This window comes from Solanum lycopersicum, chromosome 4, assembly GCF_036512215.1.
Source record: "Solanum lycopersicum chromosome 4, SLM_r2.1".
NCBI lineage: Eukaryota > Viridiplantae > Streptophyta > Magnoliopsida > Solanales > Solanaceae > Solanum > Solanum lycopersicum.
Window position 1 is genome coordinate 58833336 of NC_090803.1, and position 72089 is coordinate 58905424.

Consider the following 72089-nt stretch of genomic DNA (forward strand, 5'->3'; position numbering starts at 1 on the left):
GGTCTTGACGGACGTCCATGAAAACATTTGGCATTTTTGACATCGGAATCTGGATCACCCAAAAAATGGTGTGCTATAGCACACGAAAATCGTTGAAATGAGGCGTATGCTCGCTTCGGGGCTCGTTTGACCCTCCAAATGGCCCGGAAAATCCGTGATGGCCAACCGTATGCATAGACAAGGTCTTGACAGACGTCCACGAAAAAATTTGGAATTTTTGACGTCGGAATCCAGATCACCCAAAAAATGGTGTGCACACGAAAATCGTCGAAATGAGGCGTATGCTCGCTTTGGGGCTCGTTTGACCCTCCAAATGGCCCAGACAATCCGTGATGGCCAACCGTATGCATAGACAAAGTCTTGACGGACGTCCACGAAAACATTTGGCATTTTTGACGTCAGGATCCGGATCACCCAAAAAATGGTGTGCTATAGCACACGAAAATTGTCGAAATGAGGCATATGCTCGCTTCGGGGCTCGTTTTACCCTCCAAGTGGCCCGGACAATCCGTGATGGCCAACCATATGCATAGACAAGGTCTTTACGGACGTCCACGAAAACATTTGGCATTTTTGACGTCGGAATCCAGATCACCCAAAAAATGGTGTGCTATAGCACACGAAAATCGTCAAAATGAGGCGTATGCTCGCTTTGGGGCTCGTTTGACCCACCAAATGGCCCGGAAAATCCGTTATGGCCAACCGTATGCATAGACAAGGTCTTGACGGACGTCCACTAAAAATTTTGGCATTTTTGACGTCGGAATCCGAATCACCCAAAAAATGGTGTGCTATAGCACACGAAAATCGTCGAAATGAGGCGTATAATCGCTTCGGGGCTCGTTTGACTCTCCAAATGGCCCGGACAATCCGTGATGGCCAATCGTATGCATAGACAAGTTCTTGACGGACGTCCACGAAAAAATTTGGCATTTTTGACGTCGGAATACGGATCACCCAAAAAATGGTGTGCTTTAGCACACGAAAATCGTCGAAATGAGGCGTATGCTCGCTTCGGGGCTCGTTTGACCCTCCAAATGGCCCGGACAATCCGTGATGGCCAACCGTATGCATAGACGAGGTCTTCACGGACGTCCACAAAAAAATTTGGCATTTTTGACATCATTATCCAGATCACCCAAAAATATAGCACACGAAAATCGTCGAAATGAGGCGTATGCTTGCTTCGGGGCTCGTTTGACCCTCCAAATGGCCCGGACAATCCGTGATGGCCAACCGTAGGCATAGACAAGGTCTTGACGGACGTCCACGAAAACATTTGGCATTTTTGACATCGGAATCCAGATCACCCAAAAAATGGTGTGCTATAGCACGCGAAAATCGTCGAAATGAGGCATATGCTCGCTTCGGGGCTCATTTTACCCTCTAAATGGCCCGGACAATCCTTGATGGTCAACCGTATGCATAGAAAAGGTCTTTACGGACGTCCACGAAAACATTTGGCATTTTTTACGTCGAAATCCGGATCACCCAAAAAATGGTGTGGTATAGCACACGAAAATCGTCGAAATGAGGCGTATGCTCGCTTCGGGGCTCGTTTAACCCTCCAAATGGCCCGAACAATCCGTGATGGCCAACCGTATGCATAGACAAGGTCTTGACGGAAGTCCACAAAAAAATTTGGCGTTTTTGACGTCGAAATCCGGATCACCCAAAAAATAGTGTGCTATAGCACACGAAAGTCGTCGAAATGAGGCGTATGCTCGCTTCGGGGCTCGTTTGACACTCCAAATGGCCCGAAAAATCCGTGATGGCCAACCGTATGCATACACAAGGTCTTGACGGACGTCCACGAAAACATTTGGCATTTTTGACGTCGGAATCCGGATCACCCAAAAAATGGTGTGCTATAGCACACGAAAATCGTCGAAATGAGGCGTATAATCGCTTCGGAGCTCGTTTGACCCTCCAAATGGCCCGGACAATCCGTGATGGCCAATCGTATGCATAGACAAGTTCTTGACGGACGTCCACGAAAAAATTTGGCATTTTTGATGTCGGAATACGGATCACCCAAAAAATGGTGTGCTATAGCACACGAAAATCATCGAAATGAGGCGTATGCTCGCTTCGGGGCTCGTTTGACCCTCCAAATGGCCCGATCAATCCGTGATGGCCAACCGTATGCATAGACGAGGTCTTCACGGACGTCCACGAAAAAATTTGGCATTTTTGACATCATTATCCAGATCACCCAAAAATATAGCACACGAAAATCGTCGAAATGAGGCGTATGCTTGCTTCGGGGCTCGTTTGACCCTCCAAATGGCCCGGACAATCCGTGATGGCCAACCGTAGGCATAGACAAGGTCTTGACGGACGTCCACGAAAACATTTGGCATTTTTGACATCGGAATCCAGATCACCCAAAAAATGGTGTGCTATAGCACGCGAAAATCGTCGAAATGAGGCATATGCTCGCTTCGGGGCTCATTTTACCCTCTAAATGGCCCGGACAATCCTTGATGGCCAACCGTATGCATAGAAAAGGTCTTTACGGACGTCCACGAAAACATTTGGCATTTTTTACGTCGAAATCCGGATCACCCAAAAAATGGTGTGCTATAGCACACGAAAATCGTCGAAATGAGGCGTATGCTCGCTTCGGGGCTCGTTTGACCCTCCAAATGGCCCGGAAAATCCGTGATGGCCAACCGTATGCATAGACAAGGTCTTGACAGACGTCCACGAAAAAATTTGGAATTTTTGACGTCGGAATCCAGATCACCCAAAAAATGGTGTGCTATAGCACGCGAAAATCGTCGAAATGAGGCATATGCTCGCTTCGGGGCTCATTTTACCCTCTAAATGGCCCGGACAATCCTTGATGGCCAACCGTATGCATAGAAAAGGTCTTTACGGACGTCCACGAAAACATTTGGCATTTTTGACGTTGGAATCCGGATCACCCAAAAAATGGTGTGCTATAGCACACGAAAATCGTCGAAATGAGGCGTATGCTCGCTTCGGGGCTCGTTTGACCCTCCAAATGGCCCGGACAATCCGTGATGGACAACCGTATGCATAGACAAGGTCTTGACGGACATCCACGAAAAAATTTGGCATTTTTGACATCGGAATCCGGATCACCTAAAAAATGGTGTGCTATAGCACACGAAAATCGTCAAAATGAGGCGTATGCTCCCTTCGGGGCTCGTTTGACCCTTTAAATGGCCCGGAAAATCCGTGATGGCCAACCGTAGGCATAGACAAGGTCTTGACGGACGTCCACGAAAACATTTGGCATTTTTGACATCGGAATCCGGATCACCCAAAAAATGGTGTGCTATAGCACACGAAAATCGTTGAAATGAGGCGTATGCTCGCTTCGGGGCTCGTTTGACCCTCCAAATGGCCCGGAAAATCCGTGATGGCCAACCGTATGCATAGACAAGGTCTTGACAGACGTCCACGAAAAAATTTGGAATTTTTGACGTCGGAATCGAGATCACCCAAAAAATGGTGTGCTATAGCACGCGAAAATCGTCGAAATGAGGCATATGCTCGCTTCGGGGCTCATTTTACCCTCTAAATGGCCCGGACAATCCTTGATGGCCAACCGTATGCATAGAAAAGGTCTTTACGGACGTCCACGAAAACATTTGGCATTTTTGACGTCGGAATCCGGATCACCCAAAAAATGGTGTGCTATAGCACACGAAAATCGTCGAAATGAGGCGTATGCTCGCTTCGGGGCTCGTTTGACCCTCCAAATGGCCCGGACAATCCGTGATGGACAACCGTATGCATAGACAAGGTATTGACGGACATCCACGAAAAAATTTGGCATTTTTGACATCGGAATCCGGATCACCTAAAAAATGGTGTGCTATAGCACACGAAAATCGTCAAAATGAGGCGTATGCTCCCTTCGGGGCTCGTTTGACCCTCCAAATGGCCCGGAAAATCCGTGATGGCCAACCGTATGCATAGACAAGGTCTTGACAGACGTCCACGAAAAAATTTGGAATTTTTGACGTCGGAATCCAGATCACCCAAAAAATGGTGTGCTATAGCACACGAAAATCGTCGAAATGAGGTGTATGCTCGCTTTGGGGCTCGTTTGACCCTCCAAATGGCCCGGACAATCCGTGATGGCCAACCGTATGCATAGACAAGGTCTTGACGGACGTCCACGAAAAAATTTGGCATTTTTGACGTCGGGATCCGGATCACCCAAAAAATGGTGTGCTATAGCACACGAAAATCGTCGAAATGAGGCGTATGCTCGCTTCGGGGCTCGTTTGACCCTCCAAATGGCCCGGACAATCCGTGATGGCCAACCGTATGCATAGACAAGGTCTTTACGGACGTCCACGAAAAAATTTGGCATTTTTGACGTCGTAATCAAAATCACCCAAAAAATGGTGTTCTATAGCACACGAAAATCGTCGAAATGAGGCGTATGCTCGTTTCGGGGCTCGTTTGACCCTCCAAATGGCCCGGACAATCCGTGATGGCAAACCGTATGCATAGACAAGGTCTTGAAAGACGTCCACGAAAAAATTTGGAATTTTTGGAGTCAGATTCCGGATCACCTAAAAAATGGTGTGCTATAGCACATGAAAATCGTCGAAATGAGGCGTATGCTCGCTTCGGGGTCGTTTGACCCTCTAAATGGCCCGGACAATCCGTGAAGGCCAACCGAATGCATAGACAAGGTCTTGACGGACGTCCACGAACAAATTTGGCATTTTTGACATCGGAATCCGGATCACCCAAAAAATGGTGTGCTATAGCACGAAAAATCGTCGAAATCAGGCGTATGCTCGCTTCGGAGCTCGTTTGACCCTCCAAATGGCCTGGACAATCTGTGATGGCAAACTATATGCATAGACAAGGTCTTGACGGACGCCCACGAAAAAATTTGGCATTTTTGACGTCGGAATCCGGATCACCCAAAAAATGGTGTGCTATATAGCACACGAAAATCGTCGAAATGAGGCGTATGCTCGCTTTGGGGCTCGTTTGACCCTCCAAATGGCCCGGACAATCCGTGATGGCCAACCGTATGCATAGACAAGGTCTTGACGGACGTCCACGAAAACATTTGGCATTTTTGACGTCGGATTCCGGATCACCTAAAAAATGATGTGCTATAGCACATGAAAATCATCGAAATGAGGCGTATGCTCGCTTCGGGGCTCGTTTGACCCTCCAAATGGCCCGGACAATCCGTGATGGCCAATCGTATGCATAGACAAGGTCTTGACGGACGTCCACGAAAAAATTTGGCATTTTTGACGTCGGAATCCGGATCACCCAAAAAATGGTGTGCTATAGCACACAAAAATCGTCGAAATGAGGTGTATGCTCGCTTCGGGGCTCGTTTGACCCTCCAAATGGACCGGAAAATCCGTGATGGCCAACCGTATGCATAGACAAGGTCTTGACGGACGTCCACGAAAAAATTTGGCATTTTCGACGTCGGAATCCGAATCACCCAAAAAATGGTGTGCTATAGCACACGGAAATCGTCGAAATGAGGCGTATGCTCGCTTCGGGGCTTGTTTGACCCTCAAAATGGCCCGGACAATCCGTGATGGCCAACCGTATGCATAGACAAGGTCTTGACGGACGTCCACGAAAAAATTTGGCATTTTTGACGTCGGAATCCGGATCACCCAAAAAATGGTGTGCTATAGAACACGAAAATCGTCGAAATGAGGCGTATGCTCGCTTCGAGGCTCGTTTCACCCTCCAAATGGCCCAGACAATCCGTGATGGCAAACCGTATTCATAGACAAGGTCTTGACGGACGCCCACGAAAAAATTTGGCATTTTTGACGTCGGAATCCGGATTAACCAAAAAATGGTGTGCTATAGCACACTAAAATCGTCGAAATGAGGCGTATGCTCGCTTCGGGGCTCGTTTGACCCTTTTAATGGCCCGGACAATTTGTGATGGCCAACCGTATGCATAGACAAGGTCTTGACGGACGTCCACGATAAAATTTGGCATTTTTGACGTCGGAATCCGGATCACCCAAAAAATGGTGTGCTATAGCACATGAAAATCGTCGAAATGAGGCATATGCTTGCTTCGGGGCTCGTTTGACCCTCAAAATGGCCCGGACAATCCGTGATGGCCAACCGTATGCATAGACAAGGTCTTTACGGACGTCCACGAAAACATTGGGCATTTTTGACATCGGAATCCGGATCACCCAAAAAATGGTGTGCTATAGCACACGAAAATCGTCGAAATGAGGCGTTTGCTCGCTTCGAGGCTCGTTTGACCCTCCAAATGGCCCGGACAATCCGTGATGGCCAATCGTATGCATAGACAAGGTCTTGACGGACGTCTATGAAAAAATTTGGCATTTTTTACGTCGGAATCCGGATCACCCAAAAATGGTGTGCTATAGCACACGGAAATCGTCGAAATGAGGCGTATGCTCGCTTCGGGGCTTGTTTGACCCTCAAAATGGCCCGGACAATCCGTGATGGCCAACCGTATGCATAGACAAGGTTTTGACGGACGTCCACGAAAAAATTTGGCATTTTTGACATCGGAATCCGGATCACCCAAAAAATGGTGTGCTATAGAACACGAAAATCGTCGAAATGAGGCGTATGCTCGCTTCGGGGCTCGTTTGACCCTTTAAATGGCCTGGACAATCCGTGATGGCCAACCGTATGCATAGACAAGGTCTTGACGGACGTCCACGAAAAAATTTGGCATTTTTGATGTCGGAATCCGGATCACCCAAAAAATGGTATGCTATAGTACACGAAAATCATCGAAATGAGGCATATGCTCGCTTCGGGGCTCGTTTGACCCTCAAAATGGCCCGGACAATCCGTGATGGCCAACCGTATGCATAGACAAGGTCTTGACAGACGTCCTTGAAAAAATTTTGCATTTTTGACATCGAAATCCGGATCACCCAAAAATTGGTGTGCTATAGCACACGAAAATCGTCGAAATGAGGCGTATGCTCGCTTCGGGGCTCGTTTGACCCTCCAAATGGCCCGGACAATCCGTGATGGCAGACCATATGCATAGACAAGGTCTTTACGGATGTCCACGAAAAAATTTGGTATTTTTGACGTCGGAATCTGGATCACCTAAAAAATGGTGTGCTATAGCACATGAAAATTGTCGAAATGAGGCGTATGCTCGCTTGGGGGCTTGTTTGACCCTCAAAATGGCCCGGAGAATCCGTGATGGCCAACCGTATGCATATACAAGGTCTTGACGGACGTCCATGAAAAAATTTGTTATTTTTGATGTCGGAATCTGGATCACCCAAAAAATGGTGTGCTATAGCACACGAAAATCGTCGAATGAGGCGTATGCTCGCTTCGGGGCTCGTTTGACCCTCAAAATGGCCCGGACAATCTGTGATGGCCAATTGTATGCATAGACAAGGTCTTGACGGATGTCCACGAAAAAATTTGGCATTTTTGACATCGGAATCCGGATCACCCAAAAAATGGTGTGCTATAGCACACGAAAATCGTCGAAATGAGGCGTATGCTCGCTTCGGGGCTCTTTTGACCCTCTAAATGGCCCAGACAATCCGTGATGGCCAACCGTATGCATAGACAAGGTCTTGACGGACGTCCACGAAAAAATTTGGCATTTTTAACGTCAAAATCTGGATCACCCAAAAAATGGTGTGCTATAGCACATGAAAATCGTCGAAATGAGGCGTATGCTCGCTTCGGGGCTCGTTTGACCCTCCAAATGGCCCGGACAATCCGTGTTTCCTCTTATACTCTTAAGCAAAGAGAAAATTTGAGGGAAATTTGGATGAAAGATATGAGAAGAATAGGTTGTGAAATCGAATTTTTCAAGTGGTTTGAAATGACTGGTAGAATTGAAAATTGTACTGAGTCCTTACAAGTTATCATTAATAAATGGTATACATCTTCTAACAAAGTAATAGAATCTACTACTCCTCCTCTTGAAGGAATCAATATTCCTATTGCAGGTACAGTGATAAAAGCCTCTCCCTTCAAAGAGAAGAGTGATAAGACACGTGCATTACTCGTTGCTGCAGATATTGATAGAGTTATTGAACAAAACAACTATACAAACCAACTTCTCCATGTGGTCTCTAGACAAATAGAAGACACAAGACCATATCTTAGTGGAAGACCAACACCGGCTTCTACTTCATCCAATCATGAAATTGAAACCTACCCAGGATTTAAAATACCTGAATTTTCCAAAGAAAAATTCCCAAAAATTTCTGATACATTTGAAGTTACAGGAAGTATCATCAGAAAATTCACACTGTATTCTGAATATCTCTCTCTCTCTCTCTTATGTACAATGAAGTTTGAAGTTTGCTTGAAGTTTGAATGAAAGTCGTTTTCTTTGTAAGCTTTCTTCTCCTTTAATTCCGCATTACTTATGATCCTTTATGGTATCAGAGCCATGTTGGCAGTATTCATATTTAGTATGAGCAGCTAAATATAAATACTGTCTAAGGCATTACAAAATTAATTTATGAAGTAATTTATAATTCTATATGTTATGTTTTAAGTATTTGCTTAATATTTTATACTTCTTATTCTTTTATATTAATTCTATACTTGGTGTGAGGCGTATCGTTCTTCTGATATGAGTATGAGGTATCCGATTAATATCCAGAGCATGCGTTGGTCAGCCTGAACTTGGAACACTCGCTATAGCCAGGAGGGCGTCAAAGAGTTAGTACTATTGGTGGTCCCGTAACTAAGATGACTCTATCAGAATGAACTTGATTGTCAGACCAAGAGCACCTATCATAGAATAATTTATAAAAGATTTTGAATTATATTTTATTAATATTACTTAAACTCCAACATATTTGACTTATGTTCACTTGATATCTTAAATTTTGTCTTGTAAGTTCTTTAGACAGTTCTTCTCCATTTATGGATAAAAATTAATATATCTTCGCAATCAACAAAGATTGCTAAAATTGAAAATGATTTACAAAACTGGAGTCTTCTAGAAGAACCTTTCAAAAAGATTTATCAATTAGGTAACTTCAGTTTCCTCACTCATTGCAATATTAAAACTTGTGAATCTACTATTGCCATTAACAATTCTTCTGAAATTGTTTGTCTTCTTAAAGACAAAGATCTAGACAGGTACAAATCTAGCTTCAACTATTTGCATATTGGTTTAGTTCAAGTTGTTGTAAAACCTCTGTTCAGAAGAGGTCTCGATATTCCTGTCTGCGTTCTCCTCAGAGATGACAGATTTCTTAATTTTGACGATTCCCTTCTTGGATTACTTCAAAGTAATCTCACTGATGGACCAGTTTACTTCAACTGTTATCCTAATTTCTTGGTTGACATTAATGATCCTAATGTCACAGACACTCTGACTCTCAATGTCAAAACCAAAAATCTTAATAGCAAAACTGATTCTAGAGAAATTGCTGTAGTCTATAGGGTCTATTATAGACTTATGAAAACTCAACTTGCTCCAAAAGCGTGTCTTGAAAGCGTCAGAGGAGAAACCATGCTCATGGAAGCTAACCACTCACATAGTTCCATTTTTGTTCCTAGAACCCTAGAATGGAAGGATATTCTCTCAAATAACGAATGGCATTTTGAGAACATTACGCAACCTTTTACTTCTCATCCCCCACGATCCCAAATAGAAAGGGTTATTCAGTTTCCTGATGGATCTATTGATCTAAAATTTCTTGAGAATCCATCAATGAGATCTTCATCTGCTCGACGATCGTCTTGGTCACCCTCCTCTTCGTGCCCTTCTAAGACGACTCACCAACCATCTTCTTCCAAAACTTTCGAGGACGAGGAAGACAACATTACTCTTGCAAACAGTGAAATAAGCAATAGTAAAGGTAAGGTAACAGGGGTTGATTTCAGAGGTAATGTACCTAAAGTTTATTACCAAGACATTTCAGGGAGTCCTACAGCAAGCGAGATGGAACTGCCTACTGATAAGCCTACTTGGTTGGGAATGTTAAAGGTAAACAAACCCTTTGAACCTAATCCAACTATTCTACAAGAACAATGGATTCACCCTGACAATCAAGTCAGAAGAAAATGGTATGTTTCCTCTTATACTCTTAAGCAAAGAGAAAATTTCAGGGAAATTTGGATGAAAGATATGAGAAGAATAGGTTGTGAAATTCAGAAGGGGCGTTTTTTAGCCCAAAAGGCATTACATTCCATTCAAATTGGCCAAATGGAACATTAAAAGCAGTTTTGTACTTATCTTTTTCAGAAATCTGTATTTGCCAAAATCCCGATTTCATATCAAATTTGCTAAAAAATTTTGCATTAAAAATCCTTTTCAAAAGGTCTCTTTTGTTAGGTATAGGATACCTAATCCATTTTAAAACGGAGTAGAGAGGCTTGTAATTAATTACAAGTCTAGGAGCACCTCTTTCTTTCTCAGAGTTTTTATTAACGTAGAAGGCAGAGCAACTCCAAGGGGATTTTGAAACTCTGATGATGCCATTTTTTAAAAGAGTATTAATCTCTTCTTTGCAATATTCCATCATTTCATGATTCATCTGAATGGGTCTTGCTTTAGTGGTAATAGCCCTTTCATTGAATCCTTCAATGTATGGTAAGGAAACAATATGCTTTTTTCTATTCCAAAAAGCATTAGGAAAATCGGAACAAATTTCCTTTTCAAATTTCTTGAAGATTTTCTATTTTGTTAACAATCTCCGGGGTTTTTAGCATTTGCTCAATTTTCTTAATACGGATTTCATCCTTTAAAAAGGTGAGATGTTGAGAAAGTTTGTTTATTTTGAAAACAGTTTTTTCTCTGACAAAATCACTTTCTTCTTGAGAAAGAGTTTTTACAAAAGGGAAAAGGAGATCTTTTCCTAATATATTAGTGGAGATGCCATCCAGTGAAGTAAAATAAGGTTTTGTTTGGGTAATAAATGGTATTCCTAGGATGATATCTTCATTAGTATCTTCAGTAATAACGAAATCATTTGTTAAACAAATGCCATTGTTGCAAATATGGGTTTTAGAAAGCTTATAGTTTATTTTCAAAAGTTCTCCTGTAGCGGAGTATAATTTTGAAGTACTTTTTTGTAAATACTGAAGAGGAACAATACCTTTCATGATGCAGTTTCTATCAGCACCGCTATCAAGCAAAGCAACTTTGTTAATAACAAAATGTTTGTTAATCACTATTTTGATAGGGATATGATGGCTCTGAGGTCTGATAGAGGAAATTACTGTTAAACCTGGTGTTGCAGAAGTGGAAGCATTGTTATTGGTTTGTGTAAAAACTTCTGGTTCAACCAGATGGTTATTGTTGATGTCAGGTTGATTGATATCATCCTCATTATCCGAATTGTTTTTTGAGGAGCTGTGCCTAGATTCATAATCTAAGAAAGCTGGTTTTTTAGAAATCTGACGGATAGGAGTGTCAGTTTCTATCATGGAAAGACGGGATTTGATTTCTCGAATTTCATTTTTGAGAAGAGAAACTTCATGACGAAGATCCGCAATGGTTGGTTCAGAATGATTTTCTGAACGATTCATGATTTGTTTCATGCTGAAAGGTTCAACAATAGGACGAGACTTTGGTTTGTCTGTATTGAGGATCAAATTTTTGAGTTCTAGGAGGAAACGATTCCTAGCCTCATCATCATTGATATGTTGTATGACATCGAAAAGGGCTTCTTTTGAGTTATCCGAAAGAACCCTAATCTGAGGTTCTTTTCCGCAAGTGCAGAATGCTTCCGTGCAAGTGCAACCTTTTTATGATTGACTAGAATCTGAATCATAGTCCAGGTTGATGTCCTCATCTGAGCTGTTTTCTTCAGATTCATCTGAAATGTCAGAAAATGGTTCATCAAGGATAGCGAGAAGTTTACCTTTCGTCTCCTTATCCATGTCAAGAAGATTGATTTTCTTTTTCTTTGTTTTTGAACGGCATTCGTTTGCTCTATGGCCTCTTTTTCCACAGTTCCAACAGACGTCTTGTTTCTTTTGGGTTGATCTCTTGGATCTAGTTTTCTTTCTTTTAGATTTGGAAGATTTAGAGGAATCATCCTTCCTTGTTGATTTTCTTCTGTAGAATTTTTCTCTTTCTTCCTTCTTCTTAGTATCCGGTGGAGTAATAAATCCAAAATCTCTACAAAAGCTTCCAAGTTCTTTCCCTGAAGAAGATTGTTCCTTCTTAAGCTGGTGTCTTAGCTTGATGTATGTGCATAGTTCTAGGGCTACGATGTTAATGGTGCTTACCAGGTCACCATAGGTAAGATTATTATAAGGAATACTACCATTATTCCTGTCTTGTATTTTGGTTCTTACCTTATCTGCAAAAAGAGGAGGTAAGCCTCTGATGAAACGTTCCTTCCAGTAATCCAAATTGCAATCTGGACGGATCATGACTTTGCTCAAAAAAGCATGTCTGTAGTGGATGAAGTTGTCTAAGTTTGGGCAACTTAGATTACTCAGAATTTGGAGACTTTTGTCCTGAAATAACTTAGGTTCTCCAATAAAATGTTTAGCAATATGGTAAAGCAAAGTGGCACAAGCGTCTTCCCTTGTTTGAGTAGAAGTTGTTTGTGTGTTACCTTCCATCTTTACAACAGTTTCATTTGCTATTGCGGTGATAATGAGATGCTTGACTTCGTCAGTGCAGTAATTGTCCCACCAATGTTTTAACATTCCAGTGAAACCTGCAATAATCATATTTGCAGCATCTGTGTCTGAGGACCCTCGCATTTTGTATGCGGTGATGTCTACTCCCATTTCATGGAGTTTATTGTAAACTTGATGTTCTACAAGGCCATCAATATTCCATTTAGTGATGCTCCTTCCTTCATGAGATGAAGTGGATAAGAAAGCATTTTCTTCATACTGCAAATCTGGAAAAGATGGTTTGCTGTGGTAGTTTTTCATGTTATGAAAACGACTATTTCCAAGTTTTTGGAGAAGATTGGTTTTTTCTGAAGATGGGTTTGGATTGGTTTGGATTGTGGAAACACTTTCTTTATCTTTCTTTTTGGAGATGTTAAAGTTATTGAGTTGAGTGTTGATTTTTTTGATGATACTTCCTGTAACTTCAAATGTATCAGAAAGTTTTGGGAATTTTTCTTTGGAAAATGCAGGTATTTTAAATCCTGGGTAGGTTTCAATTTCATGATTGGATAAAGTAGAAGCCGGTGTTGGTCTTCCACTAAGATATGGTCTTGTGTCTTCTATTTGTCTAGAGACCACATGGAGGAGTTGGTTTGTATAGTTGTTTTGTTCAATAACTCTATCAATATCTGCAGCAACAAGTAATGCACCTGTCTTATCACTCTTCTCTTTGAAGGGAGAGGCTTTTATCACTGTACCTGCAATAGGAATATTGATTCCTTCAAGAGGAGGAGGAGTAGATTCTATTACTTTGTTAGAAGATGTATACCATTTATTAATGATAACTTGTAAAGACTCAGTACAATTTTCAATTCTACCAGTCATTTAAAACCACTTGAAGAATTCGATTTCACAACCTATTCTTCTCATATCTTTCATCCAAATTTCCCTGAAATTTTCTCTTTGCTTAAGAGTATAAGAGGAAACATACCATTTTCTTCTGACTTGATTGTCAGGGTGAATCCATTGTTCTTGTAGAATAGTTGGATTAGGTTCAAAGGGTTTGTTTACCTTTAACATTCCCAACCAAGTAGGCTTATCAGTAGGCGGTTCCATCTCGCTTGCTGTAGGACTCCCTGAAATGTCTTGGTAATAAACTTTAGGTACATTACCTCTGAAATCAACCCCTGTTACCTTACCTTTACTATTGTCTATTTCATTGTTTGCAATAGTAATGTTGTCTTCCTCGTCCTCGAAAGTTTTGGAAGAAGATGGTTGGTGAGTCGTCTTAGAAGGGCACGAAGAGGAGGGTGACCAAGACGATCGTCGAGCAGATGAAGATCTCATTGATGGATTCTCAAGAAATTTTAGATCAATAGATCCATCGGGAAACTGAATAACCCTTTCTATTTGGGATCGTGGGGGATGAGAAGTAAAAGGTTGCGTAATGTTCTCAAAATGCCATTCGTTATTTGAGAGAATATCCTTCCATTGTAGGGTTCTAGGAACAAAAATGGAACTATGTGAGTGGTTAGCTTCCATGAGCATGGTTTCTCCTCTGACGCTTTCAAGACACGCTTTTGGAGCAAGTTGAGTTTTCATAAGTCTATAATAGACCCTATAGACTACAGTAATTTCTCTAGAATCAGTTTTGCTATTAAGGTTTTTGGTTTTGACATTGAGAGTCAGAGTGTCTGTGACATTAGGATCATTAATGTCAACCGAGAAATTAGGATAACAGTTGAAGTAAACTGGTCAATCAGTGAGATTACTTTGAAGTAATCCAAGAAGGGAATCGTCAAAATTAAGAAATCTGTCATCTCTGAGGAGAACGCAGACAAGAATATCAAGACCTCTTCTGAACAGAGGTTTTACAGCAACTTGAACTAAACCAATATGCAAATAGTTGAAGCTAGATTTGTACCTGTCTAGATCTTTGTCATTAAGAAGACGAACAATTTCAGAAGAATTGTTAATGGCAATAGTAGATTCACAAGTTTTAATATTGCAACGAGTGAGGAAACTGAAGTTACCTAATTGATAAATCTTTTTGAAAGGTTCTTCTGGAATACTCCAGTTTTGTAAATCATTTTCAATTTTAGCAATCTTTGTTGATTGCGAAGATATATTAATTTTATTCAAAATATTTTGATTTTTATCCATAAATGAAGAAGAACTGTCTAAAGGACTTACAAGACAAAATTTAAGATATCAAGTAAACATAAGTCAAATATGTTGGAGTTTAAGTAATATTAATAAAATATAATTCAAAATCTTTTATAAATTATTCTTTGTTAGGTGCTCTTGGTCTGACAATCAAGTTCATTCTGATAGAGTCATCTTAGTTACGGGACCACCAATAGTACTAACTCTTTGACGCCCTCCTGGCTATAGCGAGTGTTCCAAGTTCAGGCTGACCAACGCATGCTCCGGATATTAATCGGATACCTCGTGCGTGGCATGCCATCATTGCCTTTGGAAAGCACAAATTATCAAACGACATCGGGCGTGGCATGCCATCATCGCCTTTGGGTAGCACAAATTTTCAGAGGACGCCGGACGTAGCATGCCATCATAGCCTTTGGGCAGCACATACGATCGAACGACGTCAGGCGTGGCATGACATCAACGCCCTTGGAATGCACAAACCGTCAAACGACAGGCGTGGAATGACATCACCGCCCTTGGACTGCCTACACGGTCGAACAACATCGGGCGTGGAATGACATCACCTCCCTCGGACACCACACACGCTCGGCAAAGTCGGGCGTGGCATGACATCACCGCCCTTTGACAGCACACACGGTTAGCAACGTCGAGCGTGGCAAGACATCACCGCCCTTGTACTGCAAGCACGGTCAGACGACGTCGGGCGTGGCATGACATCACCTCCCTTGGACAGCACACACAGTCGGACACGTCGGGCATGGCATGACATCACCGCCCTTAAATAGCACACACGGTCGGCAACATCGGGCGTTGCATGACATAACCGCCCTTGGACATTTCTCACCCTATGACGACGTCGGGCGTGGCATGACATAACAGACCTTGGGTACCACACACGTTCAGACACCGTCGGGCGTGGCATGACATCACCGCCTTTGGACAGCACACACGGTCGAACGACGTCGGGCGTGGCATGACATTAGCGCCCTTGGACTGCACGCACAGTCAGACGACGTCAGAAGTTGCATGACATCACCGCCCTTAGATAGCACACACGATGGGCAACGTCAGGAGTGGCATGACATCACTGTCCTTGGACATCACACACTATCGGACGACGTCGGGCGTGACATGCCATAACCGTCTTTGGGCAACACACACGGTCGAACAATGCCAGACGTGGCATGACATCCCACCCTTGGAAAGCACACACGGTCGGACGACGTCAGGCGTGGCATGACATCACCGTCCTGGGCAGGACACATGATCGAACGACGTCAGGCGTGACATGACATCACCGCCCTTGGACAACACACACAGTAGGACAACGTCAGGCGTGGCATGACATCATCGCCTTTTGGCAGCACACATAGTTGAACGACGTCGGGTGTGGCATGACATCACCGCCTTTAAATAGCACACATGGTAGAACGACGTCGGGAGTGGCATGATATCACTGCCCTTGGACTACACGCACGGTCCGAAGACGTCGGGTGTGGCATGAAATCACCACCCTTGGAAAGCACACACGGTTGGCAATGTCGGGCGTGGCATGCCAGACAATCCGGGATGGCCAACCGTATGCATAGACAAGGTCTTGACGGACGTCCAAAAAAAAATTTGGAATTTTTAACGTCAGAATCTGGATCATCCAAAAAATGGTGTGCTATAGCACACGAAAATCGTCGAAATGAGGTGAATGCTCGCTTCGGGGCTCGTTTGACCCTCCAAATGGCCCAGACAATCCGTGATGGCCAACCGTATGCATAGACAAGGTCTTGACGGACGTCCACGAAAAAATTTGGCATTTTTGACGTCGGAATCCGGATCACCCAAAAAATGGTGTGCTATAGCACACGAAAATCGTTGAAATGAGGCGTATGCTCGCTTCGGGGCTCGTTTGACCCTCCAAATGGCCCGGACAATCCGTGATGGCCAACCGTATGCATAGACAAGGTCTTGACGGACGTCCACGAAAAAATTTGGCATTTTTGACGTCGGAATCCGGATAACTTAAAAAATGGTGTGCTATAGCACACAAAAATCGTCGAAATGAGGCGTATGCTCGCTTCGGGGCTCGTTTGACCCTCCAAATAGCCCGGACAATCCGTTATGGCCAACCGTATGCATAGACAAGGTCTTGACGGATGTCCACGAAAAAATTTGGAATTTTTGACGTCGGAATCCGGATCACCCAAAAAATGGTGTGCTATAGCACATGAAAATCGTCGAAATGAGGCGTATGCTCGCTTCAGGGCTCGTTTGACCCTCCAAATGGCCCGGACAATCCGTGATGGCCAACCGTATGCATAGACAAGGTCTTGATGAACGTCCACGAAAAAATTTGGTATTTTTGACGTCGGAATCCGGATCACCCAAAAAATGGTGGGCTATAGCACATGAAAATCATCGAAATGAGGTGTATGCTAGCTTCGGGGCTCGTTTGACCCTCCAAATGGCCCGAAAAATCCGTGACGGCAAACCGTATGCATAGACAAGGTCTTGACGGACGTCCACGAAAAAATTTGGCATTTTTGATGTCGGAATCCGGATCACCCGAAAAATGGTGTGCTATAGCACACGAAAATCGTCGAAATGAGGCGTATGCTCGCTTCGGGGCTCGTTTGACCCTCCAAATGGCCCGGACAATCTGTGATGGCCAACCGTATGCATAGACAAGGTCTTGATGGACGTCCACGAAAACATTTAGCATTTTTGTAATCGGAATCCGGATCACCCAAAAAATGGTGTGCTATAGCACACGAAATGAGGCGTATGCTCGCTTCGGGGCTCGTTTGACCCTCCAAATGGCCCGGACAATCCGAGATGGCCAACCGTATGCATAGACAAGGTCTTGACGGACGTCCACGAAAACATTTGGCATTTTTTACGTCGGAATCCGGATCACCCAAAAAATGGTGTGCTATAGCACACGGAAATCGTCGAAATGAGGCGTATGCTTGCTTCGGGGCTCGTTTGACCCTCCAAATGGCCCGGACAATCCGTGATGGCCAACCGTATGAATAGACAAGGTCTTGACGGACGTCCACGAAAAAATTTGGCATTTTTGACGTCGGAATCCGGATCACCCAAAAAATGGTGTGCTATAGCACACGAAAATCGTTGAAATGAGGCGTATGCTCGCTTCGGGGCTCGTTTGACCCTCCAAATGACCCGGACAATCCGTGATGGCCAACCGTATGCATAGACAAGGTCTTGCCAGACGTCCACGAAAACATTTGGCAGTTTTTACGTCGGAATCCGGATCACCCAAAAAATGGTGTGTTATAGCACACGGAAATCGTCGAAATGAGGCGTATGCTTGCTTCGGGGCTCGTTTGACCCTCCAAATGGCCGGGACAATCCGTGATGGCCAACCGTATGCATATACAAGGTCATGACGGACGTCCACGAAAAAATTTGGCATTTTTGACGTCGGAATCCGGATCACCCAAAAAATGGTGTGCTATAGCACACGAAAATCGTTGAAATGAGGCGTATGCTCGCTTCGGGGCTCGTTTGACCCTCCAAATGGCCCGGACAATCCGTGATGGCCAACCGTATGCATAGACAAGGTCTTGCCGGACGTCCGCGAAAAAATTTGGACTTTTTGACGTCGGAATCTGGATCACCCAAAAAATGGTGTGTTATAGCACACGAAAATCATCGAAATGAGGCGTATGCTCGCTTCAGGGCTCGTTTGACCCTCCAAATGGCCCGGACAATCCGTGATGGCCAACCGTATGCATAGACAAGGTCTTGACGGATGCCCACGAAAAAATTTGGTATTTTTGAAGTCGGAATCTGGATCACCCAAAAAATGGTGTGCTATAGCACACGAAAATCGTCGAAATGAGGCGTATGCTCGCTTCGGGGCTCGTTTGACCCTCCAAATGGCCCGGACTATCCGTGATGGCCAACTGAATGCATAGACAAGGTCTTGACGGACGTCCACGAAAAAATTTAGCATTTTTGTAATCGGAATCCGGATCACCCAAAAAATGGTGTGCTATAGCACACAAAAATCGTCAAAATGAGGCGTATGCTCGCTTCGGGGCTCGTTTGACCCTCCAAATGGCCCGGACAATCCGAGATGGCCAACCGTATGCATACACAAGGTCTTGACGGACGTCCACGAAAAAATTTGGCATTTTTGACGTCGGAATCCGGATCACCCAAAAAATGGTGTGCTATAGCACATGAAAATCGTCGAAATGAGGCGTATGCTCGCTTCGGGGCTCGTTTGACCCTCCAAATGGCCCGGACAATCCGTGATGGCCAACCGTATGCATAGACAAGGTCTTTACGGATGTTCACAAAAAAATTTGGCACTTTTGACGTCGGAATCCGGATCACCCAAAAAATGGTGTGCTATAGCACACGAAAATCGTCGAAATGAGGCGTATGCTCGCTTCGGGACTCGTTTGACCCTCCAAATGGCCCGGACAATCCGTGATGGCCAACCGTATGCATAAACAAGGTCTTGACGGACGTTCACAAAAAATTTTGCATTTTTGACGTCGGAATCCAGATCACCAAAAAAATGGTGTGCTATAACACACAAAAAACATCGAAATGAGGCGTATGCTCGCTTCGGGGCTCGTTTGACCCTCCAAATGGCCCGGACATTCCGTGATGGCCAACCGTATGCATAGACAAGGTCTTGACGGACGTTCGCGAAAAAATTTGGCATTTTTGACGTCGGAATCCGGATCACCCAAAAAATGGTGTGCTATAGCACACGAAAATCATCGAAATGAGGCGTATGGTCGCATCGGGGCTCGTTTGACCCTCCAAATGGCCCGAACAATCCGTGAAGGCCAACCGTATGCATAAACAAGGTCTTGACGGACGTCCGCGATAATATTTGGCATTTTTGACGTCGGAATCCGGATCACCCAAAAATTGGTGTGCTATAGCACACGAAAATCATCAAAATGAGGCGTATGCTCGCTTCGGGGCTCGTTTGACCCTCCAAATGGCCCGGACAATCCGTGATGGCAAACCGTATGCATAGAAAAGGTCTTGACGGACGTTCGCGAAAAATTTTTGCATTTTTGACGTCGGAATCCAGATCACCCAAAAAATGGTGTGCTATAGCACACGAAAATCATCGAAATGAGGCGTATCCTCGCTTCGGGTCTTGTTTGACCCTCCAAATGGCCCGGACAATCCGTGATGGCCAACCGTATGCATAGACAAGGTCTTGAAAGACGTCCATGAAAAAATTTGGCATTTTTGAAGTCGGAATCCGTATCACCCAAAAAATGGTGTGCTATAGCACACGAAAATCGTCGAAATGAGGCGTATGCTCGCTTCGGGGCTCGTTTGACCCTCCAAATGGCCCAGACAATTTGTGATGGCCAACCATATGTATAGGCAAGGTCTTGACGGACGTCCATGAAAAAATTTGGCAATTTTGACGTCGGAATCCGGATCACCCAAAAAATGGTGTGCTATAGCACACGAAAATCATCGAAATGAGGCGTATGCTTGCATCGGGGCTCGTTTGACCCTCCAAATGGCCTGGACAATCCGTGAAGGCCAACCGTATGCATAAACAAGGTCTTGACGGACGTCCGCGATAAAATTTGGCATTTTTGACGTCGGAATCCGGATCACCCAAAAATTGGAGTGCTATAGCACACGAAAATCATCAAAATGAGGCGTATGCTCGCTTCGGGGCTCGTTTGACCCTCCAAATGGCCCGGACAATCCGTGATGGCAAACCGTATGCATAGAAAAGGTCTTGACGGACGTTCGCGAAAATTTTTTGCATTTTTGACGTCGGAATCCGGATCACCCAAGAAAAGGTGTGCTACAGCACACGAAAATCGTCGAAATGAGGCGTATGCTCGCTTCGGGGTTCGTTTGACCATCCAAAAGGCCCGTACAATCCGTGATGGCCAACCGTATGCATAGACAAGGTCTAGACGGACGTCCACAAAAAAATTTGGCATTTTTGACGGAATCCGGATCACCCAAAAAATGGTGTGCTATAGCACACGAAAATCGTCGAAATGAGGCGTATGCTCGCTTCGGGACTCGTTTGACCCTCCAAATGGCCCGGACAATCCGTGATGGCCAACCGTATGCATAGACAAGGTCTTGACGGACGTCCACGAGAAATTTTGGCATTTTTGACGTCAGAATCCGGATCACCCAAAAAATGGTGTGCTATAGCACACAAAAATCGTCGAAATGAGGCGTATGCTCGCTTCGGGGCTCGTTTGACCCTCCAAATGGCTCAGACAATCCGTGATGGCCAACCGTATGCATAGAAAAGGTATTGACGGACGTCCACGAAAAAATTTGGCATTTTTGACGTCGAAATCCGGATCACCCAAAAAATGGTGTGCTATAGCACACGAAAATCGTCGAAATGAAGCGTATGCTCGCTTCGGGGCTCAATTGACCCTCTAAATGGCCTGGACAATCCGTGATGGCCAACCGTATGCATAGACAAGGTCTTGACGGACGTCCACGAAAAAATTTGGCATTTTTGACGTCGGAATCCGGATCACCCAAAAAATGGTGTGCTATAGCATACGAAAATCGTCGAAATGAGGCGTATGCTCGCTTCGGGGCTCGTTTGACCCTCCAAATGGCCCGGACAATCCGTGATGGCCAACCATATGCATAGACAAGGTCTTGACGGACGTCCATGAAAAAATTTGGCATTTTTGACGTCTGAATACGGATCACCCAAAAAATGGTGTGCTATAGCACACGAAAATTGTCGAAATGAGGCGTATGCTCGCTTTGGGCAGGTTTGACCCTCCAAATGGACCGGACAATCCGTGATGGCCAACCGTATGCATAGACAAGGTCTTGACGGACGTCCATGAAAAAATTTGACATTTTTGACGTCGGAATCAGGATCACCCAAAAATTGGTGTGCTACGAAAATCGTCGAAATGAGGCGTATGCTCGCTTCTGGGCTCGTTTGACCCTCCAAATTGCCCGGACGAGCTCGTTTGACCCTCCAAATGGCCCGGACAATCCGTGATGGCAAACCGTATCCATAGACAAGGTCTTGACGGACGTCCACGAAAAAATTTTGCATTTTTGACGTCGGAATCACGATCACCCAAAAAATGGTGTGCTATAGCACACGAAAATCATTGAAATGAGGCGTATGCTCGCTTCGGGGCTCGTTTGACCCTCCAAATGGCCCGGACAATCCGTGATGGCCAACCGTATGCATAGACAAGGTCTTGATGGACATCCGTGGAAAATTTGGCATTTTTGACGTCGGTATCCGGATCACCCAAAAAATGATGTGCTATAGCACACGAAAATCGTCGAAATGAGGCGTATGCTCGCTTCGGGGCTCGTTTGACCCTCCAAATGGCCCGGACAATCCGTGATGGCCAACCTTATGCGTAGACAAGGTCTTGACGGACGTCCACGATAAAATTTGGCATTTTTGACGTCGGAATCCGGATCATCCAAAAAATGGTGTGCTATAGCACACGAAAATCATCGAAATGAGGCGTATGCTCGCTTCGGGGCTCGTTTGACCCTCCAAATGGCCCGGACAATCCGTGATGGCCAACCGTATGCATAGACAAGGTCTTGACGGACTTACACGAAAAAATTTGGAATTTTTGACGTCGGAATCTGGATATCCCAAAAAATGGTGTGCTATAGCACACGAAAATCGTCGAAATGAGGCGTATGCTCGCTTCGGGGCTCGTTTGACCCTCCAAATTGCCCGGACAATCCGTGATGGCCAACCGTATGCATAGACAAGGTCTTGACGGACGTCCACGATAAAATTTGGCATTTTTGACGTCGGAATCCGGATCACCCAAAAAATGGTGTGCTATAGCACACGAAAATCGTCGAAATGAGGCGTATGCTCGCTTCGGGGCTCATTTGACCCTCCAAATGGCCCGGACAATCCGTGATGGCCAACCGTATGCATAGACAAGGTCTTGAAAGACGTCCATGAAAAAATTTGGCATTTTTGAAGTCGGAATCCGTATCACCCAAAAAATGGTGTGCTATAGCACACGAAAATCGTCGAAATGAGGCGTATGCTCGCTTCGGGGCTCAATTGACCCTCCAAATGGCCTGGACAATCAGTGATGGCCAACCGTATGCATACACATGGTCTTGACGTACGTCCATGAAAAAATTTGGCGTTTTTGACGTCGGAATCCGGATCACCCAAAAAAAGGTGTGCTACAGCACACGAAAATCGTCGAAATGAGGCGTATGCTCGCTTCGGGGTTCGTTTGACCATCCAAATGGCCCGTACAATCCGTGATGGCCAACCGTATGCATAAACAAGGTCTGGACGGACGTCCACAAAAAAATTTGGCATTTTTGACGGAATCTGGATCACCCAAAAAATGGTGTGCTATAGCACACGAAAATCGTCGAAATGAGGCGTATGCTCGCTTCGGGGCTCATTTGACCCTCCAAATGGCCCGGACAATCCGTGATGGCCAACCGTATGCATAGACAAGGTCTTGAAAGACGTCCATAAAAAAATTTGGCATTTTTGAAGTCGGAATCCGTATCACCCAAAAAATGGTGTGCCATAGCACACGAAAATCGTCGAAATGAGGCGTATGCTCGCTTAGGGCTCGTTTGACCCTCTAAATGGCCCGGACAATCCGTGATGGCCAACCGTATGCATAGACAAGGTCTTGACAGACGTCCACGAAAAAATTTGGCATTTTTGACGTCGAAATCTGGATCACCCAAAAAATGGTGTGCTATAGCACATGAAAATCGTCGAAATGAGGCGTATGCTCACTTCGGGGCTCGTTTGACCTTCCAAATGGCGCGGAAGATCCGTGATGGCAAACCGTATGCATAGACACGTTCTTGATGGACGTCCACGAAAAAATTTGGCATTTTTGACGTCGTAATCCGGATCACCCAAAAAATGGTGTGCTATAACACATGAAAATCGTCGAAATGAGGCGTATGCTCGCTTCGGGGCTCGTTTGACCCTCTAAATGGCCCGGATAATCCGTGATGGCCAACCGTATGCATAAGCAAGGTCTTGACGGACGTCTACGAAAAAATTTGGCATTTTTGACATCGGAATCCGGATCACCCAAAAAATGGTGTGCTATAGCACACGAAAATCATCGAAATGAGGCGTATGCTCTCTTCGGGGCTCGTTTGACCCTCCAAATGGCCCGGACAATCCGTGATGGCCAACCGTATGCATAGAAACAGTCTTGACGGACGTCCACGAAAACATTTGGCATTTTTGACATCGGAATCCGGATCACCCAAAAAATGGTGTGCTATAGCAAACGAAAATCGTCGAAATGAGGCGTATGCTCGCTTCGGGGCTCGTTTGACCCTCCAAATGGCCCGGACAATCCGTGATGGCCAACCGTATTCATAGACAAGGTCTTGACGGACGTCCATGAAAAAATTTGGCATTTTTGATGTCGGAATCCGGATCACCCAAAAAATGGTGTGCTACAAAAATCATCAAAATGAGGCGTATGCTCGCTTCGGGGCTCGTTTGACCCTCCAAATGGCCCGGACAATCCGTGATGGCCAACCGTATGCATAGATAAGGTCTTGACGGACGTCCACGAAAAAATTTGGCATTTTTGACGTCGGATTGCGAATCACCAAAAAATGGTGTGCTATAGCACACGAAAATCGTCGAAATGAGGCGTATGCTCGCTTCGGGGATCGTTTGACCTTCCAAATGGCCCGGAAGATCCGTGATGGCAAACCGTATGCACAGACAAGGTCTTGACGGACGTCCACGAAAAAATTTGGCATTTTTGACGTCGTAATCCGGATCACCCAAAAAATGGTGTGCTATAACACACGAAAATCGTCGAAATGAGGCGTATGCTCGCTTCGGGGCTCGTTTTACCCTCCAAATGGCCCGGACAATCTGTGATGGCCAACCGTATGCATAGACAAGGTCTTGACGGACGTCCACGAAAAAATTTGGCATTTTTGACGTCGGAATCCGGATCACCCAAAAAATGGTGTTCTATAGCACACGAAAATCGTCGAAATGAGGCGTATGCTCGCTTCGGGGCTCGTTTGACCCTCATAATGGCCCGAACAATCCGTGATGGACAACCGTATGCATAGAAAAGGTCTTGACGGACTTCCACGAAAAATTTGGCATTTTTGACGTTGTAATCCGGATCACCCAAAAAATGGTGTGCTATAACACACGAAAATCGTCGAAATGAGGCGTATGCTCGCTTCGGGGCTCGTTTGACCCTCCAAATGGCCCAGACAATCTGTGATGGCCAACCGTATGCATAGACAAGGTCTTGACGGACGTCTACGAAAAAATTTTGCATTTTTGACGTCGGAATCCGGATCAACCAAAAAATGGTGTTCTATAGCACACGAAAATCATCGAAATGAGGTGTATGCTCGCTTCGGGGCTCGTTTGACCCTCTTAATGGCCCGGACGAGCTCGTTTGACCCTCCAAATGGCCCGGACAATCTGTGATGGCCAACCGTATGCATAGACAAGGTCTTGACGGACGTCCACAAAAAAATTTGGCATTTTTGACGTCGTAATCCGGATCACCCAAAAAATGGTGTGCTATAACAAACGAAAATCGTCGAAATGAGGCGTTTGCTCGCTTCGGGGCTCGTTTGATCCTCTAAATGGCCCGGACAATCTGTGATGGCCAACCGTATGCATAGACAAAGTCTTGACGGACTTCCATGAAAAATTTGGCATTTTTGACGTTGTAATCCGGATCACCCAAAAAATGGTGTGCTATAGCACACGAAAATCGTCGAAATGAGGCGTATGCTCGCTTCGGGGCTCGTTTGACCCTCCAAATGGCCCAGACAATCCGTGATGGCCAACCGTATGCATAGACAAGGTCTTGATGGACGTCCACGAAAAAATTTAGCATTTTTGACGTTGTAATCCGGATCACCCAAAAAATGGTGTGCTATAGCACACGAAAATCATCGAAATGAGGCGTATGCTCGCTTCGGGGCTCGTTTGACCCTCCAAATGGCCCAGACAATCCGTGATTGCCAACCGTATGCATAGACAAGGTCTTGACGGACGTCTACGAAAAAATTTGGCATTTTTGACGTTGGAATCCGGATCACCCAAAAAATGGTGTGCTATAGCACACGAAAATCATCGAAATGAGGCGTATGCTCGCTTCGGGGCTCGTTTGACCCTCCAAATGGCCCAGAAGATCCGTGATGGCCAACCGTATGCACAGACAAGGTCTTGACGGACGTCCACGAAAAAATTTGGCATTTTTGACGTCGGAATCCGGATCACCCAAAAAAAGGTGTGCTATAGCACACGAAAATCATCAAAATGAGGCGTATGCTCGCTTCGGGGCTCGTTTGACCCTCCAAATGGCCCAGACAATCCGTGATGGCCAACCGTATGCATAGACTAGGTCTTGATGGACGTCCACGAAAAAATTTGGCATTTTTGACGTCGGAATCCGGATCACCCAAAAAATGGTGTGCTATAGCACAAGAAAATCATCGAAATGAGGCGTATGCTCTCTTCGGGGCTCGTTTGACCCTCCAAATGGCCCGGACAATCCGTGATGGCAAACCGTATGCATAGAAACAGTCTTGACGGACGTCCACGAAAACATTTGGCATTTTTGACGCCGGAATCCGGATCACCCAAAAAATGGTGTGCTATAGCACACGAAAATCGTCGAAATGAGGCGTATTCTCGCTTCGGGGCTCGTTTGACCCTCCAAATGGCCCGGACAATCCGTGATGATCATCCGTATGCATAGACAAGTTCTTGACGGACGTCCATGAAAAAATTTGGCATTTTTGACGTCGGAATCTGGATCACCCAAAAAATTATGTGCTACGAAAATCGTCGAAATGAGGCGTATGCTCGCTTCGTGGCTCGTTTGACCCTCCAAATAGCCCGGACAATCCATGAGGGCCAACTTTATGCATAGACAAGGTCTTGAGGGACGTCCACAAAAAAATTTGGCATTTTTGACGTCGGATCCGGATCACCCAAAAAATGGTGTTCTATAGCACACGAAAATCGTCGAAATGAGGCGTATGCTCGCTTCGGGGCTCGTTTGACCCTCCAAATGGCCCAAACAATCCGTGAGGGCCAACTGTATGCATAGACAAGGTCTTGACGGACGTCCACGAAAAAATTTGGCATTTTTGACGCCAGAATCCGGATCACCCAAAAAATGGTGTGCTATAGCACACTAAAATCGTCGAAATGAGGCGTATGCTCGCTTCGGGGCTCGTTTGACCCTCCTAATGGCCCGGACAATCTGTGATGGCCAACCGTATGCATAGACAAGGTCTTGACGGATGTCCACAAAAAAATTTGGCATTTTTGACGCCGGAATCCGGATCACCCAAAAAATGGTGTGCTATAGCACATGAAAATCATAGAAATATGGCGTATGCTCGCTTCGGGGCTCGTTTGATTCTCCAAATGGCCCGGACAATCCGTGATGGCCAACCGTATGCATAGACAAGGTCTTGATGGACATCCACGAAAAATTTGGCATTTTTGACGTCGGAATCCGGATCACCCAAAAAATGGTGTGCTACGAAAGTCGTCGAAATGAGGCGTATGCTCGCTTCGGGGCTTGTTTGACCCTCTAAATAGCCCGGACGAGCTCGTTTGACCCTCCAAATGGCCCGGACAATCCGTGATGTCCAACCGTATCCATAGACAAGGTCTTGACGGACGTCTACGAAAAAATTTGGCATTTTTGACATCGGAATCCGAATCAGCCAAAAAATGGTGTGCTATAGCACACGAAAATCGTCGAAATGAGGCGTATGCTCGCTTCGTGGCTCGTTTGACCCTCCAAATGGCCCGGACAATCCGTGATGGCCAACCGTATGCATAGACAAGGTCTTGACGGACGTCAACGAAAATATTTGGCATTTTTGACGTCAGAATCCGGATCAACCAAAAAATGGTGTGCTATAGCACATGAAAATCGTCGAAATGAGGCGTATGCTCGCTTCGGAGCTCGTTTGACCCTCCAAATGGCCCGGACAATCCGTGATGGCCAACCGTATCCATAGACAAGGTCTTGACGGACGTCCACGAAAAAATTTGGCACTTTTGACGTCGAAATCTGGATCACCCAAAAAATGGTGTGCTATAGCACAAGAAAATCGTCGAAATGAGGCGTATGCTCGCTTCGGGGCTCGTTTGACCCTCCAAATGGCCCGGACAATTCGTGATGGCCAACCTTATGCATAGACAAGGTCTTGACGGACTTCCACGAAAAATTTGGCATTTTTGACGTTGTAATCCGGATCACCCAAAAAATGGTGTGCTATAGCACACGAAATTCGTCGAAATGAGGCGTACGCTCGCTTTGGGGCTCGTTTGACCCTCCAAATGGCCCAGACAATCCGTGAGTGCCAACCGTATGAATAGACAAGGTCTTGACGGACGTCCACGAAAAAATTTGGCATTTTTGACGTCGAATCTGGATAACCCAAAAAATGGTATGCTATAGCACACGAAAATCGTCGAAATGAGGCGTATGCTCGCTTCGGGGCTCGCTTTACCCTCCTAATGGCCCCGACAATCCGTGATGGCCAACCGTATGCACAGACAAGGTCTTGACGTGCGTCCACGAACAAATTTGGCATTTTTGACGTCGGAATCCGGATCACCCAAAAAATGGTGTGCTATAGCACACGAAAATCGTCGAAATGAGGCGTATGCTCGCTTCGTGGCTCGTTTGACCCTCAAAATTGCCCGGACAATCCGTGATAGCCAACCGTATGCATAGACAAGGTCTTGACGGACGTCCACGAAAATATTTGGCATTTTTGACGTCGGAATGCGGATCACCCAAAAGATGGTGTGCTATAGCACACGAAAATCGTCGAAATGAGGCGTACGCTCGCTTCGGGGCTCGTTTGACCCTTCAAATGCCCCAGAAATTCCGTGATGGCCAACCGTATGCACAGACAAGGTCTTGATGGACGTCCACGAAAAAATTTGGCATTTTTGACGTCGGAATCCGGATCACCCAAAAAATGGTGTGCTATAGCGCACGAAAATCGTCGAAATGAGGCGTATTCTCGCTTCGGGGCTCGTTTGACCCTCCAAATGGCCCGGACAATCCGTGATGATCATCCGTATGCATAGACAAGTTCTTGACGGACGTCCATGAAAAAATTTGGAATTTTTGACGTCGGAATCTGGATCACCCAAAAAATTATGTGCTACGAAAATCGTCGAAATAAGGCGTATGCTCGCTTCGGGGCTCGTTTGACCCTCCAAATGGCCCGGACAATCCGTGATGGCCAACCGTATGCATAGACAAGGTCTTGACGGACGTCCACGAAAAAATTTGGCATTTTTGACGTCGGAATCCGGATCACCTAAAAAATGGTGTGCTATAGCACAAGAAAATCGTCGAAATGAGGCGTATGCTCGCTTCGGGGCTCGTTTAACCCTCCAAATGGCCTGGACAATCCGTGATGGCCAACCGTATGCATAGACAAGGTCTTGACGGACGTCCACAAAAAAATTAGGCATTTTTGACGTCGGAATCCGAATCACCCAAAAAATGGTGTGCTACGAAAATCGTCGAAATGAGGCGTATGCTCGCTTCGGGGCTCGTTTGACCCTCCAAATGGCCGGGACAATCCGTGAAAGCCAACCGTATGCATAGACAAGGTCTTGATGGACGTCCACGAAAAAATTTGGCATTTTTGACGTCAGAATCCGGATCACCCAAAAAATGGTGTGTTATAGCACACGAAAATCGTCGAAATGAGGCGTATGCTCGCTTCGTGGCTCGTTTCACCTTCCAAATGGCCCGGACAATCCGTGATGGCCAACCGTATGCATAGAAAAGGTCTTGACGGACGTCCACGAAAATATTTGGCATTTTTGACGTCGGAATCCAGATCACCCAAAAAATGGTGTGCTATAGAACACGAAAATCGTCGAAATGAGGCGTATGCTCGCTTCGGGGCTCGTTTGACCCTCCAAGTGGCCCGGACAATCCGTGATGGCCAACCGTATGCATAGACAAGGTCTTGATGGATGTCCACGAAAAAATTTGGCATTTTTGACGTCCGAATCCGGATTACCCAAAAAATGGTGTGCTATGGCACACGAAAATCGTCGAAATGAGGCGTATGCTCGCTTCGGGTCTCGTTTGACCCTCCAAATGGCCCGGACTATCCGTGATGGCCAATCATATGCATAGACAAGGTCTTGATGGACGTCCACGAAAAAATTTGGCATTTTTGACGTCGGAATCCGGATCACCCAAAAATGGTGTGCTATAGCGCACGAAAATCGTCGAAATTAGGCGTATGCTCGCTTCGTGGCTCGTTTGACCCTCCAAATGGTCCGGACAATCCGTGATGGCCAACCGTATGCATAGACAAGGTCTTGACGGACGTCCACAAAAAAATTTGGCATTTTTGACGTCGGAATCCGGATCACCCAAAAAATGGTGTGCTATAGAACACGAAAATCGTCGAAATGAGGCGTATGCTCGCTTCGGGGCTCGTTTGACCCTCCAAATGGCCCGGAAAATCCATAATGGCCAACAGTATGCATAGACAAGGTCTTGACGGACGTCCACGAAAAATTTTTGCATTTTTGACGTCGCAATCCGGATCACCCAAAAAATGGTGTGCTATAGCACAAGAAAATCATCGAAATGAGGCGTATGCTCGCTTCGAGGCTCGTTTGACCCTCCAAATGGCCCGGACAATCCGTGATGGCCAACCGTATGCATAGACAAGGTCTTGACGGACGTCCACGAAAAAATTTGGCATTTTTGACGTCGGAATCCGGATCACCTAAAAAATGGTGTGCTATAGCACAAGAAAATCGTCGAAATGAGGCGTATGCTCGCTTCGGGGCTCGTTTAACCCTCCAAATGGCCTGGACAATCCGTGATGGCCAACCGTATGCATAGACAAGGTCTTGACGGACGTCCACAAAAAAATTTGGCATTTTTGACGTCAGAATCCGGATCACCCAAAAAATGGTGTGCTATAGCACATGAAAATCGTCGAAATGAGGCGTATGCTTGCTTCGGGGCTCGTTTGACCCTCCAAATGGCCCGGACAATCCGTGATGGCCAACCGTATCCATAGACAAGGTCTTGACGGACTTCCATGAAATTTTTTTGCATTTTTTACGTCGGAATCCGGATCACCCAAAAAATGGTGTGTTATAGCACACGAAAATCGTCGAAATGAGGCATATGCTCGCTTCGTGGCTCGTTTGACCCTCCAAATGGCCCGGACAATCCGTGATGGTTAACCGTATGCATAGACAAGGTCTTGACGGACGTCCACGAAAATATTTGGCATTTTTGACGTCGGAATCCGGATCACCCAAAAAATGGTGTGCTATAGCACACGAAAAGCATCGAAATGAGGCGTATGCTTGCTTCGGGGATCGTTTGACCCTCCAAATAGCCCGGACAATCGGTGATGGCCAACCGTATGCATAGACAAGGTCTTGACGTACTTCCACGAAAAATTTGGTATTTTTGACATTGTAATCCGGATCACCCAAAAGATGGTATGCTATAGCACACGAAAATCGTCGAAATAAGGCGTACGCTCGCTTCGGGGCTCGTTTGACCCTCCAAATGGCCCAGACAATCCGTGATGGCCAACCGTATGCATAGACAAGGTCTTGACGGACATCCATGAAAAAATTTGGCATTTTTGACGTCGGAATCCGGATCACCCAAAAAATGGTGTGCTATAGCATAAGAAAATCGTCGAAATAAGGCGTATGCTCGCTTCGGGGCTCGTTTGACCCTCCAAATGGCCCGGACAATCCGTGATGGCCAACCGTATGCATAGAAATGGTTTTAACGGACGTCCACGAAAAAATTTGGCATTTTTGACGCCGGAATCCGGATCACCCAAAAAATGGTGTGCTATAGCACACGAAAATCGTGGAAATGAGGCGTATGCTCGCTTCGGGGCTCGTTCAACCCTCCAAATGGCCTGGACAATCCGTGATGGCCAACCGTATGCATAGACAAGGTCTTGACGGACGTCCACAAAAAAATTTGGCATTTTTGACGTCGGAATCCGGATCACCCAAAAAATTGTGTGCTACGAAAATCGTCGAAATGAGGCGTATGCTCGCTTCGGGGCTCGTTTGACCCTCCAAATGGCCGGGACAATCCGTGAAAGCCAACTGTATGCACAGACAAGGTCTTGACGGACGTCCACGAAAAAATTTGGCATTTTTGACGTCGGAATCCGGATCACCCAAAAAATGGTGTGTTATAGCACACGAAAATCGTCGAAATGAGGCATATGCTCGCTTCGTGGCTCGTTTGACCCTCCAAATGGCCCGGACAATCCGTGATGGCCAACCGTATGCATAGACAAGGTCTTGACGGACGTCCACCAAAATATTTGGCATTTTTGACGTCGAAATCCGGATCACCCAAAAAATGGTGTGCTATAGCACACGAAAATCGTCGAAATGAGGCGTATGCTCGCTTCGGGGCTCGTTTGACCCTCCAAATGGCCCGGACAATCCGTGATGGCCAACCGTATGCATAGACAAGGTCTTGACGGAAGTCAGCGAAAAAATTTGGCATTTTTGACGTCAGAATCCGAATCACCCAAAAAATGGTGTGCTATAGCACAAAAAAATCTTCGAAATGAGGCGTATGCTCGCTTTGGGGCTCGTTTGACCCTCCAAATGGCCCGGACAATCCGTGAGTGCCAACCGTATGCATAGACAAGGTCTTGACGGACGTCCACAAAAAAATTTGGCATTTTTGACGTCGAATCTGGATAACCCAAAAAATGGTATGCTATAGCACACGAAAATCGTCGAAATGAGGCGTATGCTCGCTTCGGGGCTCGCTTTACCCTCCTAATGGCCCGGACAATCCGTGATGGCCAACCGTATGCATAGACAAGGTCTTGACGTGCGTCCAAGAACAAATTTGGCATTTTTGACGTCGGAATCCGGATCACCCAAAAAATGGTGTGCTATAGCACACGAAAATCGTCAAAATGAGGCGTATGCTCGCTTCGGGGCTCGTTTGACCCTCCAAATGGCCCGGACAATCCGTGATGGCCAACCGTATGCATAGACAAGGTCTTGACGGAAGTCAGCGAAAAAATTTGGCATTTTTGACGTCGGAATCCGAATCACCCAAAAAATGGTGTGCTATAGCACACGAAAATCTTCGAAATGAGGCGTATGCTCGCTTTGGGGCTCGTTTGACCCTCCAAATGGCCCGGACAATCCGTGAGTGCCAACCGTATGAATAGACAAGGTCTTGACGGACGTCCACGAAAAAATTTGGCATTTTTGACGTCGAATCTGGATAACCCAAAAAATGGTATGCTATAGCACACGAAAATCGTCGAAATGAGGCGTATGCTCGCTTCGGGGCTCGCTTTACCCTCCTAATGGCCCCGACAATCCGTGATGGCCAACCGTATGCACAGACAAGGTCTTGACGTGCGTCCACGAACAAATTTGGCATTTTTGACGTCGGAATCCGGATCACCCAAAAAATGGTGTGCTATAGCACACGAAAATCGTCGAAATGAGGCGTATGCTCGTTTCGGGGCTCGTTTGACCCTCCAAATGGCCCGGACAATCCGTGATGGCCAACCGTATGCATAGACAAGGTCTTGACGGACGTTTACAAAAAAATTTGGCATTTTTGACGTCGGAATCAGGATCACCCAAAAAATGGTGTGCTATAGCACACGAAAATCGTCGAAATTAGGCGTATGCTCGCTTCGGGGCTCGTTTGACCCTCCAAATTGCCTGGAAAATCCGTTACGGCTAACCGTATGCATAGACAAGGTCTTTACGGACGTCCACGAAAAAATTTGGCATTTTTGACGTCGAAATCCGAATCACCCAAAAAATGGTGTGCTATAGCACACGAAAATCGTCGAAATGAGGCGTATGCTCGCTTCACCCTCGAAATAGCACGGACAATCCGTGATGGCCAACCGTGTGCATAGAGAAGGTCTTGACGGACGTCCACGAAAAAATTTGGCATTTTTGACGTCGGAATCCGAATCACTCAAAAATGGTGTGCTATAGAACACAAAAATAGTCGAAATGACGTGTATGCTCGCTTCGGGGCTCGTTTGACCCTCCAAATGGCCTGGACAATCCATGCTGGCCAACCGTATACATAGAAAAGGTCTTGACGGACGTCCAAGAAAAAATTTGGCATTTTTGACATCGGAATCCGGATCACCCAAAAAATGGTGTGCTATAGCGCACGAAAATCGTCGAAATGAGGTGTATGCTCGCTTCGGAACTCGTTTGACCCTCCAAATGGCCCAGACAATCCGTGATGGCCAACTGTATGCATAGGCAAGGTCTTGACGGACTTCCACGAAAAAATTTGGCATTTTTGACGTCAGAATCCGGATCATCCAAAAAATGGGTGCTATATCACACGAAAATCGTCGAAATGAGGCATATGCTCGCTTCGGGGCTTGTTTGACCCTCCAAATGGCCCGGAAAATCCGTGATGGCCAACCGTATGCATAGGCAAGGTCTTGACGGACGTCCACGAAAAAATTTTGCATTTTTGACGTCGGAATCCGGATCACCCAAAAAATGGTGTGCTATAGCACACGAAAATCTTCGAAATGAGACGTATGCTCGCTTTGGGGCTCGTTTGACCCTCCAAATTGCCTGGAAAATCTGTGATGGCCAACCATATGCATAGAAAAGGTCTTGACGGACGTGCACGAAAAAATTTGGCATTTTTGACGTCGGAATCCGGATCACCCAAAAAATGGTGTGCTATAGCACACGAAAATCTTCGAAATGAGGCGTATGCTCGCTTTGGGCTCATTTGACCCTCCAAATTGCCCGGACAATCCGTGATGGCCAATCGTATGCATAGACAAGGTCTTGACAGACGTCCACGAAAAAATTTGGCATTTTTGACGTTGGAATCCGGATCACCAAAAAAATGGTGTGCTATAGCACACGAAAATCGTCAAAATGAGGCGTATGCTCGCTTCGGGGCTTGTTTGACCCTCTAAATGGCCCAGACAATCCGTGACGGCCAACCGTATGCATAGACAAGGTCTTGACAGACGTCCACGAAAAAATTTGGCATTTTTGACTTCGGAATCCGAATCACCCAAAAAATGGTGTGCTATAGCACACGAAAATCGTCGAAATGAGGCGTTTGCTCGCTTCAGGGCTCGTTTGACCCTCCAAATGGGCCGGACAATCCGTGATGGCCAACCGTATGCATAGACAAGGTCTTGACAGACGTCCACGAAAAAATTTGGCATTTTTGACGTCGGAATCCGGATCACCCAAAAAATGGTGTGCTATAGCACACGAAAATCGTCGAAATGAGGCGTATGCTCGCTTCGGGGCTCGGTTGACCCTCCAAATGGCCAGGACAATCCGTGATGGCCAACCGTATGCATAGACAAGGTCTTGACGGACGTCCACGAAAAAATTTGGCATTTTTGACGTCGGAATCTGGATCACATGAAAATCGTCGAAATGAGGCGTATGCTCGCTTCGGGGCTCAGTTGACCCTCCAAATGGCCCGGACAATCCGTGATGGCCAACCGTATGCATAGACAAGGTCTTGAAGGACGTCCACGAAAACATTTGGCATTTTTGACGTCGGAATCCGGATCACCCAAAAAATGGTGTGCTATAGCACACGAAAATCGTCGAAATGAGGCGTATGCTCGCTTCGGGGCTCGTTTGACCCTTCAAATGGCCCGGAAAATCCGTGATGGCCAACTGTATGAATAAACAAGGTCTTGACGGACGTCCACAAAAAAATTTGGCATTTTTGACGTCGGAATCCGGATCACATGAAAATCGTCGAAATGAGGCGTATGCTCGCTTCGGGGCCTGGTTGACCCTCCAAATGGGCCGGATAATCCGTGATGGCCAATCGAATGCATAGACAAGGTCTTGACGGACGTCCATGAAAAAATTTGGCATTTTTTATGTCGGAATCCGGATCACCCAAAAAATGGTGTGCTATAGCACACGAAAATCGTCGAAATAAGGTGTATGCTCGCTTCGGGGCTCGTTTGACCCTCCAAATGGGCCGGACAATCCGTGATGGCCAACCATATGCATAGACAGGGTCTTGACGGACGTCCACGAAAAAATTTGGCATATTTGACGTCGAAATCTGGATCACCCAAAAAATGGTGTGCTATCACACACGAAAATCGTCGAAATGAGGCGTATGCTTGCTTCGGGGCTCGTTTGACCCTTCAAATGGCCCGGAAAATCCGTGATGGCCAACTGTATGCATTGACAAGGTCTTGACAGACGTCCACGAAAAAATTTGGCATTTTTGACGTCGGAATCCGGATCACATGAAAATCGTCGAAAGGAGGCGTATGCTCGCTTCGGGGCTTGGTTGACCCTCCAAATGGGCTGGATATTCCGTGATGGCCAATCGAATGCATAGACAAGGTCTTGACGGACGTCCAAGAAAAAATTTGGCATTTTTGACATCGGAATCCAGATCACCCAAAAAATGGTGTGCTATAGCACACGAAAATCGTCGAAATGAGGCGTATACTCGCTTCGGGGCTCGTTTGACCCTCCAAATGGGCCGGACAATCCGTGATGGCCAACCGTATGCATAGACAAGGTCTTGACGGATGTCCATGAAAAAATTTGGCATTTTTGACGTCGGAATCGGATCACCCAAAAAATGGTGTGCTATAGCACACGAAAATCGTCGAAATGAAGCGTATGCTCGCTTCGGGGCTCGTTTGACCCTCCAAATGGGCCGAACAATCCGTGATGGCCAACCGTATGCATAGACAAGGTCTTGATGGACGTCCACGAAAAAATTTGGCATATTTGACGTAGAAATCCGGATCACCCAAAAATGGTGTGCTATCGCACACGAAAATCATCGAAATGAGGCGTATGCTTTCTTCGGGGCTTGTTTGACCCTCCAAATGGGCCGGACAATCCGTGATGGCCAACCTTATGCATAGAAAAGGTCTTGACGGACGTCCACGAAAATTTTTTGCATTTTTGACGTCGGAATCCGGATCACCCAAAAAATGGTGTGCTATAGCACACAAAAATCGTCGAAATGAGGCGTATGCTCGCTTCGGGGCTTGTTTGACCCTCCAAATGGGCCGGACAATCCGTGATGGCCAACCGTATGCATAGAAAAGGTCTTGACGGACGTCCACGTAAATATTTGGCATTTTTGACGTCGGAATCCGGATCACCCAAAAAATGGTGTGCTATAGCACACAAAAATCGTCGAAATGAGGCGTATGCTCGCTTCGGGGCTTGTTTGACCCTCCGAATGGGCCGGACAATCCATGATGGCCAACCGTATGCATAGACAAGGTCTTGACGGACGTCCACGAAAAAATTTGGCATTTTTTATGTCGGAATCCGGATCACCCAAAAAATGGTGTGCTATAGCACACGAAAATCGTCGAAATAAGGTGTATGCTCGCTTCGGGGCTCGTTTGACCCTCCAAATGGGCCGGACAATCCGTGATGGCCAACCATATGCATAGACAGGGTCTTTACGGACGTCCACGAAAAAATTTGGCATATTTGACGTCGAAATCCGGATCACCCAAAAAATGGTGTGCTATGCACACGAAAATCATCGAAATATGGCATATGCTCGCTTTGGGGCTCGTTTGACCCTCCAAAAGGGCCGGACAATCCTTGATATCCAACCGTATGCATATACAAGGTCTTGACGGACGTCCACGAAAAAATTTGGCATTTTTGACATAGGAATCCGGATCACCCAAAAAATGGTGTGCTATAGCACACGAAAATTGTCGAAATGAGGCGTATGCTGGCTTCGGGGCATGTTTGACCCTCCAAATGGGCCGGACAATCCGTGATGGCTAATCGAATGCATAGACAAGAAATTGACGGACGTCCATGAAAAAAATTTTCATTTTTGACGTCGGAATCCGGATCACCCAAAAAATGGTGTGCTATATCACTTGAAAATCGTCGAAATGAGACTATGCTCGCTTCGGGGCTCGTTTGACCCTCCAAATGGGCCAGACAATCCGTCATGGCCAACCGTATGCATAGACAAGGTCTTGAAGGACGTCCACGAAGAAATTTGGCATTTTTGACGTCGGAATCCGAATCACCCAAAAAATGGTGTGCTATAGCACACAAAAATCGTCGAAATGAGGCGTATGCTCGCTTCGGGGCTCGTTTGACCCTCCAAATGAGTCGGACAATCCGTGATGGCCAACCGTATGCATAGACAAGGTCTTGAAGGACGTCCATGAAAACATTTGGCATTTTCGACGTCGGAATCCGAATTACCCAAAAAATGGTGTGCTATAGCACACAAAAATTGTCGAAATGAGGCGTATGCTCGCTTCGGGGCTCGTTTAACCCTCCAAATGGGCCGGACAATCCGGGATGGACAACCGTATGCATAGACAAGGTCTTGACGGACGTCCATGAAAAAATTTGGAATTTTTGACGTCGAAATCCGGATTACCCAAAATATGGTGTGCTATAGCACACGAAAATCGTCTAAATGAGGCGTATGCTAGCTTCGGAGCTCGTTTGACCCTCCAAATGGGCCGGACAATCCGTGATGGCCAACCGTATGCATAGACAAGGTCTTGACGGACGTCCACAAAAAAATTTGGCATTTTTGACGTCGGAATCTGGATCACCCAAAAAATGGTGTGCTATAGCACACAAAAATCGTCGAAATGAGGCGTATGCTCGCTTCGGGGCTTGTTTGACCCTCCAAATGGGCCGGACAATCCGTGATGGCCAGTCGTATGCATAGACAAGGTCTTGACGGACGTCCACGTAAATATTTGGCATTTTTGACGTCGGAATCCGGATCACCCAAAAAATGGTGTGCTATAGCACACAAAAATCGTCGAAATGAGGCGTATGCTCGCTTCGGGGCTTGTTTGACCCTCCAAATGGGCCGGACAATCCATGATGGCCAACCGTATGCATAGACAAGGTCTTGACGGACGTCCACGAAAAAATTTGGCATTTTTTATGTCAGAATCCGGATCACCCAAAAAATGGTGTGCTATAGCACACGAAAATCGTCGAAATAAGGTGTATGCTCGCTTCGGGGCTCGTTTGACCCTCCAAATGGGCCGGACAATCCGTGATGGCCAACCATATGCATAGACAGGGTCTTGACGGACGTCCACGAAAAAATTTGGCATATTTGACGTCGAAATCCGGATCACCCAAAAAATGGTGTGCTATGCACACGAAAATCATCGAAATATGGCATATGCTCGCTTTGGGGCTCGTTTGACCCTCCAAAAGGGCCGGACAATCCTTGATATCCAACCGTATGCATAGACAAGGTCTTGACGGACGTCCACGAAAAAATTTGGCATTTTTGACATTGGAATCCGGATCACCCAAAAAATGGTGTGCTATAGCACACGAAAATTGTCGAAATGAGGCGTATGCTCGCTTCGGGGCATGTTTGACCCTCCAAATGGGCCGGACAATCCGTGATGGCTAATCGAATGCATAGACAAGAAATTGACAAACGTCCATGAAAAAATTTTGCATTTTTGACGTCGGAATCCGGATCACCCAAAAAATGGTGTGCTATAGCACTTGAAAATCGTCGAAATGAGGCGTATGCTCGCTTCGGGGCTCGTTTGACCCTCCAAATGGGCCAGACAATCCGTCATGGCCAACCGTATGCATAGACAAGGTCTTGAAGGACGTCCACGAAGAAATTTGGCATTTTTGACGTCGGAATCCGAATCACCCAAAAAATGGTGTGCTATAGCACACAAAAATCGTCGAAATGAGGCGTATGCTCGCTTCGGGGCTCGTTTGACCCTCCAAATGAGTCGGACAATCCGTGATGGCCAACCGTATGCATAGACAAGGTCTTGAAGGACGTCCATGAAAACATTTGGCATTTTGGACGTCGGAATCCGAATTACCCAAAAAATGGTGTGCTATAGCACACAAAAATCGTCGAAATGAGGCGTATGCTCGCTTCGGGGCTCGTTTGACCCTCCAAATGGGCCGGACAATCCGGGATGGACAACCGTATGCATAGACAAGGTCTTGACGGACGTCCATGAAAAAATTTGGAATTTTTGACGTCGAAATCCGGATTACCCAAAATATGGTGTGCTATAGCACACGAAAATCGTCTAAATGAGGCGTATGCTCACTTCGGAGCTCGTTTGACCCTCCAAATGGCCCGGACAATCCGTGATGGCCAACCGTATGCATAGACAAGGTCTTGACGGACGTCCACGAAAAAATTTGGCATATTTGACGTCGGAATCTGGATCACCCAAAAAATCGTGTGCTATAGCACACTAAAATCGTCGAAATGAAACGTATGCTCGCTTCGGGGCTCGTTTGACCCTCCAAATGGCCCAAACAATCCGTGATGGCCAACCGTATGCATAGACAAGGTCTTGACAGACGTCCACGAAATAATTTGGCATTTTTGACGTCGGAATCCGGATCACCCCAAAAATGGTGTGCTATATAGCACACGAAAATCGTCGAAATGAGGCGTATGCTCACTTCGGAGCTCGTTTTACCCTCCAAATGGGCCGGACAATCCGTGATGGCAAACTGTATGCATAGACAAGGTCTTGACGGACGTCCACGAAAAAATTTGGCATATTTGACGTCGGAATCTGAATCACCCAAAAAATCGTGTGCTATAGCACACAAAAATCGTCGAAATGAAACGTATGCTCGCTTCGGGGCTCGTTTGACCCTCCAAATGGCCCAAACAATCCGTGATGGCCAACCGTATGCATAGACAAGGTCTTGACAGACGTCCACGAAATAATTTGGCATTTTTGACATCTGCATCCGGATCACCGAAAAATGGTGTTCTATAGCACACGAAAATCGTCGAAATGAGGCGTATGCTCGCTTCGGGGCTCGTTTGACCCTCCAAATGGCCCGCACAATCCGTGATGGCCAACCGTATGCATAGACAAGGTCTTGACGGATGCCACGAAAAAATTTGGCATTTTTGACATCAGAATCCGGATCACCCAAAAAATGGTGTGCTATAGCACACGAAAATCGTCGAAATGAGGCGTATGCTCGCTTCAGGGCTCGTTTGACCCTCCAAATGGGCTGGACAATCCGTGATGGCCATCCGTATGCATAGACAAGGTCTTGACGGACGTCCATGAATAAATTTGGCATTTTTGACGTCGGAATCCGGATCACCCAAAAAATGGTGAGCTATAGCACACGAAAATCGTCGAAATGAGGCGTATGCTCGCTTCGGGGATCGTTTGACCCTCCAAATGGGCCGGACAATCCGTGATGTCCAACCGTATGCATAGACAAGGTCTTGACGGACGTCTACGAAAAAATTTGGCATTTTTAACGTCGGAATCCGGATCACCCAAAAAATGGTGTTCTATATATAGCACACGAAAATCGTCTAAAGGAGGCGTATGCTCGCTTCGGGGCTTGGTTGACCCTCCAAATGGGCCGGATAATCCGTGATGGCCAATCGAATGCATAGACAAGGTCTTGACGGACGTCCAAGAAAAAATTTGGCATTTTTGACATCGGAATCCAGATCACCCAAAAAATGGTGTGCTATAGCACACGAAAATCGTCGAAATGAGGCGTATGCTCGCTTCGGGGCTCGTTTGACCCTCCAAATGGGCCGGACAATCCGTGATGGCCCACCGTATGCATAGACAAGGTCTTGACGGACGTCCACGAAAAAATTTGGCATTTTTGACGTCGGAATCCGGATCACCCAAAAAATGGTGTTCTATATAGCACACGAAAATCGTCTAAATGAGGCGTATGCTCGCTTCGGGGCTCGTTTGACCCTCTAAATGGCCCTGACAATCCGTGATGGCCAACCGTATGCATAGACAAGGTCTTGACGGACGTCCACGAAAAAATTTGGCATTTTTGACGTCGGAATCCGGATCACCCGAAAAATGGTGTGCTATAGCACACGAAAATCGTCGAAATGAGGCGTATGCTCGCTTCGGGGCTTGTTTGACCCTCCAAATGGGCCGGACAATCCATGATGGCCAACCGTATGCATAGACAAGGTCTTGACGGACGTCCACGAAAAAATTTGGCATTTTTGACGTCGGAATCCGGATCACCCAGAAAATGGTGTGCTATAGCACACGAAAATCGTCGAAATGAGGCGTATGCTCGCTTCGGGGCTCGTTTGACCTTCCAAATGGGCCGGACAATCCGTGATGGCCAACCGTATGCATAGACAAGGTCTTGACGGACGTCCACAAAAAAATTTGGCATTTTTGATGTCGGAATCCGGATCACCCGAAAAATGGTGTGCTATAGCACACAAAAATCGTCGAAATGAGGCGTATGCTCGCTTCGGGGCTTGTTTGACCCTCCAAATGGGCCGGACAATCCGTGATGGCCAACCGTATGCATAGACAAGGTCTTGACGGACGTCCACGTAAATATTTGGCATTTTTGACGTCGGAATCCGGATCACCCAAAAAATGGTGTGCTATAGCACACAAAAATCGTCGAAATGAGGCGTATGCTCGCTTCGGGGCTTGTTTGACCCTCCAAATGGGCCGGACAATCCATGATGGCCAACCGTATGCATAGACAAGGTCTTGACGGACGTCCACGAAAAAATTTGGCATTTTTTATGTCGGAATCCGGATCACCCAAAAAATGGTGTGCTATAGCACACGAAAATCGTCGAAATAAGGTGTATGCTCGCTTCGGGGCTCGTTTGACCCTCCAAATGGGCCGGACAATCCGTGATGGCCAACCATATGCATAGACAGGGTCTTGACGGACGTCCACGAAAAAATTTGGCATATTTGACGTCGAAATCCGGATCATCCAAAAAATGGTGTGCTATGCACACGAAAATCATCGAAATATGGCATATGCTCGCTTTGGGGCTCGTTTGACCCTCCAAAAGGGCCGGACAATCCTTGATATCCAACCGTATGCATAGACAAGGTCTTGACGGACGTCCACGAAAAAATTTGGCATTTTTGACATAGGAATCCGGATCACCCAAAAAATGGTGTGCTATAGCACACGAAAATTGTCGAAATGAGGCGTATGCTCGCTTCGGGGCATGTTTGACCCTCCAAATGGGCCGGACAATCCGTGATGGTTAATCGAATGCATAGACAAGAAATTGACGGACGTCCACGAAAAAATTTTGCATTTTTGACGTCGGAATCCGGATCACCCAAAAAATGGTGTGCTATAGCACTTGAAAATCGTCGAAATGAGGCGTATGCTCGCTTCGGGGCTCGTTTGACCCTCCAAATGGGCCAGACAATCCGTCATGGCCAACCGTATGCATAGACAAGGTCTTGAAGGACGTCCACGAAGAAATTTGGCATTTTTGACGTCGGAATCCGAATCACCCAAAAAATGGTGTGCTATAGCACACAAAAATCGTCGAAATGAGGCGTATGCTCGCTTCGGGGCTCGTTTGACCCTCCAAATGAGTCGGACAATCCGTGATGGCCAACCGTATGCATAGACAAGGTCTTGAAGGACGTCCATGAAAACATTTGGCATTTTCGACGTCGGAATCCGAATTACCCAAAAAATGGTGTGCTATAGCACACAAAAATCGTCGAAATGAGGCGTATGCTCGCTTCGGGGCTCGTTTGACCCTCCAAATGGGCCGGACAATCCGGGATGGACAACCGTATGCATAGACAAGGTCTTGACGGACGTCCATGAAAAAATTTGGAATTTTTGACGTCGAAATCCGGATTACCCAAAATATGGTGTGCTATAGCACACGAAAATCGTCTAAATGAGGCGTATGCTCACTTCGGAGCTCATTTGACCCTCCAAATGGGCCGGACAATCCGTGATGGCCAACCGTATGCATAGACAAGGTCTTGACGGACGTCCACGAAAAAATTTGGCATATTTGACGTCGGAATCTGGATCACCCAAAAAATCGTGTGCTATAGCACACTAAAATCGTCGAAATGAAACGTATGCTCGCTTCGGGGCTCGTTTGACCCTCCAAATGGCCCAAACAATCCGTGATGGCCAACCGTATGCATAGACAAGGTCTTGACGGACGTCCACGAAAAAATTTGGCATTTTTGACGTCGGAATCCGGATCACCCAGAAAATGGTGTGCTATAGCACACGAAAATCGTCGAAATGAGGCGTATGCTCGCTTCGGGGCTCGTTTGACCTTCCAAATTGGCCGGACAATCCGTGATGGCCAACCGTATGCATAGACAAGGTCTTGACGGACGTCCACAAAAAAATTTGGCATTTTTGATGTCGGAATCCGGATCACCCGAAAAATGGTGTGCTATAGCACACGAAAATCGTCGAAATGAGGCGTATGCTCGCTTCGGGGCTCGTTTGACCCTCCAAATGGCCCGGACAATCCGTGATGGCCAACCGTATGCTTAGACAAGGTCTTGACAGACGTCCACGAAAAAATTTGGCATTTTTGATGTCGGAATCCGGATCACCTGAAAAATTGTGTGCTATAGCACACGAAAATCATCGAAATGAGGCGTATGCTCGCTTCGGGGCTCGTTTGACCCTCCAAATGGGCCGGACAATCCGAGATGGCCAACCGTATGCATAGACAAGGTCTTGACGGACGTCCACGAAAAAATTTGGCATTTTTAACATCGGAATCCGGATCACCCAAAAAATGGTGTTCTATATAGCACACGAAAATCGTCTAAATGAGGCGTATGCTCGCTTTGGGGCTCGTTTGACCCTCCAAATGGCCCGGAAAATCCGTGATGGCCAACCTTATGCATAGACAAGGTCTTGACGGACGTCCAAGAAAAAATTTAACATTTTTGACGTCGGAATCCGGATCACCCGAAAAATGGTGTGCTATAGCACACGAAAATAGTCGAAAAGAGGCGTATGCTCGCTTCGGAGCTTGTTTGACCCTCCAAATGGGCCGTACAATCCATGATGGCCAACCATATGCATAGACAAGGTCTGGACAGATGTCCAAAAATTTGGCATTTTTGACATCGGAATCCAGATCACCCAAAAAAAGGTGTGCTATAGCAAACGAAAATCGTCGAAATGAGGCGTATGCTCGCTTCGGGGCTCATTTGACCCTCGAAATGGGCCGGACAATCCGTGATGGCCAACCGTATGCATAGACAAGGTCTTGAAAGATGTCCACGATAAAATTTGGCATTTTTTACGTCGGAATCCGGATCACCAAAAAAATGGTGTGCTATAGCACACGAAAATCGTCGAAATGAGGCGTATGCTCGCTTTGGGGCTCGTTTTACCCTCCAAATGGGCCGAACAATCCGTGATGGCCAACCGTATGCATAGACAAGGTCTTGATGGATGTCCACGAAAAAACATGGCATTTTTGACGTCGGAATCCGGATCACCCAAAAAATGGTGTGCTATAGCACAGGAAAATCGTCGAAATGAGGCGTATGCTCGCTTCGGGGCTCGTTTGACCCTCCAAATGGCAGGACAATCCGTGATGGCCAACCGTATGCATAAACAAGGTCTTGACGGACGTCCACGAAAAAATTTGGCATTTTTGACATCGGAATCCGGATCACTGAAAAAATGGTGTGCTATAGCACACGAAAATCGTCGAAATGAGGCGTATGCTCGCTTCGGGGCTCGTTTGACCCTCCAAATTGGCCGGACAATCCGTGATGGCCAACCGTATGCATAGACAAGGTCTTGACGGACGTCCACGAAAAAATTTGGCATTTTTGACGTCAGAATCCGGATCACCCAAAAAATAGTGTGCTATGGCACACGAAAATCGTCGAAATGAGGCCTATGCTCGCTTCAGGGCTCGTTTGACCCTCCAAATGGGCCGGACAATCCGTGATGGCCAACCATATGCATAGACAAGGTCTTGACGGACGTCCACGAAAATATTTGGCATTTTTGACGTCGGATTCCGGATCACCCAAAAAATGGTGTGCTATAGCACACGAAAATCGTCGAAATGAGGCGTATGCTCGCTTCGGGGCTCGTTTGACCCTCCAAATGGCCCGGACAATCCGTAATGGCCAACTGTATGCATAGACAAGGTCTTGACGGACGTCCATGAAAAAATTTGTTATTTTTCATGTCATAATCCGGATCACCCAAAAAATAGTGTGCTATAGCACACGAAAATCGTCGAAATAAGGCGTATGCTCGCTTCGGGGCTCGTTTGACTTTACGAATGGGCCGGACAATCCGTGATGGCCAACCGTATGCATAGACAAGGTCTTGACGGACGTCCACAAGAAAATTTGGCATTTTTGACATCCGAATCCAGATCACCCAAAAAATGGTGTGCTATAGCACACGAAAATTGTCGAAATAAGGCGTGTGCTCGCTTCGGGCTTGTTTGACCCTCCAAATGGGCCGGACAATCCGTGATGGCAAATCGAATGCATAGACAAGGTCTTGACTGACGTTCACGAAAAAATTTGGCATTTTTGACATCGGAATCCGGATCACCCAAAAAATGGTGGGCTATCGCACACAAAAATCGTTGAAATGAGGCGTATGCTCGCTTCGGGGCTCGCTTGACCCTCCAAATGGGCCGGACAATCCGTGATGGCCAACCGTATGCATAGACAAGGTCTTGACGGACGTCCATGAAAAAATTGGGCATTTTTGACATCGGAATCTGGATCACCCAAAAAATGGTGTGCATTAGCACACGAAAATCGTCGAAATGAGGCTTATGCTCGCTTCGGGGCTCGTTTAACCCTCCAAATGGGCCGGACAATCCGTGATGACAAACCGTATGCATAGACAAGGTCTTGACGGACGTCCACAAAAAAATTTGGGCATTTTTAACGTCAGAATATGGATCACCCAAAAAATGGTTTGCTAAAGCACACGAAAATCGTCGAAATGAGGCGTATGCTCGCTTCGGGGCTCGTTTGACCCTCTAAATGGGCCGGACAATCTGTGATGGCCAACCGTATGCATAGACAAGGTCTTCATGGATGTCCACGAAAAAATTTGGCATTTTTGACGTCGGAATCCGGATCACCAAAAAATGGTGTGCTATAGCACACAAAAATCGTCGAAATGAGGCGTATGCTCGCTTCGGGGCTCGTTTGACCCTCCAAATGGGATGGACAATCGGTGATGGCCAACCGTATGCATCGACAAGGTCTTGACGGATGTCCACGAAAAAATTTAGCATTCTTGACGTCGGAATCCGGATCACCAAAAAAATGGTGTGCTATAGCACACGAAAATCGTCGAAATGAGGCGTATGCTTGCTTCGGGGCTCGTTTGACCCTCCAAATGGGCCGGACAATCCGTGATGGCCAACCGTATGCATAGACAAGGTCTTGACGGACGTCCAAGAAAAAATTTGGCATTTTTGACGTCGGAATCCGGATCACCCAAAAAATGGTGTGCTATAGCACACAAAAATCATCGAAATGAGGCGTATGCTCGCTTCGGGGCTCGTTTGACCCTCCAAATGGGCTAGACAATCCATGATGGCCAACCGTATGCATAGACAAGGTCTTGACGGACGTCCACGAAAAGATTTTGCATTTTTGACATCGGAATCCGAATCACCCAAAAAATGGTGTGCTATAGCACACAAAAATCATCGAAATGAGGCGTATGCTCGCTTAGGGGCTCGTTTGACCCTCCAAATTGGCTGGACAATCCGTGATGGCCAACCGTATGCATATACAAGGTCTTGAAGGACGTCCATGAAAAAATTTGGCATTTTTGACGTCGGAATCCGAATCACCAAAAAAATGGTGTGCTATAGCACACGAAAATCGTCGAAATGAGGCGTATGCTCGCTTCAGGGCTCGTTTGACCCTCCAAATGGGCCGGATAATCCGTGATGGCCTACCGTATGCATACACAAGGTCTTGACGGACGTCCATGAAAGAATTTGGCATTTTTGACGTCGGAATCCGGATCACCTAAAAAATGGTGTGCTATAGCACATGAAAATCGTCGAAATGAGGCATATGCTCACTTCGGGGCTTGTCTCACCCTCCAAATATGTCGGACAATCCGTGATGGCCAACCATATGCATAGACAAGGTCTTGACGGACGTCCACAAAAAAATTTGGCATTTTTGACGTCGGAATCCGGATCACCCAAAAAATGGTGTGCTATATAGCACACGAAAATCGTCGAAATGAGGCGTATGCTCGCTTCGGGGCTCGTTTGACCCTCAAAATGGCCTGGACAATCCGTGATGGCCAACCATATGCATAGACAAGGTCTTGACTGACGTCCACGAAAACATTTGGCATTTTTGACGTCAAAATCCGGATCACCCAAAAAATAATGTGCTATGTAGCACACGAAAATTATCGAAATGAGGCGTATGCTCGCTTCGGCGCTCGTTTGACCCTCCAAATGGGCCGGACAATCCGTGATGACCAACCGTATGCATAGAGAAGGTCTTGACGGACGTCCACGAAAAAATTTGGCATTTTTGACGTTGGAATCCGGATCACCCAAAAAATGGTGTGCTTTAGCACACGAAAATCGTCGAAATGAGGCGTATGCTCGCTTCACGGCTTGTTTGACCCTCCAAATGGGCCGGACAATCCGTGATGACCAACCGTATGCATAGACAAGGTCTTGACGGACGTCCACGAAAAAATTTGGCATTTTTGACGTCGGAATCTGGATCGCCCAAAACATGGTGTGCTATAGCACACAAAAATCGTCGAAATGAGGCTTATGCTCGCTTCGGGGCTCGTTTGACCCTCCAAATGGGCCGGACAATCCGTGATGACCAACCGTATGCATAGACAAGGTCTTGACAGACGTCCACGAAAAAATTTGGGCATTTTCAACGTCGGAATCCGCATCACCCAAAAAATGGTGTTCTTTAGCACACGAAAATCGTCGAAATGAGGTGTATGCTCGCTTCGGGGCTCGTTTGACCCTCCAAATGGGCCGGACAATCCGTGATGGCCAACCGTATGCATAGACAAGGTATTGACGGACGTCCACAAAAAAAATTGGCATTTTTGATGTCGGAATCCGGATCACCCAAAAAATGGTGTGCTATAGCGCACGAAAATCGTCGAAATGAGGCGTATGCTCGCTTCGGGCTCGTTTGACCCTCCAAATGGGCCGAACAATCCGTGATGGCCAACCGTATGCATAGACAAGGTTTTGACGGACAACCACGAAACAATTTGGGCATTTTAAACGTCGGAATATGGATCACCCAAAAAATGGTGTGCTTTAGCACACGAAACTCGTCGAAATGAGGCGTATGCTCGCTTAGGGGCTCGTTTGACCCTCCAAATGGGCCGGACAATCCGTGATGGCCAACCGTATGCATAGACAAGGTCTTGACGGACGTCCATGAAAAAATTTGGCATTTTTGATGCGGAATCTGGATCACCCAAAAAATTGTGTGCTATAGCACACGAAAACCGTCGAAATGAGGCGTATGCTCGCTTCGAGGCTCGTTTGACCCTCCAAATGGGCCTGACAATCCATGATGGCCAACCGTATGCATGGACAAGGTCTTGAGGGACGTCCACGAAAAAATTTGGCATTTTTGACGTCGGAATCCGGATCACCAAAAAAATGGTGTACTATAGCACACGAAAATCATCGAAATGAGGCGTATGCTCGCTTCGGGGCTCGTTTGACCCTCCAAATGGGCCGGACAATCCATGATGGCCAACCGTATGCATAGACAAGGTCTTGACGGACGTCCACGAAAAAATTTGACATGTTTGACGTCGGAATCCGGATCACCCAAAAAATGGTGTGCTATAGCACACGAAAATCGTCGAAATGAAGCGTATGCTCGCTTCGGGGCTCGTTTGACCCTCCAAATGGGCCGGACAATCCGTGATGGCCAACCGTATGCATAGACAAGGTCTTGACGGACGTCCACGAAAAAATTTGGAATTTTTGACGATGGAATCCGGATCACCCAAAAAATGGTGTGCTATAGCACACGAAAATTGTCGAAATGAGGTGTATGCTCGCTTCGAGGCTCGTTTGACCCTCCAAATGGGCCGGGAAATCCGTGATTGTCAACCGTATACATAGACAAGGTCTTGACAGACGTCCACGAAAAAATTTGGCATTTTTTACGTCGGAATCTGAATCACCCAAAAAATGGTGTGCTATAGCACACAAAAATCGTCGAAATGAGGCGTATGCTCGCTTCGGGGCTCATTTGACCCTTCAAATGAGCCGGACAACCCGTGATGGCCAATCGTATGCATAGACAAGGTCTTGACGGATGTCCATGAAAAAATTTGGCATTTATGACGTCGGAATCCGAATCACCCAAAAAATGGTGTGCTATAGCACACGAAAATTGTCGAAATGAGGCGTATGCTCGCTTCGGGGATCGTTTGACCCTCCAAATGGCAGGACAATCAGTGATGACCAACCGTATGCATAGACAAGGTCTTGACGGACGTCCACGAAAAAATTTGACATTTTTTACGTCGGAATCCGGATCACCTACAAAATAGTGTGCTATAGCACACGAAAATCGTCGAAATGAGGCGTATGCTCGCTTCGGGGCTCGTTTGACCCTCCAAATAGGCCGGACAATCCGTGATGGCCAACCGTATGCATAAACAAGGTCTTAACGGACGTCCACGGAAAAATTTGGCATTTTTGACGTCGGAATCCGGATCACCAAAAAAATGGTGTTCTATAGCACACGAAAATCGTCAAAATAAGGCGTATGCTGGCTTCAAGGCTCGTTTGACCCTCAAAATGGGCCGGAAAATCCGTGATGGCCAACCGTATGCAAAGACAAGGTCTTGACGGACGTCCACGGAAAAATTTGGCATTTTTGACGTCGGAATCCGGATCACCCAAAAAATGGTGTGCTATAGCACACGAAAATCGTCGAAATGAGGCGTATGCTCGCTTCGGAGTTCGTTTGACCCTCCAAATGGCCCGGACAATCTGTTATGGCCAACCGTATGCATAGACAAGGTCTTGACGAACGTCCACAAAAAAATTTGGCATTTTTGACGTCGGAATCCGGATCACCCAAAAAATGGTGTGCTATAGCACACGAAAATCGTCGAAATGAGGCGTATGCTCGCTTCGGGGCTCGTTTGACCCTCCAAATTGGCCGGACAATCCGGGATGGCCAACCGTATGCATAGAAAAGGTCTTGACAGATGTCCACGAAAAAATTTGGCATTTTTGACTTTGGAATCCGGATCACCCAAAAAATGGTGTGCTATAGCACACGAAAATCGTCGAAATGAGGCGTATGCTCGTTTCGGAGCTCATTTTACCCTCCAAATGGGCCGGACAATCCGTGATGGCCAACCGTATGCATAGACAAGGTCTTGACGGACGTCCACGAAAAAATTTGGCATTTTTGACGTCGGAATCCGGACCACCCAAAAAATGGTGTGCTATAGCACACGAAAATCGTCGAAATGAGGCGTATGCTCGCTTCGGGGCTCGTTTGACCCTCCAAATGGGCCGGACAATCCGTGATGGCCAACCGTATGCAAAGACAAGGTCTTGACGGACGTCCACGGAAAAATTTGGCATTTTTGACGTCGGAATCCGGATCACCCAAAAAATGGTGTGCTATAGCACACGAAAATCGTCGAAATGAGGCGTATGCTCGCTTCGGAGTTCGTTTGACCCTCCAAATGGCCCGGACAATCTGTTATGGCCAACCGTATGCATAGACAAGGTCTTGACGAACGTCCACAAAAAAATTTGGCATTTTTGACATCGGAATCCGGATCACCCAAAAAATGGTGTGCTATAGCACACGAAAATCGTCGAAATGAGGCGTATGCTCGCTTCGGGGCTCGTTTGACCCTCCAAATTGGCCGGACAATCCGGGATGGCCAACCGTATGCATAGAAAAGGTCTTGACAGATGTCCACGAAAAAATTTGGCATTTTTGACTTTGGAATCCGGATCACCCAAAAAATGGTGTGCTATAGCACACGAAAATCGTCGAAATGAGGCGTATGCTCGTTTCGGAGCTCATTTTACCCTCCAAATGGGCCGGACAATCCGTGATGGCCAACCGTATGCATAGACAAGGTCTTGACGGACGTCCACGAAAAAATTTGGCATTTTTGACGTCGGAATCCGGACCACCCAAAAAATGGTGTGCTATAGCACACGAAAATCGTCGAAATGAGGCGTATGCTCGCTTCGGGGCTCATTTGACCCTCCAAATGGGCCGGACAATCCGTGATGGCCAATCGTATGCATAGACAAGGTCTTGACGGATGTCCACGAAAAAATTTTGAATTTATGACGTCGGAATCCGAATCACCCAAAAAATGGTGTGCTATAGCATACGAAAATCGTCGAAATGAGGCGTATGCTCGCTTTGGGGCTCGTTTGACCCTCCAAATGGGCCGGACAATCCATGATGGCCAACCGTATTCATAGACAAGGTCTTGACGGATGTCCACAATAACATTTGGCATTTTTGACGTCGGAATCCGGATCACCCAAAAAATGGTGTGCTATAGCACACGAAAATCATCGAAATGAGGCGTATGCTTGCTTCGGGGATCGTTTGACCCTCCAAATGGGCCGGACAATCCGTGATGGCCAACCGTATGCATAGACAAGGTCTTGACGGATGTCCACGAAAAAATTTGGCATTTTTGACGTCGGAATCCTGATCACCCGAAAAATGGTGTGCTATAGCACACGAAAATCGTTGAAATGAGGCATATGCTCGCTTCGGGGCTCGTTTGACCCTCCAAATGGGCCGGACAATCCATGATGGCCAACCGTATGCATAGACAAGGTCTTGACGGACGTCCATGAAAAAATTTTGCATTTTTGACGTCGGAATCTGGACCACCCAAAAAATGGTGTGCTATAGCACACGAAAATCATCGAAATGAGGCGTATGCTCGCTTCGGGGCTCCTTTGACCCTCCAAATGGGCCGGACAATCTGTGATGGCCAACAGTATGCATAGACAAGGTCTTGACGGACGTCCACGAAAAAATTTGGCATGTTTGACGTCGGAATCCGGATCGCCCAAAAAATGGTGTGCTATAGCACACGAAAATTGTTGAAATGAGGCGTATGCTCGCTTCGGGGCTCGTTTGACCCTCCAAATGGGCCGGACAATCCGTGATGGCTAACCGTATGCATAGACAAGGTCTTAACGGACGTCCACGGAAAAATTTGGCATTTTTGACGTCGGAATCCGGATCACCAAAAAAATGGTGTTCTATAGCACACGAAAATCGTCAAAATAAGGCGTATGCTGGCTTCAAGGCTCGTTTGACCCTCCAAATGGGCCGGACAATCCGTGATGGCCAACCGTATGCATAGACAAGGTCTTGACGGACGTCCACGAAAAAATTTGGCATTTTTGACGTCGGAATCCGGACCACCCAAAAAATGGTGTGCTATAGCACACGAAAATCGTCGAAATGAGGCGTATGCTCGCTTCGGGGCTCGTTTGACCCTCCAAATGGGCCGGACAATCCATGATGGCCAACCATATGCATAGACAAGGTCTTGACGGACGTCCACGGAAAAATTTGGCATTTTTAACGTCAGAATCCGGATCACCCAAAAAATAGTGTGCTGTAGCACACGAAAATCGTCGAAATGAGGCCTATGCTCGCTTCGGGGCTCGTTTGACCCTCCAAATGGGCCGGACAATCCGTGATAGCCAACCATATGCATAGACAAGGTCTTGACGGACGTCCACGAAAATATTTGGCATTTTTGACGTCGGAATCCGGATCACCCAAAAAATGGTGTGCTATAGCACACATAAATCGTCGAAATGAGGTGTATGCTCGCTTCGAGGCTCGTTTGACCCTCCAAATAGGCCGGGAAATCCGTGATTGTCAACCGTATACATAGACAAGGTCTTGAAGGACGTCCACGAAAAAATTTGGCATTTTTTACGTCGGAATCTGAATCACCCAAAAAATGGTGTGCTATAGCACACAAAAATCGTCGAAATGAGGCGTATGCTCGCTTCGGGGCTCATTTGACCCTCCAAATGGGCCGGACAATCCGTGATGGCCAATCGTATGCATAGACAAGGTCTTGACGGATGTCCATGAAAAAATTTGGCATTTATGACGTCGGAATCCGAATCACCCAAAAAATGGTGTGCTATAGCACACGAAAATTGTCGAAATGAGGCGTATGCTCGCTTCGGAGATCGTTTGACCCTCCAAATGGCAGGACAATCAGTGATGACCAACTGTATGCATAGACAAGGTCTTGACGGACGTCCACGAAAAAATTTGACATTTTTTATGTCGGAATCCGGATCACCTACAAAATGATGTGCTATAGCACACGAAAATCGTCGAAATGAGGCGTATGCTCGCTTCGGGGCTAGTTTGACCCTCAAAATGGGCCGGACAATCCGTGATGGCCAACCGTATGCATAGACAAGGTCTTGACGGACGTCCATGAAAAAATTTGGAATTTTTGACGACGGAATCCGGATCACCCAAAAAATGGTGTGCTATAGCACACGAAAATCGTCGAAATGAGGTGTATGCTCGCTTCGAGGCTCGTTTGACCCTCCAAATGGGCCGGGAAATCCGTGATTGTCAACCGTATACATAGACAAGGTCTTGACGGACGTCCACGAAAAAATTTGGCATTTTTTACGTCGGAATCTGAATCACCCAAAAAATGGTGTGCTATAGCACACAAAAATCGTCGAAATGAGGCGTATGCTCGCTTCGGGGCTCATTTGACCCTCCAAATGGGCCGGAAAATCCGTGATGGCTAATCGTATGCATAGACAAGGTCTTGACGGATGTCCACGAAAAAATTTGGCATTTATGACGTCGGAATCCGAATCACCCAAAAAATGGTGTGCTAAAGCACACGAAAATCGTCGAAATGAGGCGTATGCTCGCTTTGGGGCTCGTTTGACCCTCCAAATGGGCCGGACAATCCATGATGGCCAACCGTATTCATAGACAAGGTCTTGACGGATGTCCACAAAAACATTTGGCATTTTTGACGTCGGAATCCGGATCACCCAAAAAATGGTGTGCTATAGCACACGAAAAGCATCGAAATGAGGCGTATGCTTGCTTCGGGGATCGTTTGACCCTCCAAATGGGCCGGACGATCCGTGATGGCCAACCGTATGCATAGACAAGGTCTTGACGGATGTCCACGAAAAAATTTGGCATTTTTGACGTCGGAATCCTGATCACCCGAAAAATGGTGTGCTATAGCACACGAAAATCGTTGAAATGAGGCATATGCTCGCTTCGGGGCTCGTTTGACCCTCCAAATGGGCCGGACAATCCGTGATGGCCAACCGTATGCATAGACAAGGTCTTGACGGACGTCCATGAAAATTTTTTGCATTTTTGACGTCGGAATCTGGACCACCCAAAAAATGGTGTGCTATAGCACACGAAAATCGTCGAAATGAGGCGTATGCTCGTTTCGGAGCTCATTTTACCCTCCAAATGGGCCGGACAATCCGTGATGGCCAACAGTATGCATAGACAAGGTCTTGACGGACGTCCACGAAAAAATTTAGCATGTTTGACGTCGGAATCCGGATCGCCCAAAAAATGGTGTGCTATAGCACACGAAAATTGTTGAAATGAGGCGTATGCTCGCTTCGGGGCTCGTTTGACCCTCCAAATGGGCCGGACAATCCGTGATGGCTAACCGTATGCATAGACAAGGTCTTAACGGACGTCCACGGAAAAATTTGGCATTTTTGACGTCGGAATCCGGATCACCAAAAAAATGGTGTTCTATAGCACACGAAAATCGTCAAAATAAGGCGTATGCTGGCTTCAAGGCTCGTTTGACCCTCCAAATGGGCCGGACAATCCGTGATGGCCAACCGTATGCAAAGACAAGGTCTTGACGGACGTCCACGGAAAAATTTGGCATTTTTGACGTCGGAATCCGGATCACCCAAAAAATGGTGTGCTATAGCACACGAAAATCGTCGAAATGAGGCGTATGCTCGCTTCGGAGTTCGTTTGACCCTCCAAATGGCCCGGACAATCTGTTATGGCCAACCGTATGCATAGACAAGGTCTTGACGAACGTCCACAAAAAAATTTGGCATTTTTGACGTCGGAATCCGGATCACCCAAAAAATGGTGTGCTATAGCACACGAAAATCGTCGAAATGAGGCGTATGCTCGCTTCGGGGCTCGTTTGACCCTCCAAATTGGCCGGACAATCCGGGATGGCCAACCGTATGCATAGAAAAGGTCTTGACAGATGTCCACGAAAAAATTTGGCATTTTTGACTTTGGAATCCGGATCACCCAAAAAATGGTGTGCTATAGCACACGAAAATCGTCGAAATGAGGCGTATGCTCGTTTCGGAGCTCATTTTACCCTCCAAATGGGTCGGACAATCCGTGATGGCCAACCGTATGCATAGACAAGGTCTTGACGGACGTCCACGAAAAAATTTGGCATTTTTGACGTCGGAATCCGGACCACCCAAAAAATGGTGTGCTATAGCACACGAAAATCGTCGAAATGAGGCGTATGCTCGCTTCGGGGCTCGTTTGACCCTCCAAATGGGCCGGACAATCCATGATGGCCAACCATATGCATAGACAAGGTCTTGACGGACGTCCACGGAAAAATTTGGCATTTTTAACGTCAGAATCCGGATCACCCAAAAAATAGTGTGCTGTAGCACACGAAAATCGTCGAAATGAGGCCTATGCTCGCTTCGGGGCTCGTTTGACCCTCCAAATGGGCCGGACAATCCGTGATAGCCAACCATATGCATAGACAAGGTCTTGACGGACGTCCACGAAAATATTTGGCATTTTTGACGTCGGAATCCGGATCACCCAAAAAATGGTGTGCTATAGCACACATAAATCGTCGAAATGAGGTGTATGCTCGCTTCGAGGCTCGTTTGACCCTCCAAATGGGCCGGGAAATCCGTGATTGTCAACCGTATACATAGACAAGGTCTTGAAGGACGTCCACGAAAAAATTTGGCATTTTTTACGTCGGAATCTGAATCACCCAAAAAATGGTGTGCTATAGCACACAAAAATCGTCGAAATGAGGCGTATGCTCGCTTCGGGGCTCATTTGACCCTCCAAATGGGCCGGACAATCCGTGATGGCCAATCGTATGCATAGACAAGGTCTTGACGGATGTCCATGAAAAAATTTGGCATTTATGACGTCGGAATCCGAATCACCCAAAAAATGGTGTGCTATAGCACACGAAAATTGTCGAAATGAGGCGTATGCTCGCTTCGGAGATCGTTTGACCCTCCAAATGGCAGGACAATCAGTGATGACCAACTGTATGCATAGACAAGGTCTTGACGGACGTCCACGAAAAAATTTGACATTTTTTACGTCGGAATCCGGATCACCTACAAAATGATGTGCTATAGCACACGAAAATCGTCGAAATGAGGCGTATGCTCGCTTCGGGGCTAGTTTGACCCTCAAAATGGGCCGGACAATCCGTGATGGCCAACCGTATGCATAGACAAGGTCTTGACGGACGTCCATGAAAAAATTTGGAATTTTTGACGACGGAATCCGGATCACCCAAAAAATGGTGTGCTATAGCACACGAAAATCGTCGAAATGAGGTGTATGCTCGCTTCGAGGCTCGTTTGACCCTCCAAATGGGCCGGGAAATCCGTGATTGTCAACCGTATACATAGACAAGGTCTTGACGGACGTCCACGAAAAAATTTGGCATTTTTTACGTCGGAATCTGAATCACCCAAAAAATGGTGTGCTATAGCACACAAAAATCGTCGAAATGAGGCGTATGCTCGCTTCGGGGCTCATTTGACCCTCCAAATGGGCCGGAAAATCCGTGATGGCTAATCGTATGCATAGACAAGGTCTTGACGGATGTCCACGAAAAAATTTGGCATTTATGACGTCGGAATCCGAATCACCCAAAAAATGGTGTGCTAAAGCACACGAAAATCGTCGAAATGAGGCGTATGCTCGCTTTGGGGCTCGTTTGACCCTCCAAATGGGCCGGACAATCCATGATGGCCAACCGTATTCATAGACAAGGTCTTGACGGATGTCCACAAAAACATTTGGCATTTTTGACGTCGGAATCCGGATCACCCAAAAAATGGTGTGCTATAGCACACGAAAAGCATCGAAATGAGGCGTATGCTTGCTTCGGGGATCGTTTGACCCTCCAAATGGGCCGGACGATCCGTGATGGCCAACCGTATGCATAGACAAGGTCTTGACGGATGTCCACGAAAAAATTTGGCATTTTTGACGTCGGAATCCTGATCACCCGAAAAATGGTGTGCTATAGCACACGAAAATCGTTGAAATGAGGCATATGCTCGCTTCGGGGCTCGTTTGACCCTCCAAATGGGCCGGACAATCCGTGATGGCCAACCGTATGCATAGACAAGGTCTTGACGGACGTCCATGAAAAATTTTTGCATTTTTGACGTCGGAATCTGGACCACCCAAAAAATGGTGTGCTATAGCACACGAAAATCGTCGAAATGAGGCGTATGCTCGCTTCGGGGCTCCTTTGACCCTCCAAATGGGCCGGACAATCTGTGATGGCCAACCGTATGCATAGACAAGGTCTTGACGGACGTCCACGAAAAAATTTGGCATGTTTGACGTCGGAATCCGGATCGCCCAAAAAATGGTGTGCTATAGCACACGAAAATTGTTGAAATGAGGCGTATGCTCGCTTCGGGGCTCGTTTGACCCTCCAAATGGGCCGGACAATCCGTGATGGCCAACCGTATGCATAGACAAGGTCTTAACGGACGTCCACGGAAAAATTTGGCATTTTTGACGTCGGAATCCGGATCACCAAAAAAATGGTGTGCTATAGCACACGAAAATCGTCAAAATGAGGCGTATGCTGGCTTCAGGGCTCGTTTGACCCTCCAAATGGGCCGGACAATCCGTGATGGCCAACCGTATGCAAAGACAAGGTCTTGACGGACGTCCACGGAAAAATTTGGCATTTTTGACGTCGGAATCCGGATCACCCAAAAAATGGTGTGCTATAGCACACGAAAATCGTCGAAATGAGGCGTATGCTCGCTTCGGAGTTCGTTTGACCCTCCAAATGGCCCGGACAATCTGTTATGGCCAACCGTATGCATAGACAAGGTCTTGACGGACGTCCACAAAAAAATTTGGCATTTTTGACGTCGGAATCCGGATCACCCAAAAAATGGTGTGCTATAGCACACGAAAATCGTCGAAATGAGGCGTATGCTCGCTTCGGGGCTCGTTTGACCCTCCAAATTGGCCGGACAATCCGTGATGGCCAACCGTATGCATAGAAAAGGTCTTGACGGACGTCCACGAAAAAATTTGGCATTTTTGACTTTGGAATCCGGATCACCCAAAAAATGGTGTGCTATAGCACACGAAAATCGTCGAAATGAGGCGTATGCTCGTTTTACCCTCCAAATGGGCCGGACAATCCGTGATGGCCAACCGTATGCATAGACAAGGTCTTGACGGACGTCCACGAAAAAATTTGGCATTTTTGACGTCGGAATCCGGATCACCCAAAAAATGGTGTGCTATAGCACACGAAAATCGTCGAAATGAGGCGTATGCTCGCTTCGGGGCTCGTTTGACCCTCCAAATTGGCCGGACAATCCGTGATGGCCAACCGTATGCATAGAAAAGGTCTTGACGGACGTCCACGGAAAAATTTGGCATTTTTGACGTTAGAATCCGGATCACCCAAAAAATGGTGTGCTATAGCACACGAAAATCGTCGAAATGAGGCGTATGCTCGCTTTAGGGATCGTTTGACCCTCCAAATGGGACGGACAATCCATGATGGCCAACCGTATGCATAGACAAGGTCTTGACGGACGTCCATGAAAAACTTTTGGCATTTTTGACGTTAGAATCCGGATCACCCAAAAAATGGTGTGCTATAGCACACGAAAATCGTCGAAATGAGGCGTATGCTCGCTTCAGGGCTCGTTTGACCCTCCAAAAGGGCCGGACAATCCGTGATGGCCAACCGTATGCATACACAAGGTCTTGACGGATGTCCACGAAAAAATTTGGCATTTTTGACATCGGAATCCGGATCCCCCAAAAAATGGTGTGCTATATAGCACACGAAAATTGTCGAAATGAGGCGTACGCTCGCTTCGGGGCTCGTTTGACCCTCCAAATGTCCCGGACAATCCGTGATGGCCAACCGTATACATAGACAAGGTCTTGACGGACGTCCACGAAAACATTTGGCCTTTTTAATGTCGGAATCCGGATCACCCAAAAAATGATGTGCTATAGCACACGAAAATCGTCGAAATGAGGCGTATGCTCGCTTCGGGGCTCGTTTGACCCTCCAAATTGGCCGGACAATCCGTGATGGCCAACCGTATGCATAGACAAGGTCTTGTCAGACGTCCACGAAAAAATTTTGCATTTTTGACGTCAGAATCCGGATCACCCAAAAAATGGTGTGCTATAACACACGAAAATCATCGAAATGAGGCGTATGCTCGCTTCGGGGCTCGTTTGACCCTCCAAATGGGCCGGACAATCCGTGATGGCAAACCGTATGCATAGACAAGGTCTTGACGGACGTCCATGAAAACATTTGGCATTTTTGACGTCGGAATCCGGATCACCCAAAAAATGGTGTGCTATAGCACACGAAAATCGTCGAAATGAGGCGTATGCTCGTTTCGGAGCTCGTTTGACCCTCCAAATGGGCCGGACAATCTGTGATGGCTAACCGTATGCATAGACAAGGTCTTGACGGACGTCCACGAAAAAATTTGGCATTTTTGACGTCGGAATCCGGACCACCCAAAAAATGGAGTGCTATAGCACACGAAAATCGTCGAAATGAGGCGTATGCTCGCTTCGGGGCTTGTTTGACCCTCCAAATGGGCCGGACAATCCGTGATGGCCAACCATATGCATAGACAAGGTCTTGACGGACGTCCACGGAAAAATTTGGCATTTTTGACGTCGGAATCCGGATCACCCAAAAAATGGTGTGCTATAGCACACGAAAATCGTCGAAATGAGGCGTATGCTCGCTTCGGGGCTCGTTTGACCCTACAAATGAGCCGGACAATCCGTGATGGCCAACCGTATGCATAGACAAGGTCTTGAAGGACGTCCACGAAAAAATTTGGCATTTTTGACGTCGGAATCCTGTTCACCCAAAAAATGGTGTGCTATAGTACACGAAAATCGTCGAAATGAGGCGTATGCTCGCTTCGGGGCTCGTTTGACCCTCCAAATATGCCGGACAATCCATGATGGCCAACCGTATGCATAGACAAGGTCTTGAAGGACGTCCACGAAAACATTTGGCATTTTTGACGTCGGAATCCGGATCACCCAAAAAATGGTGTGCTATAGCACACGAAAATCGTCGAAATGAGGCGTATGCTCGTTTCGGAGCTCGTTTGACCCTCCAAATGGGCCGGACAATCCGTGATGGCCAACTTTATGCATTGACAATGTCTTGACGGATGTCCACAAAAAAATTTGGCATTTTTAACGTCGGAATCCGGATCACCAAAAAAATGGTGTGCTATAGCACACAAAAATCGTCGAAATGAGGCGTATGCTCGCTTCGGGGCTCGTTTGACCCTCCAAATGGCCCGGACAATCCGTGATGGCCAACCGTATGCATAGACAAGGTCTTGACGGACGTCCACGAAAAAATTAGGCATTTTTGACATCGGAATCCGGATCACCCAAAAAATGGTGTGCTGTTGCACACGAAAATCGTCGAAATGAGGCGTATGCTCGCTTCGGGGCTCGTTTGACCCTCCAAATGGCCCGGACAATCCGTGATGGCCAACCGTATGAATATACAAGGTCTTGACAGACGTCCACGAAAAAATTTGGCATTTTTGACGTCAGAATCCGGATCACCCAAAAAATTGTGTGCTATAGAACACGAAAATCATCGAAATGAGGCGTATGCTCGCTTCGGGGCTCGTTTGACCCTCCAAATGGGCCGGACAATCCGTGATGGCAAACCGTATGCATAGACAAGGTCTTGACGGACGTCCACGAAAACATTTGGCATTTTTGACGTCGGAATCCGGATCACCCAAAAAATGGTGTGCTATAGCACACGAAAATCGTCGAAATGAGGCGTATGCTCGTTTCGGAGCTCGTTTGACCCTCCAAATGGGCCGGACAATCCGTGATGGCTAACCGTATGCATAGACAAGGTCTTGACGGACGTCCACGAAAAAATATGGCATTTTTGACGTCGGAATCCGGACCACCCAAAAAATGGAGTGCTATAGCACACGAAAATCGTCGAAATGAGGCGTATGCTCGCTTCGGGGCTTGTTTGACCCTCCAAATGGGCCGGACAATCCGTGATGGCCAACCATATGCATAGACAAGGTCTTGACGGACGTCCACGGAAAAATTTGGCATTTTTGACGTCGGAATCCGGATCACCCAAAAAATGGTGTGCTATAGCACACGAAAATCGTCGAAATGAGGCGTATGCTCGCTTCGGGGCTCGTTTGACCCTACAAATGAGCCGGACAATTCGTGATGGCCAACCGTATGCATAGACAAGGTCTTGTAGGAAGTCCACGAAAAAATTTGGCATTTTTGACGTCGGAATCCTGTTCACCCAAAAAATGGTGTGCTATAGTACACGAAAATCGTCGAAATGAGGCGTATGCTCGCTTCGGGGCTCGTTTGACCCTCCATATATGCCGGACAATCCGTGATGGCCAACCGTATGCATAGACAAGGTCTTGAAGGACGTCCACGAAAACATTTGGCATTTTTGACGTCGGAATCCGGATCACCCAAAAAATGGTGTGCTATAGCACACGAAAATCGTCGAAATGAGGCGTATGCTCGTTTCGGAGCTCGTTTGACCCTCCAAATGGGCCGGACAATCCGTGATGGCCAACTTTATGCATTGACAATGTCTTGACGGATGTCCACAAAAAAATTTGGCATTTTTAACGTCGGAATCCGGATCACCAAAAAAATGGTGTGCTATAGCACACAAAAATCGTCGAAATGAGGCGTATGCTCGCTTCGGGGCTCGTTTGACCCTCCAAATGGCCCGGACAATCCGTGATGGCCAACCGTATGCATAGACAAGGTCTTGACGGACGTCCACGTAAAAATTAGGCATTTTTGACATCGGAATCCGGATCACCCAAAAAATGGTGTGCTATTGCACACGAAAATCGTCGAAATGAGGCGTATGCTCGCTTCGGGGCTCGTTTAACCCTCCAAATGGCCCGGACAATCCGTGATGGCCAACCGTATGAATATACAAGGTCTTGACAGACGTCCACGAAAAAATTTGGCATTTTTGACGTCAGAATCCGGATCACCCAAAAAATTGTGTGCTATAGAACACGAAAATCATCGAAATGAGGCGTATGCTCGCTTCGGGGCTCGTTTGACCCTCCAAATGGCCCGGACAATCTGTGATGGCCAACCGTACGCATAAACAAGGTCTTGACAAACCTCCACGAAAAAATTTGGCATTTTTGACGTCGGAATCTGGATCACCCAAAAAATGGTGTGCTATAGCACACGAAAATCGTCAAAATGAGGCATATGCTCGCTTCAGGGCTCATTTGACCCTCCAAATGGCCCGGACAATCCGTGATGGCCAACCATATGCATAGACAAGGTCTTGACGGACGTCCATGAAAAAATTTTACATTTTTGACGTCGGAATCCGGATCACCCAAAAAATGGTGTGCTATAGCACACGAAAATCGTCGAAATGAGGCGTATGCTCGCTTCGGGGCTTGTTTAACCCTCCAAATGGCCAAGACAATCCGTGATGGCCAACCGTATGCATAGACAAGGTCTTGACGGACGTCCACGAAAAAATTTGGCATTTTTGACGTCAGAATCCAGATCACCCAAAAAATGGTGTGCTATAGCACACGAAAATCGTCGAAATGAGGCGTATGCTCGCTTCGGGGCTCGTTTGACCCTCCAAATGGCTCGGACAATCTGTGATGGCCAACCGTATGCATAGACAAGGTCTTGACGGACGTCCACAAAAAAATTTGGCATTTTTAACGTCGGAATCCGGATCACCAAAAAATGGTGTGCTATAGCACACGAAAATCGTCGAAATGATGCTTATGCTCGCTTCGGGGCTCGTTTGACCCTACAAATGGGCCGGACAATCCGTGATGGCCAACTCTATGCATAGACAAGGTCTTGACGGACGTCCACGAAAAAATTTGGCATTTTTGACGTCAGAATCTACATCACCCAAAAAATTGTGTGCTATAGCACACGAAAATCGTCGAAATGAGGCGTATGCTCGCTTCGGGGATCGTTTGACCCTACAAATGGCACGGACAATCCGTGATGGCCAACCGTATGCATAGACAAGGTCTTGACGGACGTCCATAAAAAATTTGGCATTTTTGACGTCGGAATACGGATCACCCAAAAAATTGTGTGCTATAGCACACGAAAATCGTCGAAATGAGGCGTATGCTCGCTTCGGGGATCATTTGACCCTCCAAACGGGCTGGACAATCCGTGATGGACAATCGTATGCATAGACAAGGTCTTGACGGACGTCCACGAAAAAATTTGGCATTTTTGACGTCAGAATCTACATCACCCAAACAATTGTGTGCTCTAGCACACGAAAATCGTCGAAATAAGGCGTATGCTCGCTTCGGAGATCGTTTGACCCTACAAATGGCCCGGACAATCCGTGATGGCCAACCGTATGCATAGACAAGGTCTTGACGGACGTTCATGAAAAAATTTGGCATTTTTGACGTCGGAATCTGGATCACCCAAAAAATTGTGTGCTATAGCACACGAAAATCGTCGAAATGAGGCGTATGCTCGCTTCGAGGATCGTTTGACCCTCCAAATGGTCCGGACAATCCGTGATGGCCAACCGTATGCATAGACATGGTCTTGACGGACGTCTACAAAAAAATTTGGCATTTTTGACGTCAGAATCAACATCACCCAAAAAATTGTGTGCTATAGCACACGAAAATCGTCGAAATGAGGCGTATGCTCGCTTCGGGGATTGTTTGACCCTACAAATGGCCCGGACAATCCGTGATGGCCAACCGTATGCATAGACAAGGTCTTGACGGACGTCCATGAAAACATTTGGCATTTTTGACGTCGGAATCCGGATCACCCAAAAAATGGTGTGCTATAGCAAACGAAAATCGTCGAAATAAGGCGTATGCTCGGTTCGGGGCTCGTTTGACCCTCCAAATGGCCCGGACAATTAGTGATGGCCAACCGTATGCATAGACAAGGTCTTGACGGACGTCCACGAAAAAATTTGCCATTTTTGACGTCGGAATCCGGATCACCCAAAAAATGGTGTGCTATAGCACACGAAAATTGTCGAAATGAGGCGTATGCTCGCTTCGGTGCTTGTTTGACCCTCCAAATGGCACAGACAATCCGTGATGGCAAACCGTATGCATAGAAAAAGTCTTGACGGATGTCCACGAAAAAATTTGGTGGAAATGGTGTGCCATAGCACATGAAAATTGTCGAAATGAGGCGTATGCTCGCTTTGGGGCTCGTTTGACCCTCCAAATGGCCTGGACAATCCATGATGGCCAACCGTATGCATAGACAAGGTCTTGACGTACGTCCACAAAAAAATTTGGCATTTTTGATGTCGGAATCCGGATCACCCAAAAAATGGTGCTATAGCACACGAAAATCGTCGAAATGAGGTGTATGCTCGCTTCGGGGCTCGTTTGACCCGCCAAATGGCCCGGACAATCCGTGATGGCCAACCGTATGCATAGACAACGTCTTGACAGACGTCCACGAAAACATTTGGCATTTTTTACGTCGGAATCCGGATCACCCAAAAAGTGGTGTGCTATAGCACACGAAAATCATCGAAATGAGGCGTATGCTCGCTTCGGGGATTGTTTGACCCTACAAATGGCCCGGACAATCCGTGATGGCCAACCGTATGCATAGATAAGGTCTTGATGGACGTCCATAAAAAAAAGTTTTGCATTTTTTACGTCGGAATCCGGATCACCCAAAAAATGGTGTGCTATAGCACACGAAAATCGTCGAAATGAGGCGTATGCTCGCTACGGGGCTCGTTTGACCCTCCAAATGGCTCGGACAATCCGTGATGGCAAACCGTATGCATAGACAAGGTCTTGACGGACGTCCACGAAAAAATTTGGCATTTTTGACGTCGGAATCCAGATCACCCAAAAAATGGTGTGCTATAGCACACGAAAATTGTCGAAATGAGGTGTATGCTCGCTTCGGGGATCGTTTGACCCTCCAAATGGCCCGGACAATCCGTGATGGCCAACCGTATGCATAGACAAGGTCTTGACGGACGTCCACGAAAAAATTTGGCATTTTTGACGTCGGAATCCGGATCACCCAAAAAATGGTGTGCTATAGCACACGAAAATCGTCGAAATGAGGCGTATGCTCGCTTTGGGGCTCGTTTGACCCTCTAAATGGCCTGGACAATCTGTGATGGCCAACCGTATGCATAGACAAGGTCTTAACGGACGTCCATGAAAAAAATTGTTATTTTTCACGTCAGAATCCAGATCACCCAAAAACTGGTGTGCTATAGCACACGAAAATCGTCGAAATGAGGCGTATGCTCGTTTCGGGGCTCGTTTGACCCTCCAAATGGCCCGGACAATCCGTGATGGCCAACCGTATGCATAGAAAAAGGTTTTTACCGACATCCACAAAAAAATTTGGCATTTTTGACGTCGAAATCCGGATAACCCAAAAAATGGTGTGCTAGATCACACGAAAATCGTCGAAATGAGGCGTATGCTCGCTTCAGGGCTCGTTTGACCGTCCAAATGGCCCAGACAATCCATGATGGCCAACCGTATGCATAGACAAGGTCTTGACGGACGTCCACGAAAAAATTTGGCATTTTTGACGTCAGAATCTACATCACCCAAAAAATTGTGTGCTATAGCACACGAAAATCGTCGAAATGAGGCGTATGCTCGCTTCGGGGATCGTTTGACCCTACAAATGGCCCGGACAATCCGTGATGGCCAACCGTATGCGTAGACAAGGTCTTGACGGACGTCCATGAAAAAATTTGGCATTTTTGACGTTGGAATCCGGATCACCCAAAAAATTGTGTGCTATAGCACACGAAAATCATTGAAATGAGGCGTATGCTCGCTTCGGGGCTCGTTTGACCCTCCAAATGGCCCGGACAATCCGTGATGGCCAACCGTATGCATAGACAAGGTCTTCACGGACATCCACGAAAAAATTTGGCATTTTTTACGTCGGAATCCGGATCACCCAAAAAATGGTGTGCTATAGCACACGAAAATCGTCGAAATGAGGCGTATGCTCGCTTCGGGGCTCGTTTGACCCTCCAAATGGCCCGGACAATCCGTGATGGCAAACTGTATGCATAGACAAGGTCTTGACGGACGTCCATGAAATTTTTTTTTATTTTTCACGTCAGAATCTGGATCACCCAAAAAATGGTGTGCTATAGCACACGAAAATCATCGAAATGAGGCGTATTCTCGTTTCGGGGCTCGTTTGACCCTCCAAATGGCCCAGAAAATCCGTGATGGCCAACCGTATGCATAGACAAGGTTTTTACGGACATCCAAAAAAAATTTCGCATTTTTGACGTCGAAATCCGGATAACCCAAAAAATGGTGTGCTAGATCACACGAAAATCGTCGAAATGAGGCGTATGCTCGCTTCAGGGCTCGTTTGACCGTTCAAATGGCCCAGACAATCCGTGATGGACAACCGTATGCATAGACAAGGTCTTGACGGACGTCCACGAAAAAATTTGGCATTTTTGACGTCAGAATCTACATCACCCAAAAAATTGTGTGCTATAGCACACGAAAATCGTCGAAATGAGGCGTATGCTCGCTTCGTGGATCGTTTGACCCTACAAATGGCCCGGACAATCCGTGATGGCCAACCGTATGCATAGAAAACGTCTTGACGGACGTCCATGAAAAAATTTGGCATTTTTGACCTCGGAATCCGGATCACCCAAAAAATTGTGTGCTATATAGCACACGAAAATCGTCAAAATGAGGCGTATGCTCGCTTCGTGGCTCGTTTGACCCTCCAAATGGCCCGGACAATCCGTGATGACCAACCGTATGCATAGACAAGGTCTTGACGGACGTCCACGAAAAAATTTGGCATTTTTGACGTCAGAATCAACATCACCCAAAAAATTGTGTGCTATAGCACACGAAAATCGTCGAAATTAGGCGTATGCTCGCTTCGGGGATTGTTTGACCCTACAAATGGCCCGGACAATCCATGATGGCCAACCGTATGCATAGAAAAGGTCTTGACGGACGTCCATGAAAAAATTTGGCATTTTTGACGTCGGAATCCGGACCACCCAAAAAATGGTGTGCTATAGCACACGAAAATCGTCGAAATGAGGCGTATGCTCGCTTTGGGGCTCGTTTGACCCTCCAAATGGGCCGGACAATCCGTGATGGCCAACCCTATGCATAGACAAGGTCTTGACGGATGTCCACGGAAAAATTTGGCATTTTTGACGTCAAAATCCGGATCACCCAAAAAATGGTGTGCTATAGCACACGAAAATTGTCGAAATAAGGCGTATGCTCGCTTCGGGGCTCGTTTGACCCTCCAAATGGCCCGGACAATCCGTGATGGACAATCGTATGCATAGACAAGGTCTTGACGGACGTCCACGAAAAAATTTGGCATTTTTGACGTCAGAATCTACATCACCCAAACAATTGTGTGCTCTAGCACACGAAAATCGTCGAAATGAGGCGTATGCTCGCTTCGGGGATCGTTTGACCCTACAAATGGCCCGGACAATCCGTGATGGCCAACCGTATGCATAGACAAGGTCTTGACGGACGTCCATGAAAAAATTTGGCATTTTTGACGTCGGAATCCGGATCACCCAAAAAATTATGTGCTATAGCACACGAAAATCATCGAAATGAGGCGTATGATCGCTTCGGGGATCGTTTGACCCTCCAAATGGGCCGGACAATCCGTGATGGCCAACCGTATGCATATACAAGGTCTTGACGGACGTCCACGAAAAAATTTGGCATTTTTGAACGTCAGAATCAACATCACCAAAAAAATTGTGTGCAATAGCACATGAAAATCGTCGAAATGAGGCGTATGCTCGCTTCGGGGATTGTTTGACCCTACAAATGGCCCGGACAATCCGTGATGGCCAACCGTATGCATAGACAAGGTCTTGACGGACGTCCATGAAAACATTTGGCATTTTTGACGTCGGAATCCGGATCACCGAAAAAATGGTGTGCTATAGCATACGAAAATCGTCGAAATAAGGCGTATGCTCGGTTCGGGGCTCGTTTGACCCTCCAAATGGCCCGGACAATTAGTGATGGCCAACCGTATGCATAGACAAGGTCTTGACGGACATCCACGAAAAAATTTGGCATTTTTGACGTCGGAATCCGGATAACCCAAAAAATGGTGTGCTATAGCACACGAAAATTGTCGAAATGAGGCGTATGCTCGCTTCGGTGCTTGTTTGACCCTCCAAATGGTACAGACAATCCGTGATGGCAAACCGTATGCATAGAAAAAGTCTTGAAGGATGTCCACAAAAAAATTTGGTGGAAATGGTGTGCCATAGCTCACGAAAATTGTCGAAATGAGGCGTATGCTCGCTTTGGGGCTCGTTTGACCCTCCAAATGGCCTGGACAATCCGTGATGGCCAACCGTATGCATAGACAAGGTCTTGACGTACGTCCACAAAAAAATTTGGCATTTTTGATGTCGGAATCTGGATCACCCAAAAAATGGTGCTATAGCACACGAAAATCGTCGAAATGGGGTGTATGCTCGCTTCGGGGCTCGTTTGACCCGCCAAATGGCCCGGACAATCCGTGATGGCCAACCGTATGCATAGACAAGGTCTTGACAGACGTCCACGAAAAAATTTGGCATTTTTGACGTCGGAATCCGGATCACCCAAAAAATGGTGTGCTATAGCACACGAAAATCGTCGAAATGAGGCGTATGCTCGCTTCGAGGCTCGTTTGACCCGCCAAATGGCCCAGACAATCTGTGATGGCCAACCGTATGCATAGACAAGGTCTTGATGAACGTCCATGAAAAAATTTGGCATTTTTTATGTCGGAATCCGGATCACCCAAAAAATGGTGTGCTATAGCACACGAAAATCGTCGAAATGAGGCGTATGCTCGCTTTGGGGCTCGTTTGACCCTCCAAATGGCCCGGACAATCTGTGATGGCCAACCGTATGCATAGACAAGGTTTTTACGGACATCCACAAAAAAATTTGTTATTTTTCACGTCAGAATCCGGATCACCCAAAAAATGGTGTGCTATAGCACACGAAAATCGTCAAAATGAGGCGTATGCTCGCTTTGGGGCTCGTTTGACCCTCCAAATGGCCTGGACAATCCGTGATGGCCAACCGTATGCATAGACAAGGTCTTGATAAACGTCCATGAAAAAATTTGGCATTTTTTACGTTGGAATCCGGATCACCCAAAAAATGGTGTGCTATCGCACACGAAAATCGTCGAAATGAGGCGAGTGCTCGCTTCGAGGCTTGTTTGACCCTCCAAATGGCCCGGACAATCAGTGATGGCCAACCGTATGCATAGACAAGGTCTTGACGGACGTCCACGAAAAAATTTGGCATTTTTGACGTCGAAATCCGGATAACCCAAAAAATGGTGTGCTAGATCACACGAAAATCATCGAAATGAGGCGTATGCTCGCTTCAGGGCTTGTTTGACCGTCCAAATGGCCCAGACAATCCGTGATGGCCAATCGTATGCATAGAAAAGGTCTTGACGGACGTCCACGAAAACATTTTGGCATTTTTGACGTCAGAATCTACATCACCCAAAAAATTGTGTGATATAGCACACGAAAATCGTCGAAATGAGGCGTATGCTCGCTTCGGGGATCGTTTGACCCTACAAATGGCCCGGACAATCTGTGATGGCCAACCGTATGCATAGACAAGGTCTTGACGGACGTCCATGAAAAAATTTGGCATTTTTGACGTCGGAATCCGGATCATCTAAAAAATGGTGTGCTATAGCACACGAAAATCGTCGAAATGAGGCGTATGCTCGCTTCGGGGCTCGTTTGACCCTCCAAATGGCCCGGACAATCCGTGATGGCAAACCGTATGCATAGACAAGTTCTTGACAGACGTCCACGAAAAAATTTGGCATTTTTGATGTCGGAATCCGTATCACCAAAAAAATGGTGTGCTATAGCACACGAAAATCGTCGAAATGAGGCGTATGCTCGCTTCGAGGCTCGTTTGACCCTTTAAATGGCCCGGACAATCTGTGATGGCCAATCGTATGCATAGACAAGGTCTTTATGGACGTCCATGAAAAAATTTGGCATTTTTTACGTCGGAATCCGGATCACCCAAAAAATGGTGTGCTATAGCATATGAAAATCGTTGAAATGAGGCGTATGCTCGCTACGGGGCTCGTTTGACCCTCCAAATGGCTCGGACAATCCGTGATGGCAAACCGTATGCATAGACAAGGTCTTAACGGACGTCCACGAAAAAATTTGGCATTTTTGACGTCGGAATCCAGATCACCCAAAAAATGGTGTGCTATAGCACACGAAAATTGTCGAAATGAGGTGTATGCTCGCTTCGGGGCTCGTTTGACCCTCCAAATGGCCCGGACAATCCGTGATGGCCAACCGTATGCATAGACAAGGTCTTGACGGACGTCCACGAAAAAATTTGGCATTTTTGACGTCGGAATCCGGATCACCCAAAAAATGGTGTGCTATAGCACACGAAAATCGTCGAAATGAGGCGTATGCTCGCTTTAGGGCTCGTTTGACCCTCCAAATGGCCTGGACAATCCGTGATGGCCAACCGTATGCATAGACAAGGTCTTGATAAACGTCCATGAAAAAATTTGGCATTTTTTACGATGGAATCCGGATCACCCAAAAAAAGGTGTGCTATAGCACACGAAAATCGTCGAAATGAGGCGAGTGCTCGCTTCGAGGCTTGTTTGACCCTCCAAATGGCCCGGACAATCAGTGATGGCCAACCGTATGCATAGACAAGGTCTTGACGGACGTCCACGAAAAAATTTGGCATTTTTGACGTCGAAATCCGGATAACCCAAAAAATGGTGTGCTAGATCACACGAAAATCATCGAAATGAGGCGTATGCTCGCTTCAGGGCTCGTTTGACCGTCCAAATGGCCCAGACAATCCGTAATGGCCAATCGTATGCATAGACAAGGTCTTGACGGACGTCCACGAAAACATTTTGGCATTTTTGACGTCAGAATCTACATCACCCAAAAAATTGTGTGCTATAGCACACGAAAATCGTCGAAATGAGGCGTATGCTCGCTTCGGGGATCGTTTGACCCTACAAATGGCCCGGACAATCTGTGATGGCCAACC